The sequence below is a fragment of the Neovison vison genome, chromosome 12 (genome assembly GCF_020171115.1).
Source record: "Neovison vison isolate M4711 chromosome 12, ASM_NN_V1, whole genome shotgun sequence".
NCBI classification, from domain to species: Eukaryota; Metazoa; Chordata; class Mammalia; order Carnivora; family Mustelidae; genus Neogale; species Neogale vison.
This window is the reverse complement of record NC_058102.1, coordinates 64,654,393-64,715,340: the sequence shown is the minus strand read 5'-3', so window position 1 is coordinate 64,715,340 and position 60,948 is coordinate 64,654,393. Positions and strand designations below refer to the sequence as shown.

General features: G+C 39.1%; 1 protein-coding gene across 10 annotated transcripts; it reads right to left on the bottom strand.

The window, feature by feature from the left end:
• Positions 1-249: 249 nt before the first annotated feature.
• On the bottom strand, positions 250-49,234 carry CAPRIN2 (caprin family member 2). 10 transcript variants are annotated; one of them, XM_044229054.1, is made up of 19 exons: positions 49,063-49,232; positions 47,674-47,939; positions 45,268-45,330; positions 32,930-33,016; positions 27,776-28,014; positions 26,147-26,229; positions 24,212-24,379; positions 23,064-23,107; positions 21,503-22,177; positions 18,890-19,012; positions 17,429-17,510; positions 15,953-16,008; positions 12,602-12,706; positions 10,332-10,478; positions 7,099-7,267; positions 5,543-5,725; positions 4,724-4,824; positions 2,490-2,553; positions 250-1,173 (listed from the first exon to the last, which is right to left on the bottom strand). In XM_044229054.1, exons 2-19 carry the CDS (start codon positions 47,923-47,925, stop codon positions 605-607), a joined length of 3,210 nt encoding a protein of 1,069 aa, XP_044084989.1. In that variant the 5' UTR covers positions 47,926-47,939; positions 49,063-49,232; the 3' UTR covers positions 250-604. The 10 variants fall into 10 exon arrangements, with proteins under 10 accessions (XP_044084989.1, XP_044084992.1, XP_044084991.1 ...); XM_044229057.1 differs by having other exon boundaries at positions 5,543-5,665; XM_044229056.1 differs by having other exon boundaries at positions 5,543-5,722; positions 49,063-49,231.
• Positions 49,235-60,948: the final 11,714 nt, after the last annotated feature.

The window sequence follows — 60,948 nt, the reverse complement described above, 5'->3', positions numbered from 1 at the left end:
TTAAAGATAGCTAACAAGTAACACGTCCAGCTTCAAGGAGAAATACGTTATGTAATAGCCAATAGGAAACAGGATATCTTTTGATGAATGACATGTATAATATCAAAGTAAAAAGAACTATTATAGTCTTATTTTAAAATAGAATGAACCCATGAATAAATACCCATTCAAAAGTTATCAGTGACGAATAGTAAAAATGAAATATTTTACCTCTCAGCTAAATGTTTAATCAAAAAAGAACACTGAAGGTGCATGTAACTTTTTTATTGAGGCACAACAAGGCATTATAACTTGCCTGAACTTGAGGCAGTCAGTTTAGTAAGCTGAACGTTAATACAGTTAAGGATTAAGTGCAAACAATATACATTCACAGCTTGACTAGCGAGGCTACATCACAATTTATAAAGTGCCAGATTAGTGCTAATTGTCATTCAGCTTGAAATTTTTCACCTTGGGGAGGAAAACAAAAAAAGTAAGGACTTCCTCCTTCCTCTAGAAATGAAACCATCTTCCTAAACCAATCAGTCACAAGGGCAAAGACTACTTCTCCTTTAACGCCACTAATTAGAACACCATCCTTTTACTATCAATTCTGCACTGACTTTCAATCTTGATAAAGAAGGTAGCCTGAAAATGTGGAGTATTTCCAACTACTTCCATAAATTGCTCCCCTGTGCAAACGTAACCATATCTGGTCTCCCTGGAAGAGCTGCAGAATTGCATGATTGCTAGCAGTTTCATGGTCTGGAGCACCATCATTGGCATAGGCAGATACCAAGACCTCTTCATTCTTCATGAGGTTGACATACAGTGGCACATTCACTGCCAGCTTTAGCATGTGAAAAATGAAAACGTAAGTGCCATTCACCGGGCAATTAAATCTACCAAGCTGAAGATCAAAAGTTTCTCCCAAGTTGTTCAGAAGAAGATCAAACACAATAGGTTGGTCTAAAGTTCCAGGGGCGAGATTAGAGGTTCTGGCTGCTGAGAAGGCAACTCGCATCTGCTGAGGCAGGGGATAGACGTGTACTGGCAGTATGGTGGCTGCTGGATTTGTCACGGGCACATCCACAGGGGTCATGCTACGGGAGTCTCCTTGTCCAGAGTCACCACTGTTAAAGGTTTCGTTGTCTCTTTCTGGGCTGCTCACCTGAGAAGAATCACTCCACCCTGCTGTTTTATTAGCAACAGTGAGTTTCTCATAATGAAGCAGTTAGCTTTGAACACAATATTTAACATTAGTCGGCTACTGAAACACAGATAAAGATACATTTTATATAGTAAATTCTAAAACAAAAGCAACAAAGTATAGCTACAATATACTTCTCTAGATTTTTCTAGCAATACGCTTGTATACTATTCTAAAGCCAAAAAGGACAGAATATGATCTTATCTAGTAGCCTCATTTTTTTCAAGTTTTTTTTTTTAAGAAAATGAGCCTCCTGAAAATGTTAGCTACCTTACTAGTTAAGATTAGCGAAGTCTAAAACCCAAGTTTGAGCATTCTTTTTACCTTTTTATGGAATTCTCACTCCATTCTTCTTTCCTCAAACCCACCCCCAAATATCTAATATATGAGGACTCAAGAAAACTGAGATTACATAAAAGAACCAACTTTTAGAACTGCTGGCCAGTCAAAGATACTTTGTTATGGTACTAAGACCCACAATGAATGTTCGTTCCACATTTCCAAGTTAATGTGATATCATGACATTCTAATGCTTTAAGTGCCATACAAAAATACAGCTCAGATATAAGGCCAAGGCAGTGTGAGTATCGACTACTTTCTTAAAAGGGTAAGATTCTGCTTTCTTGTGATAGTTAATCTTCAGTAGTTCTTAATTTTCTCAGTTATACTGAATCTTTTAATAGTACCGTTACATTTTAAGAAATACAATATCCTGCTGTTAAAATTTCAAGTCATGGTATCTTTTTTTTTTCCTTAAGATTTTATTTATTTATTTGACAGAGAGCACACACACACAAGCTAGGGGGTGGCGGGCAGAGGGAGAAGCAGACTCCTCACTGAGTAGGGAGCCTGATGCGGGACTCAATCCCAGGTCCCCAGAATTTGACCTGAGCCGAAGGCAGACGCTTAACTGAGCCATTCAGGTGCCCAAGTCAAGATGTCTTAATTTTGTTTATTCCTATCCTTCAATGTAGTGACATTAGAGTATCTAGAAGTTCCCATTACTACAAGAACCATTATCCTGAATCATCCCATGAAACTATCTTTTAAGTATGCATAGTGAATATACTATGGTGTCAGGAAAACTGAAAGGAGCACACACACAGACTTTTAATTAAATGGACAACAGATTGCCACAGCCATTCCAGTACTCTAGAATCTCCCAAAGGTCTTTAGTACTGCACTTACACAAAATGAAAACTTTAAAAGATAAATGGTGAAACAATGCACTTTCGGGAGAAATTCACAGAAGATAAAGATCTAGAGGTATGTTTCAGGTAACCCAGTTAATTATCCTTACCTCTTGAATTTGTCCGAGGACCGCCAGATGTCCCTCCTCGCTTGTAACACTGCTGGAAATTATCCTGAAATGAATAAATAATATTTAACCTTGGCACCAAAAATGCAAGATGATAATTAGTTATTTCCCAGTGTTACTGGCTGGTAAAACTTAAGATCAAAAGTCCCCTTAGCCTTTTATCTGGCCTTCTGCAGCAACCACAGTGGCTCAGATGTTTTCAAACACCAAGAAAAACAAACAAAAGCAAGGGCCACAATGGCAATACTTGCTTCATCTGTTAATTCACCTGACCAACCAGGTATGCTAATATTTGCAAAAATGATAAGGCATCTAGGAAACACTATGTAAAAGATACAATGCTAAGTTATGAGGGAAATTCCAAAATATGGCACGGTGTTCTATCCCTTATCTCAAGATAAAAGGAAATAATAAGGCAAGAACAGACTATTTCAATCTTGCCCTATTTATAAATCAAACTGTGAAGACAATTATGAACTATGTTAGGGTTTTGTTCAGTTTCAATACAGGAGTCAATAAGAATTATATTGTATGAATGTATTATTGCCTGAAAAATAATTTAATATCCTCACCAAAAAAAAAAAAAAAAATGTTCAGGAGGCAACATTTCAAGCAGCCTCCCAAATATGGTGAAAGTCAGCCTCCAAACAATTCATGAAAAGAATATTTAATGGTATGATTAGGTTAATACATGCAATAAAAAAATCAAACAAGAAGGTACACAATAAATAGTTAAGTCTCTTACTCCAAACTCATCTTCCCCATAGCAACCACTATTACTGTCTTATGTTTCCTCAGGAAGAAATTTATGTATAGATTTATTTATTTTTAATGTAAAGCTCTACACCTAACATGGGGCTTGAACTCACGATTCTGCGACAAAAAGTCATATACACTCTACTGAGCCAGCCAGGTGCTCCAGGAAAGAATTCTACAACATTGGTGTTAAGAACAGCTCCAGTGGGATTCCTGGGTGGCTCAGTCAATTAAGCGTCTGCTTTCAGCTCAGGTCATGGTCCCAGAGTTCTAGGCTCCTTGCCTACACCAGGCTCCTTGCTCAGCAGGGAGACTGCTGCTCCCTCTGTCTGTCGCTCCCCCATTTGTGTGCACGTGTGCTCTCTGACAAATAAATAAAATCTTCAAAAAAAAAAAAAATCCTTTAGTCTCATTTGAAATAAAAAAAAGAAAAGCTCCATTACCGAAGTCTGTATTAATCAACACATCCCTTCACGTACATGTTATTAGAACTAATATTTGCATGCTTGATATACATCTGGCATTGTGGTGCTAAGCATTTATATGTATTAATTCACTTAATCCTCACAACAGCTTAGAGTATGGTGAGTAACTCGCAGATGAGTCTTCATCTAACAGATGAAAACTAGAGAGCTCAGAAAGTTTATGCACCATACCCAAGGTCACACAACGAAGGAAGGAAGGGATCATACCCAAGTCATTTAGGTGATTTTTTGTGTTCTTTGAAGTGTGTTCTTAACCCCCTTTTAATACTGCCTCTGTATAAACATCTACTTACCTATGACTGTAAGCAATTCAAATACTTTATATATTACAAAAGAACTTAGTTTGGTACCAAATACATACTTAAAGGTTTGTAAAACTTCAAAACTGAAAATCCTGATGCATACAGTCATATCAATATATGACCAATAACAGGGAGAGCCCAAGATCTCCCTTTATTATTATTTTATCTTTTATTATAGTTGTAAAGAAGATCTGCTGAGTTATTCCAATAAAAATAAACCAAAAAAATTAAACATATCAAAAAGGCCTTTCCTGCACCTGGTACCTAGAAAAGTTAAATTGAAAGCAATGTACAATGAAGTAAAGCTCACAGGATCTGGAGTTAGGAAACTTGGATTCTCATCTCCTTTCTACCACCGGCTTATTGAGTGACCTTAGACAAGTTACTTGTTTCTGAACCCCAGTCTCTCTTGTAAGGTGGAGGAGTAAATGAGTTAATACAAACAACGTGATAAAATCCTTAAGACCTTCCAAGTTCTGTGTAACAGGCAATTGTCATTCATCCTCTTTGGGTTACTGGAAAAGCTTCCAACTCAACTACTCTCCACAGTCCTGACAAGTAGTTCTAAAACAAAGAATGCCTTATACAAAATAAACTGTGACTCTGCTCTAGTTTAATCACCCACTAAACATCAACAGCTGTACAACTATTCAACTACGACAACTATTCTTACCCTTTGGGAATAAGGTGTTCCAGGATATTCTCTAGCTTGGAACTGTAGCTGGCTATAATTTCCATTGGTAATTGAAGGTGGTCCTCTATAAGTATCAAAACCTAATAAATAAACAACTTAAATAAAATTATGGGCAAAATTATAATGAAGTTTAAAATAGTCTAATTCTATACAACTTCAGATGTTAAACTGATCCTATAATACCATAGATTTATTCCTTAAGCAAACTCTGACATTGCTTCCACAATAAAACACATATTTATAAAATATCACTGACTTCAAATAAGCCAACTGTAGAAATTTACTACTGCTTGAATACACGTGGGATTCAGAAAGTGGGGTAGCTAAGGCCTGTCTAGAGCACTTCTGCTAATACCAACCAGTGACAGAACACGTGGAACCACCTCTAAGACTTAGGAGAATATCACTATTATAGTCTCAAAGTTTATGTTTTTATCTACAGTATCCTCTGTTAGACAAACAACTAGATAGTGGGCATTGCCTAGTTATGACATATTTTGAACACTCAAGTCAATTAACAAAGGAAAGTACTTAAATATGAAAACCAAAATTCATCACAGGAAAAACAAAATGCTCAACTTTTCACTTCAGTCCTAAGTCACAAGATCAATCTGCTTTTCATACAAAAAGTTCCTCTGTTGTACAGACAAAAGGTATATTAGAAATACTGATTTTGTAGGAATAGGGAATTCTCTACCATAATATGGAGGGCAACTAAAAAAGGAATAAGATAAAGTAAAAATAGTTAAATATATAAACAAAATAATTCAGTATAATGAAATTTTGTTCAGAGCATACCTTTATAACCACCAGGGGACCGATACGAATTGGTTAGTAATCTCCCACCACGAGTACATCCTCTAACAGATCCCCGGCTATTGACAAATGGTTGAGAGGGTCTGGGAAATACATTCGTCTGTGCTGGGTAAAAGGCAAGGCTACCATTGCTTACTTGAATAGTTCCATCAGGATAACTTGCTGCTTAAAGAAACAGTTTTAGAGTCCAAGAGTTAAATGGTAACAAAGATTTAATATTCTTTATACGTCAAAGTCATTGTATATCAAAACCTTCAATACAATTTTCTCCTTTAAAAAACTACAGTTACTATATATATGTATGTTTACAGAGATCCTGGAAGCTATACATATATATACTTAGGTAACAGAGTATTATTCAGCCTTACAAGGGAAGGAAGTTCTGACACATGCTACAACATGGATGAACTTGAAGACACTATGCTGAGTCAAACAGGCCAGTCACAAAAGGACTAATACTGTATAACTGCATTTACTCTAGGTTAAGCACCTAGGCCAATTCATAGAGTAGAATGGAGGTTTCCAGGGGGTTACAGGGAGAGGGGCTGGAGAGTTGGTGTTAAATGGGTAGAGTTTCAGTTGGGGAAGATGACAAAGCCTAGAGAAATGCTGGTGTACAACACCAGCTGTACAACAATCTGGCTGTCACAGCGCTATACACTTAAAGGGTTAAAACGGTAAATTTTGTTATGTATATTCTATCACAATTCAAGAGAAAAAAGGCTAAATATTCTAGACCAAGGAGTAAAAGACAATGAATTTTAATTAATACTGTGACTGAGAAAGCATGTGACAAACATGCCTTACGTAAATCATCTGCCCTTTGTTTTCACCAAAGTACAGATGAGAAGAGAACAAGGCCATGGGTGTCTAGGTCCAAGGATTTACATTTAGTACCTCTTGTTAGATTAACCAAGTACCCAGAATGCCCAATTCATTTGCTCAGGCTTAAGTTTTAGAAAACTCAAAAGGGGTCTGAAATACCAACACTAAAAATCTACAGGTGTTTATTAAATTAGGAATAACTATAAAGTTGCCTATCCTTTCAGGTATTAGACTAGCATGAAATAGCAAGACAGTTTTTCATCTCCAAGCAAACAGTGGAATAAGTACACTAAATTGTATCTTCACCTTGATCAATGCTTTATTTAAGAGGGGCAAAGGGAGGAAAGACCAAACAGCTGTCTGCACTAAAAGATTTAACAGGATGATTTCAAACCCTTCCTAAGAGCAGCTATATAGTACCCTATGTACCTCTCCATCACTGTCCATGACAATCAAAGCAATCAGATTTAAAAATGCGAGCATACTTCAAGGCTAAATCAACCAACTAGGTGCTACCTCTACAAAAGTAAAAATTAAGAGGTGAACTTAACTAAATAGAAGAGAAAGCATTTAAGTGTTTCCCAACACTTGAACATGTGAGGAAATAATGCTTAACTAGTCAAGAAAGAACCCCTCAACTATCACTACTGTGCTGCCTTCCATTCAATTAGCTGTTATCTAAGTCCTCAAAATATCCTACACAAAGATCTTACCAGTCTCTTGAGAAAGGACAGTTTGTTCTACATGTATAGCTGGCAGTTGGCACTGGGGTGGTGTTTGTGTACTTGCTGTAGTAAAACTTTGATTGTAGCCAGATGAATAAGGGGATTCTTTTATTTCTTGTTCTTTCCGTGGAGGCAGAGGTGCATTAACATTAAATACCTTAAAAGACAAGGGTATGCCGAGTCATTTGCAAAGTTTCATAGAAAATTAAGGTTGACAGCTAACAAAACTACAACCTTCAAAAACTTCTATTAGATGAGCAAAGGACTTGAACTGACATTTCTCCAAAGAAAAATGGTCCATAAGCACATGAAAAAATGCTTAACATCATTAGTCATTAGGGAAATACAAATCAAAACCACAATGAGCTACCATGTCATACCCATTAAAATGGGTGTTACCAAAAACAAAACAAACAGAAAACATAAGCATTGGTGAAAATGTGGTGTAAACAGAACTTCTTGTGTTACTGGCAGAAATGTAAAATGATGAAACCAACTGAGAAAAGAGTATTATGATTCCTCAAAAAGTTAAGCATAGAAATAACTGTGTGATCCAGAGATCACGCTTCTGACATATACGCAAAAGAATTAAAAGCAGAGACTGAGGTTTTGTATGCTAAGATTAAAACTCTATAGTTTGGTTCTAATTTATATAGCTTAGATATTTATTACACAGAAGCACAAAATATTATTCATAACAGGCAAAAGGTGGAAACAATCCAAGTGTCCATCAATGGCTAAATGGATAATCAAAATGCAGTACAGGGGTGCTTGGGTGGCTCAGTCGGTTAAGCATCCAACTCTTTGTCTCAGCTCAGGTCTTGATCTCAGGGTTGTAAGTTCAAGCCTCATACTGGGCTCTAGTGTGTGAAGCCTACTTTATTTAAAAAAAAAAAAAAAAAGGTAGTATAGCCATGAAAAAAGAATGAATTTCTGATCCATGATACAACACGGAAAACCTTGAGAACATTATATTAAATGAAACAAGTTAGACGTAAAAAGGACAAATACTGTGATTCCATCTATATGAGTACTTAGAACAGGTAAAAGTCCTAGAGGCAAAAGTAGAAGAGGTTACCAGGAGCTGGAGAGAGGGGGGGGGAATGAAGAGTTACAGCTTAATGAGTACAGTTTCTGTTTTGGATGATGGAAACATTTTGGAAATAGTGGAAGTGGCTGTATAACCCTGTGGCTGTACTGAATGTCACTGTATTATACACTTAAAAATGGTAAAACACTGAATTTTATGTCATGCATATCTTACTACGGCAAAGAAACACTTCTATTTGGTTTCTAATAGATATAAACTCAAGTACAAAAATTAATCTTCCTTGGGGCACCTAGGTGGCTCAGTGGGTTAAAGCCTCTGCCTTCAGCTCAGGTCATGATCCCAGGGTCCTGGGATTGAGCCCCGCATCCGGCTCTCTGCTCAGCGGGGAGCATGCTTCCCTTCCTCTCTCTCTCTTCCTGCCTCTCTGCCTACTTGTGATCTTTGTCTGTCAAATAAACTAAAAAAAAAAAAAAAAAAAATCCAAAAATTAATCTTCCACTGCTAGAATATCTTATAATGCATACTGAGAATGAAAGATACACAGGGCAAGACTATTTTTTCAAAAATTAAAAATGAATGAAAAAAATCTCCCATCTACTAAATTTCTACTATATGGCAGGCAATGACCTGTCCAGACTCTGGCCATTGTCTATAAAATAGCACTTCCATTACTCTCTAGTCCCCTTATCCTGCTCCATGTTTTCCTGTAACACACAGCACTTGATAGTATTATATGTATGAATATTTTTCTCTCAAGCTCTCTACTATGAAATATAAGGTTCTTGAGCACAAAGATCTGTCTCGTTTTCATTGCTAAAACCCAATCCCAGTGATTAAAAACCGTGTCTGATTTCATTACTATCTGTTTGTTGAATGAATGAATAAAGAAACAAATGAGAACCAATTCATACTGGATAGGATTCAAACAGGTACAGAAGACAGACTGGCATGAGCAAAAAAGATATACTGCGACAGGAACATACAAGGCAAGTACATGAAACTTGCCTGGAAGGTCATACCAGACTTTGAAAGTTACTAAGTGTCAAGCAAAGGACTTTTCAATTGCATTCTGTAATACATCACTGTTTGCTTTTAATTAGGAACGAGGAAAAAGTTAGTAAAACAAATGTGACAATACTGTACAGGGTGGACTGACAGGGTAAGAGGGAGAACAAAAACTGAGAGATCCAGTGTCCAATGAGGAAGTGATAAGATCAGTGAATTCAGGTGTCTGAATTTATCAGTCTATCTCCCTGAATTGTACCTGCTTTCCATGGCCACTCCACTGGCTCCACCCCTCCACCACTCAAAAGTACCCTAAGTGGGGCATTAAAGTATCATCAGATACTTATTGGCTAAGATTTTTTTTCCCCTAAAGAGCTGTTTTATACTATTCTGTTTCACAGAATAAACATATAAACACAGTTGTATTATTACCTTTAAAAAATGTTTAAACAATTTGTAGAAGAATATGAATTCAGAATACCAAATTGGAACAATTCTCTAAAAACCAGCAGAAGACCAAGATGAAATCAAAATAAGTTTCAGGAATGACAGAACACCCAAGGATGTGTTCTATATTTCAGGTTTGATGCTCTGGAACACCACTAGTGTGATATTAGTAATGGTTAGTATTATTAAGCTGTTCACAGAAAATTGTGTTTCTCGGGGCACCTGAGTGGCGCAGTCAGTTAAAGCGTCCAACTCTTGGTTTCCACTCAGGGCTTTGATCTCACGAGCCTGAGATCAGACCTATGTCAGACTCCATGCTCAGTCTGCTTAGGTTTCTCCCTCTCCCCCCCAACTTGAGCTCTCTCTCAAATAAATCTTAAAGAAAGAAAGAAAGGGGGGGGGAGGGAAAAAAATTGTGTTTCTCAGCCACACAATTCATTTAATTAATATGGATCCTCAGCTTTGCCTGCAACTCGTTTTCTGAGAGGGAAAAATATTCTGATAAAATACCCATTAAAAATTCTCAAAGCTTTGGATTTAATACTCTTGCACTACAAATAATATTTGCATTGGACAAAAGTAAATTATCAACCCAAGTAAGAGTAATACAAAGGCCAAGTTCTTCACATACTGAGTACCCAGTAATGGATGTAAGAGAAACAATGCCTTTTTTAACAGGAATAATGAACTGCAGTCAACATTCACGTTTCATACTCACTGTCTGCATGGCTTGAAAGGGCGCTGTGTTAATGGTTACTGAACTACTACTTGCTGGAGGTGACTGGAAGCCCTGTTCAGAGCCCTTTGACATGGGAGGATTTGGAGAAGCTAGTGAAGACGGCTGCTTGCTTGGGGGCACTGCTGCCTAGGGAGAAAAAATGCAGCATCAGCCAATCACCTGCCACATAACAAGCAGTTAACTTACACTAAACCCCAGACTGGCATAAGTCAGCAAGTTTTATAGGATGACATTTGGACACAGGAATGCAGAAGAATAGCTTTGCTTACAATTTCAAATCCCAACTGCTGAGGATGCACACTAGCATTTGCTTTCCACAGCTTGCTGATTAGGTGAACAAGTCTTACTATTAATCAGTCTAACAAATGAGGTGCTCAAGTTTTATGACTACTTAGTCCTTTCCAAACCCTGAAATGGTATTTTCCAGCTAAGAATCGAATATTATTTCAAATCTACAGAAGAATTCAGAAAAATCTTAGGTTAGTTGCTTAGTCAGTTATAGCTGGTTCTGCTATACTTTAATTTTTCTTGATTTTCAAGTCTTGTTCCTAGATCTCTAAGTCAGCTCTCTAAAAAAGAAAACCAAACCTGATCGAACTTAAATAATCCTTGCCTATACTAATAAGCAAGTCCTTGATATAATAGATTACAAATCCAAAGGCTTAATTAAAAAGATTACCAAAAACCAATCCCAATCAGATTATGAAGCAGAGAGCTGTGACTCACTTGGTCACACTTTCCTCTTAACATGAGGAACCAAGTAATTTTAATTTAGACCAAGTCTGCACAATAAAACTTAATGTGTATCTGTATTTTCTTATATTCTATAATGAGCACATTCTCTTGTGTAATGGTTAACCAAAAATAGTAAAACCAAAGAGTTGCTAAATTAATCCAAAAAAATCATGGTATCTTGCTGTGTCTACTTCAAGGTTTTGTTCAAACTTAGCAAAAACAATCACTTTAGAATTGAAAGCACAAACTTGATATAGTTGACCCCTGCAAAACACAGGTGTTAGGAGTGCTGACCACCCCCCCACCACAGTCAAATCTGCATAGAACTTTTGACTCCCCAAAATCTTAACTATTAATAGCCTACAGTGACAGGCAGCCTTACCAGTAACATAAAAAGTCTATTAATACATATTTTGTAAGTTGTATGTTTTATATACTGTGTTCTTACAATAAGGTAACCTAGAGAAAAATGTCAAGAAAATCATAAGGCCCATCAAGTGATGAATGGGTAAAGAAAATGTGTTATGTAGTTATGTGTGCCTGCACACACACACACACACACACACACACACGATGAAATACTATTCAGCCATAAAAAAGGAATGAAATCTTACTATATCCAACAACATGGATGTAGCTAGAGAATATAATGCCAAGCAAAATAAGTTGACCAGAGAAGACAAATGCCATGTGATTTCATTCACATGTGGAATTTAAGTAACAAAACAAACGGGCAAGGGTGGAGGAAAAAAAGAGCAATAAACCATAAATAGACTCTTAATCGTAGAGAACAAACTGATGGTTACCAGAGGAGAAGGAGTGGGGAGATGGGTTGAGTGAGTGATGGGTATTTAGGAGGGCACTTACTGTGGTAAGTACCAGGTGATTTAAGGAAGTGCCGAATCACTAAATTGTACACTGTATGTTAACTAATTGGAATTAAAAACTTTAAAAAAAGAAAAACATAAGGAAAATACATTTCCAATACTAAACTGTATTCATTTAAAAAAAAAAAACAAAAAAAAACCATGTTACAAGTGGACTTGTGCAGTCCAAACCCATGTTGTTGAAGGGTCAACTGTACTATCAAAATGCTCTTGAGAAAATTACCCAAAAAGAGAATATAACTCTTTCCAACTGAGGCAGTGCTAATACTAACACTAGAAACTTACTGAGCCTTCAGTTACAGTAGATTTTTCCACTAAGGATTCTTTCAATATAAATACAATGAGAAACTTGATTAATCCTACCTAGAACTTTTCACCTTTTTTGACATCAGCAATTCAGACATATTTATTTTATCTGATAAGGCAATCACTATTAAGTCTATTTATATGGCAAAGTCACAACAAAGTTACCTGTATAAGCTCCAAAACCACATCTACAGAAAGCAATACATGAGTAAAGTATAAATGTTAAATCATTCAACCTACTGTGCTTGCAATGCATAAGGTAAGCTGGTTCTGCTACTCTTTAAGACAGAAAAAGAAATTAAACAATTGGTCTCTTATTACCTCAGGAGTCTCTGAGGTCATAAATTCTGTTTCAGATCCCGAAGAAGCCTGATCGGTAGCAACCAAGCAAGCATTTGAGCTACAAGGAACTGAAGAAGCAGCAGCCTAGACACAGGAAAATACAGCAAGACATTATAAAACACATGTTTTGTTCACTTCTTACTTCTTGGGCCTTAGGCTTCCTGTTACTCTTACCAAGCACTCACTACTGCCAAATACTATACCAAACACTTTATACATACTAACATACTGAATCCTAACAATAACCCTGTGAGGTCGAAACAACTATTCCTATTGACAAAAAGGAAGAGGCAAATAAAGGTTAGGTAATTTACCCAAGATCACACGAAAAGCAACTGTTACAGCTAAGAGTTAAACCCAAGAAGTTAGCTAAATTGCCTTTCCAGGGCTGGTTACCAAAGCTACACATCTAATCCCATTCTCACTGGTCAAGATTCTTGGCCCTGGAAACCTGGGCCAGATTTTCCGTCTGGCACTCAACAGCAGTTCACCAGAAGCAGCTCAGCGTACATGCAACACTCCAGGCACTGCTCTGCCAGGGATCTTACTAACTATGCTTTCACTCAGTGCTCCCAATGTCTTAAAGAGATAGGTAGAAGTACAAATAGGATACATAAAGCACAGTGGCATCAAAATTCTAACAAAAAATTAAAGCTAATAATATTTGTGAAACAAAAATTAAAGCTAATATTTATAAAATGAAAATTGAGAGCACAGCAGAACTAAGGTTTTGACAACTATCACCAATAAAAACCTGAAGTGAGGGGCGCCTGGGTGGCTCAGGTTAAAGCCTCTGCCTTTGGCACAGGTCATGATCCCAGTGTCCTGGAATGGAGCCCCATATCGGGCTCTCTGCTCAGCAGGGAGCCTGCTTCCTCCTCTCTCTCTGCCTGCCTCTCTGCCTACTTGTGACCTCTGTCTGTCAAATAAATAAATAAAAATCTTAAAAAAAAAAACCCTGAAGTGGCTAGAAAAGAATTCATGGCACAAAGATAATAGAACATAACACAGAGAGATCTATAAAAATCTAGCAATTGCAGTCTGAAGTATCAATGAATCTACTCCTTTTATCTAAATGCTTTGAGATGTGACTCTCAGAAGCCCAAGTAACATAATGGGTACACTGGAAACTAATGAATGGCTATCAAATATCTGGAGCAGTTATGTATCAGTGACCTTCTAGAGGTGGTCACCAGAAAAGCCACTTCCTGGGAAGGAAATGGAGACCAACTTTAAAAAGGTCTTAAGAAAAATCATTTTTAAATCCTTTGAACACTTTATATACCTAAATAAATAGGAATAATTTAGATCTGACCAAAATATCAGAACTAGTATGAGGCTATAGTGTTTCTCAAATTAGGTCTTTCTTCTGGCCCTCTCATTAAATAACAAGAATTGGGCCTGGCTATTGTGGGGACATAACTCTCTCTTGCCCGAGAGAGTTGTTAAGGCAACTCAAGGCACTTGATACTTAAGCTGTTCAATTTTAGTTAAAAGATTCACTTAACAACAAAATAGAGACACATTCTTCACATCAGTATTATTCAGAAGTTATGGTAGTTCGGGGCACCTGGGTGGCTCAGTCAGTTAAGTGGCTGCCTTCAGCTCGGGTCATGATCTTGGGGTCCTGGGATCGAGCCCCACATTGGGCTCCCTGCTCAGCGGGAAGCCTGCTTCTCCCTCTTCCTCTGCCTGCTGCTCTGCCTACTTGTACTCTCTATCTCTGTGTCAAATAAATTTTAAAAACTTTTAAAAAAAGAAAAAAAAAAGTTATGGTAGTTCTTGCATACAAATTATTGTTAAGCAGACCAGCTGAAGGTAGTCTCCGTGACCTGGAGACCAGTGGTTCCCAAAAAAATGGATGTGCAGGGGCACCTGGGTGTCTCAGTGGATTAAAGCCTCTGCCTTCGACTCAGGTCATGATCTCGGGGTCCTGGGATTGAGCCCCACATCAGGGTCTCTGCTCAGTGGGGAGCCTGCTTCCTCCTCTCTCTCCGCCTGCCTCTCTGCCTACTTGTGATCTCTCTTGCTCGCTCTCTCTCTCTCTCTCTCTCTCTGTCAAATAAATAAATAATCTTAAAAAAAAAAAATGGATGTGCAGATTCACCCAGGAAGCCTATTACCAATACAGATGACTAAATAACATCCCTGGAAATTCTGATCTGACAGGTCTAAGGTGGTATCTAGAAACAGAAGTGATCAAGGACTTCTGATTCAGCCACCCAGAGACCTGCCCCTGAGAACTGCTAAACAAGACCAGTGGCTTTTCAAAAAAATTTACCTTGTCAAATGAAAGCCTCTTGTAGAACCTAACAGCTAAAACAAGAGAAAATGGAACACTTAAAGCAATCAGTGGGGTGAAGGACTCAACTCAACAAATGCATTTTGAAAGCTGAGCCACACCTTATCAAACTAAATATAAACCACTGTAAACAAATGGTATTTACTCAGAAGTTTTTGGACAGGAAGGCAACAACTGTTGAGCCATCTGGTCAAAATATTTAACCTGTCAGAGCTGTTACTGTTAAGAAAATTGCCATAAGGTTTTCAGACGGATCATGAGAAGTTTGTTTGGTTTTCTTTTTGTTTTTCTTTCTTTTTTTTTCTTTTTCTTTTTCTTTTTTTTTTTTTTTTAAGTAATAAGCAGAAAAGCAGCAAACCTCAAACTCACTAATGATGGAAAAGCAATGTGGCATCAGGGATCTCAAAGATCTGGTCCCTCAGGTTAACTCATATGTATGGAGGGAGATGGAAATTAGCTAACCATGGGTTAATCAAAATGAGTAACTTTCTGGGGCGCCTGGGTGGCTCAGTGGGTTAAGCCGCTGCCTTCGGCTCAGGTCATGATCTCAGGGTCCTGGGATTGAGTCCCACATCGGGCTCTCTGCTCAGCAGGGAGCCTGCTTTTCTCTCTCTCTCTCTGCCAGCCTCTCTGCTTACCTGTGATCTCTGTCAAATAAATAAATAAAATATTAAAAAAAAAAAATGAGTAACTTTCTTTAGACCCTTTACAAGCTGCTATACCAAGTGACTTAGGGAGCTCAATGGCAAAGAAAGATGCCCAAACAAAGAACCTCTGTATTCTTCAGACTTGGTTTTTCCTTACTAGAATCAGCTAGCCTTCTCTTTTCTAACAGATATCTTCTTCCCCATGGTCGTTAGGTAACCTTTCGAGGACTAGCTGTACTTAATCTAAAAAACTAGATATCCCTAGAACATTATTTTCAATAATTTAGTAAAGTGTATTAGAAAACAGCAAATCTAATCATTCTTATCCAACCAAGAGTTTCTTCCCTGAATAGCCAAAAAAGATTACTTTAGAGAATTTACCTGTAACGGCTCTTGAAGAAAATCACTTTGACTGGATAGATTTTGTTCTGTAGATGCTGCGAAGAGTGAAATCAACAGTAAACTACTGAGGAGAAAAGTTTATGCATATCAACTGAGTGGAAACAAAAGTTATCACTTTACCAAAAAAGCAGTGATGGAAGAACTAGATCCCAAATTCACATGAATTTTCTATTAGAGTTTTGAAAAGTCAGAGGATCAGTGATCCTCTGAGGATCAGTGATCAGTCCCTTCTATAATATATAATGATGCTTTAAGATTAGAGGGGCAAAAGCAGCATTCCAAGTCTCCCAAAAGAACTATTACTCTAAAAAATAACTAGTAATAGTAATCTGGAAGATAAAATCTGAGCTATCATGAATAGAAATCAACTACTTGGGGCACCTGGGTGGCTCAGTGGGTTAAAGCCTCTGCCTTCAGCTCAGGTCATGATCCCAGGGTCCTAGGATCGAGCCCCACATCAGGCTCTCTGCTCAGCAGGGAGCCTGCTTCTCCCTCTCTCTCTGCCTGCCTCTCTGCCTACTTGTGATCTCTCTCTCTGTGTCAAAAGAATAAACAAATAATTAAAAAAAAAAAAAAAAGAAATCAACTACTTACAGTCCAGTTCCAAGTTTCAAAATAAGTCTTAGCTGAGTCAAAGATTTTTTTCTCTTTGATCATGTATATTAATATAATTTTCAATTATACAGTTTTGGTTTAGTTTCTTCTTGTTAATGTCCATCACTTTTGTTAATTACTCTCTACTCTCCTTACTTCACCCATGAATTACTAATCTTCTAGTTGGTGTCTGCTCCTCACTACAAACTGGACTATGGCTTTAAATACCTCATCCCTCCCCTGAGATAAATGAGTGTAGAGCAAGAAGTCTAAAGTTTGTACAACAGATCAGATTCAATTCTAAGCTGCATCATTAGTTATTGTGTTAATCAGTGTACCAAATGTGAGGTAATTTCACTCATAATGAGGACTGAAAATTTTCCACACTAGATTTACAGAGTGGAAAGGACTCCAGTCACTTCAGAAAAACATATATTGCAAAAACAACCATTGCACATCTCCATTCAAACATCTGGAGACTTTCCCTAAAATGCAAACAGAGGGACACCTGCATTCCAGAGTCCTGGAATCAAGTCCCACATCAGGCTCCTTGATCAGCAGGGAGCCTGCTTCCCCCTCTTCCTGCCTCTCTCCGCTGTTCATATTCTCTCTCTCTTACAAATAAACACATCTTAAAAAAAAAAAAAGTATTCTAAAAGATAAATAAATAAAATGAAATGTAAACAGATCAGATGAGTATACTAATGTCTTAATGGTAATTTACCCTTACATAACTGACGACATCTAGATACATTTAGAATAAATTAGCACATATAGTCTAACGCTTATAAAATTATTTGTAAAAGAAAACAACTATTAAACCTATGCATGTTTATTCTGAGTATTAGGATGAGTACATACCTACGGGGCTACCTGGAGTAGTTGAAGGCGGCTGTGACGATGGAATTGCACTTGAAGGTTTGTCAAAATCCAGAATAGATTCCTAAAGACAAGATTTTAAACCATAACTAGAAACAATTATTCATTTAAAAGCTAATACCAAGGGGTGCCTGGGTGGCTCAGTGGCTTAAAGCCTCTGCCTTCAGCTCAGGTCATGATCCCAGGGTCTTGGGGTCGAGCCCCACATCAGGCTCTCTGCTTAGCAGGGAGCCTGCTTCCTCCCCTCTCTCTCTGTGCCTGCCTCTCTGCCTACTTGTGATCTCTGTCTGCCAAATAAATTAAAAAAAAAAAAAAGCTAATACCATTAAATTATTCATGATGTCATCCATAGCTATTAGCTATAAAGAATCTAGCTAGTAACTATCACAAAATGTTAATAACCTAGTCTTCATTAAGAGGAAAAAGAGAGTTTAAAATCTAAAGTAACTGTCAAACCTTAAAATTATGTCAAGTAATTCCAAGGCTTACCTTGGTGGGGGGGAACGAAAACAAAAAACCCCCCGCTTGACCTGAGTTCTTAAACATAAGCATTAATCCTATAACCTCACTTTTATTATGCCCAACCAAGGAGGGTTTAATTATCTTATCTCAACCACTAAACTAGCTCATGCAGTTATTAAACCTTTCCTAATGAGAAACCATTCTCTTCTCCCATCTGCCTATCTTGGTTCTCCCAGGAATGTTTCCAACATTTTTAATACTTAAGCTACACTTGTACTAATCACTTTAGTTTTTTCCTTTATCTTCACATAACCTATGTAAGTAAGGAATCCCCCTCCTTTTACAAGTAGAGGGTTACAGGCTAAATACCTTGCCACAGATTTTACAACTAGTAAATAGCAGAACTGAGATTAAACACAGCTCTACTTCCAGAATTCAGGATCTTTTTACTACACAAAAATATCTTATTTGTCTACTTCTTCCCTCAGTAATTACCATACTATTCTGAAACTCTGTAAGACTCAGTACAACACAATTTAGCACCTAACTACTGCCATAACACTACAATCTTCTACAACTGGAATAACAACTTCTTGAAGGCGATAAATGTCTTAGGATTTTCTACACACAACAGCACCTGCCAGATACCAAGCAGAGCAGGTCCTCACAGTCTGAGTGGAAATTACCAATGATCTACAGCAGAAATTATTTAAGCACTTATACTTTTTAAATGTTTAGTTCATTACTCACAACAAACTTAGGAATAAGAACTCATTTTTCAAAAGACACTGAAACAGTGAAGTAGCCTTCCTGAACTGTGTAAGCTAGGAAGCAGCAGAGCTTCCTAGGATTCACCCATATTCTGAACACCAAAATCTATGCTCTTAACAATTTCATTGTAATGCTCAGAAACTAGAAACTAGATCAGAAACTAGTAGCCCCAGGAATATCATTCAAGATTCATTTAAGAATGACTCATACTTGCATAAAGTTACAAGTTCCTTGAATCTGGGTCATCAAATCCTGCAGTTTTTCTTTCCTCAATACTGGATCCTTTGGAAGGGTCGAGGAAGAACCTACAGGCTGATGCATAGGCTTAGGCACCTACAAAATAAATCCATAATGTGTAAGAGTGAAATTCACATCCAACATACTAATTCAGTAAACTCAGCTAGCTATCACTGCATCTTAATGAAATCAAGACACATAGCAAAATCTATTTATCGGATTTATCTTAGATGAAGAATTTCCACATAAAGGCATTTTCTAAATAATTTAACCCAACTTTAAACACTTTTTCCTCTTCAGAACACCTTTAATGGCAATATCTCTAAAACACCCTTTTTTTAAAGGGAAGAGCGAAAATAACAGAACTTCCTTGCCAAAATTTTTTCATTGTAGATAATCAGCTTATGTCCTTTTAAGATGCCACTAAGAAGACACATAAATGATTCTTTCCCAGAGGAAAAAGTTACTACCACGTTAAATATAAACTCCATTGTTAAACATCTGATTTCAGAAAAATTAAGGTATAAAAATATATACATATACACCCTAAAATTGAGGAAATATGCTATTACATTTTGTTACCAAGTAAGTATACTTTGGGGGGCTACTTATAAACATAAAGAGGCTAGCCTTTACACTAAATCACTTATAATGCTGTATACCCTGAATTAGACCTAATGCTTGTATAGTTAACTTCCTACAGCTGCCAGTATGCCTCCCCCTACCAGACCAGCTCTTCACCTTCTAATTCACCAGGAAGTCACATAGCTAAGCCTGTCCAAATTGTCCTAAGAGTGAATAAGAGTCATAAGAGTGAGACCCCAAGTGAAGAGATCCTCTTAGGAGGAAAGTACAAGCTTTAATGATTAATTTCACATTATCTATCTAGCCTCTTGACCTGGAACTCTATTTTGCCCTTGACTGTACTTATTCATGTTCTAGACAGCTGAGATTGCAAGACAGAGAAACGGTATACTGTACAGAAAAGTGTCCTCTCAGTCACTGAAAGGCCCTGCAACTTCAATATAATGCTGTCTGTACCATTAAAAGCAAATTAAATGAGTTTCAGCCTTTCCAACAAAGCACGGATTTTAAATATTACTCAACAAATAGCATAATATTCTGGTATGTAAAGGCTCAGCACTGTAATACCTAATGGAATTTTAAATTAGGTTTTTTATTTTAATTTTTTTAAAGATTTTATTTATTTATTTGACACAGAGAGAGAGATCACAGGTAGGCAGGGAGGCAGGCAGAGAGAGGGGGGAAGCAGGCTCCCCACTGAGCACAGAGCCCAATGCAGGGCTCCATCCCAGGACCCTGAGATCATGACCTGAGCCGAAGGCAGAGGCTTAACCCTCTGAGCTACCCAGGTGCCCCTATATTAGGTTTTTTATAACAGCTTTACTAAAATACTAAATTGGTTTCTAAAATAAGTTTCTCAAAATAGTTATCATATCACAATTACTGTTGTGTGATATCTGGTTAATGAAACAAGACTATCAATCTTCTACAGGGTCAGAAAGAAATTAAAATTAATACTAGCATTTGAAGAAAAGAAGAAGAAAGGCAAGCAAAAGGAGACAACACTAAAATTCTCTTGCCATAAGGTAGGGACAATTTATTTATAAAATTCAATGCTTTGATTTCGCCACATAAATGTTTTTCCTACTGTTAGAAGACCAAAGATTTATCAGAAAGCCTCTGGGTAAAGAGACATGGAAGTGCAGGGAACATTATGAGAAAGAGACCAGAGACGGCAAACACTGGGAAGATGAGAAGTTCATATTTCTTAGCAAGCAAGCTTGAAACAACTTTACATTTCAATAGGAGTAAAGACCTTGTAATTTAATAAACTAAATAGCAGTGCATTCAAGGATTATTCGTTATAAGTCTTATCTTCCTGAAATGGGTTATTTATCATTAATTGAATAAGGTCTTATATTTGAGCTAAATCTCATACTCCAAAATCTAGTTACAGAATACTAAAATCTACAGTTTCCATCTCCAGAAAATTCTCATTTCAAAACAGAAACAAAACTAATTCAGATCCTACCCCACCTTCTGGAATATCGACAACCACAAAACCACCGAAGAATACAGACTAATCTGAACGACTGCAAATGAGTGAAAGAGTAACAAGAAAATACAGAAAAGTGTAACTTCTATCAGAAGTCATCTGTGTGCCAGGCGGAAGATAATGAGTGAAATATAGTTTTTTAAAAAAAAAAAAAAAAGCCCCTCATCCTATGACATGTTTTTATTTTTCTGACTTGTTTGTATTATGATGTTATCCAAACCATCCACTATTTTTATGTCATACCATGTCGTTAAAATTATGGCATTCAAACAGTATGTTCTATCTGTGGAAATTTCATCTCAGGTTAGGCTCAAAACACAAACTAGGTCTACTTCCAATTTTCTAGGGAAAACAATAAACTACGCATTAAAGAATTAAGTGAAATAATTTATATATTTAACATGGGTCTCATAAAATTTTTTTAAGAGGACTAAAAAAAAAAAAAGTATTACAAGTTTTTATTTATGCCTACATTGACCAAAGCAGACTGATAAGAACAAACTCACATCTTTGGGTTCTGTATTAAACTTCCTGGGCAGGAGCTGGTCACTTGGTATGAGGCTTGCTGGAGCTACCCCCCAGGACTTTGGAGAAATCTGTGATTGCGGTGTTAAGGGGTGTTTTTGACTCTCAACATTGTTTTCCCAGGATTTTGGAGTCTCTGGCTGCCTTGAATCCTGGTCTTCACACACGGTAGTGGTCCATGACTTGGTGATGTCCTGATCATTCTGCACAGAAGGTGTCCAAGACTTTGGAGACTGCTTCTTTGGATCCTGTTCTTTCTGCAGCTGAACCGGCCAAGGCTTTGGTGTCTCCTGCTTCTTCTGTTCTTCTTGAATATATCCTGTTTTGGATTTAGGAGCTTCTTGCTTCCACTGGCTAGGAGCTGGCTTAGGTTTGGAGACATCCTGCTTCTTCTGCTCTTCCTGCAGAGTGGACCTGAGTTTTGGATCTTGTTTCCTCTGTTCTAAAGAAACTGCAGGCTTTGATACCTCCTGGTGCTTAACAGAAGGCTCCCAGGATTTGAAGGATTCCTGTTTCTTTTCCTGACCATCTGGTTCAGTAAGCATATCCCAACATTTGGGGAGATTTGGTTTTCTAGCATAATCTGCTTCCCAGGATTGCTCTTCATCTTGTTTGCTTGAATAATCTACTTCTGTCATGTAGCGTCTGTTAAGAAACTAGCAGAGAAAAAAACGTGCTTGAGTCACAAAATTTGTAAAAGACCTTGAGGGGAACACTGAATTCTGTTAGTATTCCTATGTCCATTGGTCTGAGTCACTATGCTAATGGGAAATTTCCATCCCTATCATACTTGAAAAGACCATCCTACTTTTTTGTCCATTCCTTTTCTCTCAATTAACAGAAATACCACCTTCAATACTTCAAAAGTAGCAATCTGTACCTGACTCACCTAAAACTAGTAAGAACTATACATCACAGTGCCAAGTTTGCTTGATTCAGGCTCTTTTACCAAGGTTGTTCTGCCTCTGCCAATCTTAGACTACTCTACCCATCTGACTCCCTAAAATGTTAAGGCAGAGGATAGTTCAATTATACACATTTATACTATTTAACCTTAAGTGTTACGTTTCCTGAATTACCAGCCTTTTATTTCTTTTACATCTCAAGTGTACTTTGACTCTGACTCTTCCATTCTTTTCAGCTTCCAAAAATTTTAATGTCACTTCAGAAAGAGAACAAATATTCAATTACCAATGTGAGTAAATTCTGACAAATGCAAAATCCTTCTTTAAATTCTAACACAAGGCCAAGCACAGCAGCTAACACTTGAGCAGTTACTGTGCACCAGGCCAAATTCTAAGCAATTTAGAACTGAACTCCTTTAATCCTCACAGTAACATGAAGCAGACATTAGTATCCTCATTTTACATAAGAGGACAACAGACACAGCTGGGCTTAACATCTTACCCAAAGTCACTAAGCTAAGTAAGCTGCAAGCTGGTATTCAAGCTTAAGAAATCTAGTGTCAGAGCCTCAGCTCCCAAACACACTATACAAAAGTTTCAAAAACCAAAATCAGCAAATTACCTTTCAGAAACTTACCTCCTGGGGTTGTATCTCTGGCTGTGCAAGTTCCATAAGAGACTCTGGAAAGATAATACTTCCTTGAGTACTAAATAAACCAAATGTTTTTAGGCTGATTACAACTATAGTCATTCTAGTGACATATTTCAGAAGAGTAAGAGGAAAAGGATAGTACAATGAAATATATTCACAGCAGGAGTAATCCCCACTCTTGCTTGTTGGTCAAAAGCATGTGGTCTGAAGCTAGCTGAAGTTAGTAACTCTCCTTAAATGCCAATTTTCTAAAGTCAAGTTCCAGCTATAAACTGATTTTTGATTGAAAGTAAGACTATCAAAAAAAAAAAAGAAAGAAAGAAAGAAAATAAGGCTATCATTTCTTATGCACAAATACAAATCCTTTCAAGTTAAGACTATAGCTCCAAGCCATGGGGTAAAAATTAGTCATCTAATACAGGCCTTAAAAGGGCCTCTTATAGGCCCTTAATGGCCTCCTAAAAGCCAGTTTAAGGATAGAATGTGGTAAGGGAATGGAGACACTAAAGCATCAGACTTAGTATTAAGAACTAAGAGAAAATAAACATGAAAAATAATGTGAACCGGGCTAGTAGAGGCTACTGGAAACCTGCCCTGGACTACCTACACAGAATTGGAATTTTCTAAATAAATTGAGTCCCAACAAACAAGAACAAAAGTGACACTGATTCAAAGTATCTCTTCCCCCCAGAAAAGTGGAATTTTGAAAAGTTTATTCCCTTCACTGACTTTGGCACATTTTTTCCAAATCTGTTAACTTTATTTCTGTTCTCATTCTACTACCTTTCTGGATTCTACTATGAGCATTTTACACAATTTTAAATTGAATTATCTTACTAACAGTTTAATAAAGAAAAAGTCCATTCAAATTCCATAAAGGCCTCATTTGAACAGTATATTCTCTTATAACAAAGAATAACCTTATGTTTCTGCTAAGGTTCAATCTGTAAATATGGTAATAAAGCCTATAAACATATTCTAAACCTAAGTTTATCCTGCTGTAAGTAGGTATTTCCATGCATACAGAAATTGACAAATCAAAATAAGGCAATCTTTTTACAATGATTTGACTCATTTTGTGTTAAGTATTAAAAATGCAACCACTTTAAAGAATTTCTGAGATCACAACAAACCTGACTCTTTGACAGATTCAGTTTTCAATAACTGTTTTTTCTTCTCTGATTTTATTAGCATTTCTTCCTCCAATGATACTTCTTTTTCCTTAGCATTTTTTGGGACTGGGATACTCTCAAAATAGCCTGAGTTCAGCAATTTAGACAGCAGATCTTTCATGTGTTTGTCTAAGAAAGAGTGATTAAGACTTAGTTATCACATAACCTAACAGTTCATGAAAATTATTTGGACAGAAATCCTAATATAATTTTATCCTAGTTACAATATGCCATAATATCCTACATTGGGGGAATTCAAAGAACTGGTCAGTACCATGAAGAGTAAATAAATATGCAGTACATCTTTGTTTTATGCTGAACCAAAATAAATTTTAAAGATCAGAATTTCAAAGTTCAGCAAGTCACTTAAGTTTCTCTGGGCCTCCATTTCCACCATTTGAAATGGGTTCAAGCATTTTAAGTTTACAGTTTTAACAGATACAACATAGGACGTTACTCCCACCAGAACCAGGATATAAAACATTTTCATCAATTCAAAAGTTCCCTCATGCCCCTTTTATATCAATCCCCTCCACCCACACCCTGGGGAACCACGGACCTGCTATCATTCTAGTTATATCCTTTCTAGAATTCCATATAAATGGAATCATTCACTACGTACTCATTTTTTGGTTTGGCTTCCTTCAGAAACTCAGCATAATTATTGAGATTCACATCCATTTTGTTGCATGTATCAACGTTTCATTCCTTTATTACTGAGCACATTCTACTGTATGGACATACCACATTTTGTTTATCAATTATCAACTGATGTACATCTAGGCTGTATTCAGTCTGGCGCTATCATTAACAAAGCTGATACGAACATTCATGTACAAGTACTTATGTGAATGTACGTTTACAATTCTCTTGGGTACTATGAGTGTAATTGCTTGGTCACATAGTAAGCATTTTATAAGAAACCACACCAAACTATGTCTCCCAAAGTTATTCATATCATTTTGCATTGTAACCAAGAAAAAAATTTCTATGATTTAAACTTGGAAGGACTTGGGAATTTTGAATAGTTACACTGCGTACTTAGATATTTTTTAAAAGGAAGCAATCACTAGTAACAAAAATTTTTACTCACTTCTAGCATTTTCATTATCCTAAGCTAGTACACAAAACTATGTATTTCAGGGTGCCCGGGTGGCTCAGACATTAAGCGTCTGCCCTCAGCTCAGGTCATGATCCCAGCTGGGATGGAGCCTAGCATCGGGCTCTCTGCGCAGCAGGAAGCCAGTTTCTCCCTCCCCACTCTCCCTGCTTGTGTTCCCTCTCTCTCTGTCTCTCTCTCTGTCCCCTATCTCTCTGTCTCTCTCTCTGTCAAATAAATAAAATCTTTAAAAACAAACAAACAAACAAACAAACCTATGTACTTCATGTCTATTTGTACTTGGTCATTTGGCCAAAGTCTATTAGGAAGCCAAAAGGACTCTTTCTCTCTAGATCATTTCCAGATCGATAGACAACAATGTTTCAATATACCATGTACCAATACCATTTATATTTTCTTAGATCTGGTAGATAAGCCTTACCATTAACAATGTGTAGATTTAAGATTCCTAAATAGAAAAGGTACTACCATGCAAAGAACTGAACCCCAAAATGGTTAAGCCAGTATGAGTCCTTAGCTCTTGTTCCCAAATCATAGTGACTTGCCACTTCAAAACTCTACTTAGATTCCATTCTAGTGAGTGTAATTACACAATAGCTGCTTTTAAAAGAACTAAACAGAGATCATTTTCCAAATGAAGGAAGTATTGCCTGACATGTAAATTCTAATGGACTGACAGTTTCAGCCCTCAATATTAAAACAAACAACAAAACAGCCCTAAACTTCAAAACAAAGTCTAGTATTTACTGCATAAGTCCAGAGAAGAGAAAACTCACATGTCGTTCCTACCACTGCTTTCTCACTACCTTCCAAAAGGTCCCAAAAGTACAAGGATGACTGCTCCATCTGGTCTTCAACACTGACAAGGAAAAGCAGCAGAAGCACAAAAGTAGCTTTAAAGATACATACATATATATATACACATATATATATGGAGCAATACAATTTATATAGTATAGCTCCATCAACAGTCAAGACATTCAATGTTAATTTTGTCTTTTTACTCTCTCAAAATGAAAAAGTTCAAATTTTATAGAAGATGACAAAATACCCAGTGAGGGATTTCAGATGTAAACATTTTCCCTTAAAACAAAATATTTTACCAAGTAGAACTATTAAGAAATAGACAAAGCAGAGTTTCTAAGGTTGTCAGTGCAGTGTCATTAATTATCAACCATACATCCTAGATGAAAGAACAGTGGAATGGCAATACTAAGAGCTATATTTGCCTTTAAAGACAGCAGTTTAAGGGCACCTTGGTGGCTCACTGGATTAAAGCCTCTGTTTTGGGCTCAGGTCATGATCTCAGGATCCTGGGATGGAGCCCTGCAACAGGCTCTCTGCTCAGCAGGAAGCCTGCTTCCCCCTCTCCCTTTCTGCCTGCCTCTCTGCCTACTTGTGATCTCTGTCAAATAAGTAAATAAAATCTTTTAAAAAATAAATAAATAATAAAGACAGCAGTTTATTTTCCAAATTATATTTCACTTACACATATTAAAGTAAGCCACACTCCCTAAATCCATTAAAGAGAAGAAAACAACCAAATAGATAAAGATGATGGACTAGACGATCAGAATGGAAATAAAAATATATATATATATGGTTATATATAGGTTAAAATTAAGTTTTATTGAGTTTTTTTCCCCCAATACAGGACTGATTTCCAGTAACAACTGAAATCTGACTGTGCTTTAGCATGGCCAACAGACACAACACGGGAAGGACCTGTATCTAACAAAGCAGAAGCACAGAGATCTATTCATTAGCTGATTTCCTCCATCAAACCAGAAAATAGCAAACGGATAACTATAGGGGGCAAAATTGGGTAGCCTCAATTTGCTGACTTTGTCTCTTAAATTATCAGATTTGTTTCTCAGTACTTATTCACAGCATAAGACAACCACCAAATAATTCTCACTTTGAAAGTTTAATGATACTGGCCAAGTTAAATTCCATTTACCTCCACTTAAGTACAGCAGTAGTAAGAAGGCAAAGACTCTCAGGTAATACAAGAGTCCAAGATAATTACAAAAAAAAAAAAAAACTTTAAGTATAACATATAATCAGTCTTATAATTAATACTTGTACAGACGCAAACTTGTATCATTTTTTAAATCAAAGTTACAACTGAAAAAGCATGTTAGTGAGATCATTCAAACTGACTTTCCTTCTAGCCTATCAATATCAACCCTGTCACAGTCTGGTCCAGCCAATGTTTCCCAGGGTAAATGAAATGAATATTTTCTTAATTTCTCTCTCTCAATCTCTCTATACATATATACTATAATACAAACATGTAATTATCTGTATGCTTATATATGTATAAATACTATAAATATAAAAAAATTTAAAATAGGCTAAAATATTGTATGCTTTCTTTTAGGAAAATATTTTCATTAGCTTACCTCAGACTTTCATTTCTTTCAGGGCAGGTCAGTTTTGAAAATTTAATGAGGTAGTCAAGTTCTTTTAAAGGCAAATACACTGCACCATTCAAGCCCCCTTTGAAATCCTTCTGTACATGTTCCTGTGTCAGGTTCTGTAACACATACTGAACTTGAAGTATAGTACGAAGTTTTTTCTTCTCAGCCTCAAGCTTTAGCATGTGCTCCCTTCTCTGGGCCTTCTTCTGAGCTTTAAGTAGCTGTTAAAACAAATGCTCATTAAAGTTGACAACGCTCTACCACCCCATATTAGTAGTTCACAGTCCACAAAAGTCTAATTCCAAAGGGTTGAGATCAGATGATAAATGGCATACACACACACACACAGTGAAACTGACAGGTTCATTTAACCCCTTTCCTTTTCAGTTGAGGAAGGGACAGAGTATTAAGTTGGTATGCCTCGGGTAACCAGAGCTGAGATATCCAAACATCTCCAAACTCCAGGTTGTATTTAGTACCTCTGACACTACCATGATAAGAAACAAAGTACCTATCACTGATACGCACAATAATCCCAAAATTTAACTTTTCCCTATTTATGTATATCAAACCATTTTTAGGCCTAGGACTTTAAGAAAATGCTTTGGTTTTCAAGTTTTGGGTTTTTTTAAACTTCTCATTCTAGGAAGATATTTCAACTGAAATGGTCAATCTTCAACAATCTGAAGGTGACTAGCCAAAGCATAAGGAATTGAAAACCAAACAGAAATAAAATATCTTACAAGCATAACGCTAAAACATTCATACCAAATAGTTTTTAGATTAAACTGAGGTATTTTCATAATAGTTCATCAGTCTGGATGGAGCTGTATTTTTCATTATTTAGCTAACCAAACATATACGGTCAGTTAGCAGAACATAAATTTTCCATAAAACAAATATGTATGCAGACTGAGCAGCACTGAGTTTATACTCTAAAGCTCAGAACCATAATCCCTTAAAGTCTGATATAACACATGGGCCCCTGAAGTCACTTCCCATTTATAAACTACCAATTAATAAAAAGTATCATCTATTTCCAGTAAGAAACCTAGAAGGTCTTTTCTCCCCAGTTGTTCCTCTAATTGTAGTATTTCCATCATATTAGATATTTTCCAAGTTATGAAGATTAAGAGAACAAACAAAAATCTAAAAGAACATTTTGCCTATATGCAAATTAAAGTACTTTGGTATATCATCATATTTAAAACTCTACAGAAGACATGTTCATAAATCCTAACAGATTAAGATGAGAGGAAACCTCTGGGGAAAGATTCATTATGGCATTATTAATTCTTTTCTAGGAGGTATGAAAGTCACTTAATAAATTTAATTTGTGCTACTACCAAGGACAAGAGACAGTAAGTAAAGGTGAAATTCTGAGAATGAGAAATGGACTGGTTGGGGTTATGTGGGCTAGGATATTTTCAGGATGGCAAAGGCTCAAAAATGCCTTCTCCAAGACCTCAATATGGACTTACCCAAATAACATTTACCACAACTACAGGATTCCCCATTTCTGCTTGAGAGGAGGAAAGAGAATAGAGGGGGCAATTCTAGTTCTCCAAGACAGTGAGATTCTTCTGGGATAATTTCATGATGGTACAAGGAAAAGCAACTGACACAGAGGGCATCTTCAAGTTTATATCCTATGATTACCTCAGAACTGTTCTTAGCCATTCCCTAGGCTGTAATAAATGTTCTTACAGGCTCAGGATACCCTGAACTTCCCCTATCAAAGTACCTATTACATTAAATGGTTACCTTTTATTTAGATGTATCTCCATTAGGTTTCAGATCTGTGATGACAGGGACTATATCTCTGTTGTTTACCAATATGTATCAATAGTGCCCAGCAGAGAGCCTGACAGATCACAGGACCTCAAGTATTTTTTGAATCAATCAAGTGCCAAGAAAGTATGTTGTTTCCTACACCATAATCGGGAAACTACGGACAACAGACTATTTCTCCTTATTTCTATAGAAACTAAGAAATCAGGATACATTTTCTTCTCTTCTTTCAGCTGAGGACTGATTTGTAAAGAAGGAAGATCACCTGAAGTAGACCACTATAGACAAATCATATGGAATAATAAAATTTATCTTCTGATTCCTCTTAGAATGATAAATCTCCACCAATGGACAGAGCTCATGTCATGAAGACAGATACAGCTGGGAAGAAAAGAAAGGCTTCCAAATTTAGTTTGAAGGGATAGAAAATGTTATACACTGCAAAACTGACTCCCATAAAAAGAGATATGACAAAAGAAAAACTCTAGTAAAAGTCCAAAAATTACTATGCTGGAAGGTAACTGGCAAGCAGCTTTAAGGCATGTTCCAATGTACTTTAACACCTCACCTAAAGTGAAAGTAAACCCACAGTATAAATGAGAAAAAAAATAACCTAATGGTTATCAATATAATTTGGTGAACTGGTAACTACCTCTAGACAAGAGCAGTGGAAGAACATGTATATAGAAAGATACTATATCCTAATATAAAGAACATGGTACTTAGGAGCAAAAAATAGAGCCCTATACTCACTCTACCATTAACTGGCAATATGATTTTTACCTTTTGTTCTTAGCATCACATTTCTTACCTATAAAATGGCACTATAATGTATCTATTTCCTAGGTTCTAAAAAAATCAAGTGAACTTATATTAAGTACCTGGTACATGAGAAGTGTTTTTTTAAAAATTTAAATCTAAAAATTTTAAAAACCACCATACTTTGAAAAAATAAACACCTGAATAAAAAACTAAAATTATCAAATAACTTCAAGTAAAGAGAGGTAATAGAAAATTTTAAGTATTACAAAAGTAAACTTCCAAACATCCAACCAGAGAAAAGAGATGAAATATTCACTTATAGTGAAGTGGGTCAAAACTAAATAAACCTAACATGGGAAGGGTAATCATACATGTATAAGAAAAAACTTGATTTAAAAGTAGTATTTAGGGGTGCCTGAGTGACTCAGTGGGTTAAAACCTCTGCCTTTGGCTCAGGTCATGGTCTCAGGGTTCTGGGATCAAGCCCCACATCGGGGTCTCTGCTCAGCGGGGAGCCTGCTTCTCTATCAATCTGTCTAATCTCTGTCTATCAAATAAATAAATAAAAACCTTTAAAAAATAAAAATAAAAGTAGTATCTAAAATAGCCTACAAATATTTAAGTAACTGTGGAATTCAAAGAAAGTACTAAAATTAAGTGATAAATGAGTAAACTTGAGTTAAAATACACTATGGTTGGCACCATAGTATCACCTTAGACTTTTTTTAATTTATTATTTTATCTTTTTTTTTTTTAAGATTTTAAGATTTTATTTGAGAGAGAATGAGATCAAGAGAGAGAGCATGAGAATGGGAGGGTCAAAAGAAGAGGCAGACTCCCTGCTGAACAGAGAGCCTGATGCAGGACTGGATCCCAGGACTCCAGGATCATGACCTGAGCCAAAGGCAGTCACTTAACCAACTGAGCCATGTAGGCGCCCATTAGACTTTTTTTTTTTAAGTAGGGTCCTCCCCCAATGTGGGGCTTGAACTCACCACCCTATGATCAAGAAAGAGGCTCTTTTCAACTGAGCCACCTATGTGCCCCAATCTTAAACTTGCATTAGCAGAATTATCCAGAAAACAGAAGGTAATGCCTCTGTATCCGGCTACTCCACATTTACACACTACCTTCTGAAAGTTAAGTCAAACATCCAGAGAAAGCAAGGATATTACAAGGACTGAGATGGTAGATGTCTTCAGCCTAGAAATTATTATGTTAGCTTTTTTTGTTTTGGAGGTTTTTTGATGCCAGAGGATAAAAAAGAGAATTTTAGTTTACCACACAAGAAGAAAATATCCAGGGGCACCCAGGTGGCTCTGTCAGTTAAGCATCTGACTTTGGCTCAGGTCATGACTTCAGGGTCCTGGGATCCGGCCCTGCATTAAGCTCTCCACTCTTCCCAGAATCTGCTTATTTCTCTCCCTGCTCGTATTGTCTCTGTCTCTCTCTCAAAATAAATAAAATAGCCTACAAATATTTAAGTAACTGTGGAATTCACAGAAAGTACTATCTTAGGGAGTATGCTCCCCACCACAGAACTGAATTTACAAAAAAAATTTCCTTAATTGTTAAAACATGATCTCTGAAGGGCCTTTTAATACAATTCTAAAGCAGCTTAGAATACCTCATTAATGAATGCTTAAGTCTTCATATTAATTACTTCATATTAATTACTAACTAAATCTGTCAGAGATAAAAATTTCAACTGCCAACACAAAGAATATATCAAGCTGCAAAACCAGACTCTTAACAAAAATCACAAATCTTCCTGGTATTAACTATCATGGTCTCAAGAAAAGGTTTACCAATTGTGTTTCCTAATATGTTAAATAATGCTAAACTTATAAGCATATGCTACATAAATTTATAAACCTATATTCTAAAATCTATTCCATAGAACTGACTGGGTGGCTCAGTCGGCTAAGTGTCTAACTCCTGACTTCAGCTCAGGTCATGATCTCAAGCCTGTTTATATTATCCCTCTTCCTCTGCCCCTTCCTCTCCCTCTTACTTTTCTAAAAAAATAAATGAATAAAAATAAAAAAGAAGGGGCGCCTGGGTGGCTCAGTGGGTTAAGCCTCTGCTTTCAGCTCAGGTCATGATCTCAGGGTCCTGGGATCGAGCCCCGCATCAGGCTCTCTGCTCAGCGGAGAGCCTGCTTCCTCCTCTCTCTGCCTGCTACTTGTGATCTCTCCCTCTGTCACATAAATAAAAAAATAAAATCTAAAAAAATAATAAAAAAATTAAAAAGGACTGCTTAAAAATAAATAAATAAAATCTTGCTCATAAATGTATCCATTAAATAGCTGTTATTACCCTTCTCAATGGTTGCCATACACCACAGTGAATACATATTTAGAGAACTAATACTTTATTCATGGTATCTCATATTCAGATACCATTTGTCTTTTCTTGAGATTCCAGAAATCTGGAAACAGTAATTCTTCATTAGCTATTGTCAATCCCAATAAAATAACAGCAGGAATTAGATGGATGATAACTGAACATCATTAATGGACACTAATATTCTCCTCAAGATCAATACAGTGGTTTCAGAAAAAGCAAAGAAAACATACTCACATCTTGGCTCAGTCCAGAAAAGGTTTTCTGAAGTTCCTTGGCAAATTCTAAGTTATGTAATACTTCTTCATATTTTTCTACCGCTTCCTACCAAATAGGATAAGAAAACATCAATTCTGTTAACTTCTAAGTACCAGTATGTCAGAATCTAAGTGTTCCTATAAAAATAATAGAGAAGACTTAAAACTTTATGAACTAGCCCATTTACTATATATACTCAAAAAAGCAGGAAGGAGATAGAGCATTTAATAGAAGTTATATATAAAGTTAAATTTAAAAATTCAGTTTTTAGGGGTGCCTATGTGGCTCCATCAGTTAAGTGTCTGACTCTTGGTTTTGGCTCAGGTTATGGCCTCAGGGTTGTCAGACTGAGCCTCTGCTTGAGATTCTCTCTCCCCCTCTGCCCCTCACCCCTCCGAATAAAGAATCTAAAAATTAAATATAAAAATTCAATTTTTAAAAAGACTTTATCCATTTATTTGATACAGAGAGAGGAAGCACAAGCAGGTGGAACACGCAGAGGGACAGGGAGAAGCAGGTTCCCTGCTGAGCAGAGAGCCTGACATGGGGCTTGACCCTAGGACTCTGGGATCACAACCTGAGTCAAAGGCAGAGGCTTAACTGAATTACCCAAGTGCCCTAAAATTTCAATTTTTATACCAAAAATCTGAGCTATAATAACAGAGCTGAAGCTGAGTTCCTATATATAAGGTATAAAGTCACAGAGACCTGTTGTTCTTAGGAGCAATAAGCCATCAGAATTCCTGTCAATATTGATTCACTACTCAAATACAGTACACAAGAAGCCTAGTGAGGATCACACAGATGAATAAGCAACTTCAAAAAATCGGAGGCGCCTGGGTGGCTCAGTCAGTTGATCATGCAACTCTCAGGTTTGGCTCAGGTCATGATCTCATGGGTCACGGGATTAAGCCCCATGTTGGGCTCCACACTCAGCAGGGAGCTTGAATATTCTCTTCCTCTACCCACTGCCAAATGCAGGCACTCTCCCTCTCTCTCAAATAGTTTCCCAAGGAAAAAAAAAAAGAAATTTATTCTATGGTAGAAAAGATTTGTAAACAATTACCTGTAACAGACAAAACTAAGTACTGTAACAGAAATATTATAAATTTAAGGGTTTTTTTAAGACTTCATAGATGAACAAAAAAAGATTTCATTGGTGAACAAAGTTGGTAATTAGAAAAAGTGTAGATTTTTTAATGGGACTTTAACTGAAATCTATATGGAAGAACAATAATATGCAACAGAAGAAGATAGGGAAATTGTCTAGCCACATAAAAGATATATTTTAAGGGCGCCTGGGTGGCTCAGTCATTAAGTGTCTGCCTTCGGCTCAGGTCATGGTCCCAGGGTCCTAGGACTGGGTTCCACACTGGGCTCCCTGCTCAGCAGGAAGCCTGCTTCTCCCTCCCCTCCCGCACTTATGTTCCCTCTCTCGCAGTGTCTCTGTCAAATAAATAAATAAAATCTTTTTTTAAAAAATTTTTTAAGTCTTCATAAATACAGTATTCCACTTATAGCTATCTACCCAAAAGAAATGAAAACATTTGTCCACATAAAGACTTACATGCAAATTTGTATAGCAGCATATTCCTGATGGCCCCAAATAAAAACAATCCAAATATCCAGCAACTGGTAAACGGATAAACAAAATGTGGTATAACCATTCAAAGGAACACTCATCAGCAATAAGAAACGAATTACTGATACATGCTATACAAAAGGTGAACCTCAAGAACAATGCTAAGTCAAAAAAACCATGTGGGAAAGACTATCTTATAGAAAGATCCAGAAAAGAAACTTAGAGTTAGAAAGCAAGTAAGGACACAAAAAGGAACTTGGAGGGGTCACCGAAGTGTTTGAAAACTGGACTATCATGAAGTTGCATACTCTACAAATTTACTAGAAATCATCCACATACACAATTAAAATGGGTTAATTTTATGTACGTGATACTTCAAAAACCTGTTTTAACATAGTCTAATAATACTAAGTATTTTAAGATTTTATTTATTGAGGCACCTGGGTGGCTCAGTGGGTTGGGCCTCTGCCTTCAGCTCAGGTCATGGTCTCGGGGTCCTGGGATTGAGCCCCCAATCGGGCTCTCTGCTCAGCGGGGAGTCTGCTTTCCCCTCTCTCTCTGCCTGCCTCTCTGCCTATTTGTAATCTCTATCAAATGAATAAATAAAATCTTTAAAAAAAAAAAAAAGATTTTATTTATTTATTTGACAGAGAGAGGGAGCATGAGCAGAGGGGAGGAACAAAGGGAGAGGGAGAAGCAGACTCCCCACTGAGCAGGGAGCCCCCCACACCGCCCGGGGCTCCATCCCAGGGCCCTGGGATCATGATCCCAGCCAAATGCAGATGCTTAACCAAATGAATCACCCAGGTGCCCTGATCTTTACAAAGATACAGAACAGTAAGAACTCCTATGATACTACCAGTATTAGCATAGATTAGTAAAATCATTTTGGAAGAGTATAGCATTTTTATATTATGAAGTTAACTACAGGCATACTCTGCAGTCCAGGATAGGTATATAACCTGAAAAAACCTTGCCTTTGTGTCTCAGTAACAAGTGTTAAGATTGCTCAAAGTAGAAGATGGTCTACTTACAAAACTACTACTGAGTAAAGCAATTTAATTACTTTCATTAACATAAAAATCCTAAACTTAATGAATGAAAAAGGCAAACTGCAGAACATATAATAAGATAACATTTATTGGGGCGCCTGGGTGGCTCAGTGGGTTAAGCCGCTGCCTTCGGCTCGGGTCATGATCTCAGGTTCCTGGGATCGAGTCCCGCATCGGGCTCTCTGCTCAGCAGGGAGCCTACTTCCTCCTCTTTCTCTCTCTACCTGCCTCTCTGCCTGCTTGTGATCTCTCTCTGTCATATAAATAAATAAAATCTTTTAAAAAATAAATAAATAACATTTATTGAAAGATACAAGAGGGTGCCTAGGTGGCTCAGTCATTAGGCGTCTGCCTTCTGCTCAGGTCATGTCCCGAGTCCTGGGATCGAGTCCCACATCAGGCTCCTTACTCAGCAGGAAGCCCGCTTCTCCCTCTCCCACTCCCTCTGCTCGTGTCCCCTCTCTCGCTGTCTCTCTCTGTGTCAAATAAATCAACTCTTTAAAAAATAAATAAGTAAATAAAAGATAGAAGAGAGCAATTCTGACAGATTCAGGGCAACAAACAAGTACTATTAAAATAAACCAAGGAGGGGTGCCTGGGTGGCTCAGTGGGTTAAGCCTCTGCCTTTGGCTCAGGTCATGATCTCAGGGTCCTGGGATTGAGCCCCACATCCAGCTCTTTGCTAAGCGAGAAGCCTGCTTCTCTCTCTCTCTCTGCCTGCCTCTCCGCCTACTTGTGATCTCTCTCTGTCAAATAAATAAATAAAATCTTTAAAAATAAATAAATAAATAAATAAACCAAGGAAATGGTGATAGAGAGTTTAGAGTCAGGCTACAGCAAAGATAAAGGACTGTAAGGAGCTTCAGTGGTGCTAGTAACGTACTGCTGGAGTTGAGTGGTGGATTCTGATGCCTGCTTTATGGTGCAATATAACCTATGTACAGCACTTCGTTGGGATCATGTTTCACAATAAAAACAATGAAGAAGCATTCCAACTACTGAGCCAAGAATGCACAGACAACACAATCAGTATACATCCCTCAGAGGTATGTTAAAACCAGAAGGGAATATACTCCCCACCCCCCGCAATATTTATCCTAAATGGTATTAACTTTGATTCAAGAAAAGCAGCATCAGATAGAACTATCTCAACTTTCCATTATCCAATGTGATCCATCCTTTCTTCCTCCCTTTCCCTGTTTACTGGAGAAGATACCCTTCTACCTGTGCCCTGGATCCTTTTCACTTATGCTTTCATAAGAAATCTTACTCTGTGATTCCCGTTTAAAAATCTTTTAAAGAGAGTTTTTCCCTCTCAGCTGATGCTTAAACCAGCATTTTAAAAAGTTCAAGTCTCCCCCAGCTTAAATTAGAAAAATAAAAGTGCCTTTTTGGCAACCACCTCCTTCCAGTCTCAGAAAAATTTCAAAAACGTCTACACAGTCCATTTCCTCTTCAGCCCTAATCAATCTGGACTCTGTTTCCACCATTCTACCAGAATTGTCTTGGTCAAAATCAGCAATATCAATCCACCTTTCAAACCTACAGATCTTTTATAGCTCTTGTTTTGGTTTACTTCTCAGAAGACTTCAAGATGAAGTCATCCTCTGGCTTTACAAACATCTGCTTTTAATAACACTACACTTCCATTCTTCTCCCATTTCTCCAGCTATTTACCAGTAATTTTTCTATTACCTTCTCTCACCTCAGTTTTTAGCATTTATGAAATAAACAGGACCTACATCAGAGAGATGTTGGGCAACTCAAATGATTTCATAATTTATAAATCACTCAAAATGATGCCTGACCCCTAAGGTAAGTTCACTAGAAGTATTTTTAGCCTTTATTATTCAAACATCAAGTATCAATAATCCTAGGCTCTTTTCCTTTCTATATTCTCACCCAAGACAGTCTCATCTTTTCTCATGGTTTTAATTAGCAGCCATACAGATGACAAATCTGTAGACTAAACTCTGTGCTCCAGTGCACCTGGGTGGCTCAGTTGTTAAGCGTCTGCCTTCAGCTCAGATCATGAGCCCAGGGTCCTGGGGATCCAGCCCTGCTCACCCAGAAGCCTGCTTTTCCCTCTCCCACTCCCCCTGCTTGAGTTCCCTCTCTCACAGTGTCTCTGACATAAATAAATAAAATCTTTAAAAAAAAAAAAATCCTCTGTGCTTCAAACCTGTATCTTAAATACTACACATCAACCCTTAATGTTTCACAGGCACATTAAAATCAACCATCCAAAATTGAGCTCTTTATCCTAGCCTCCCAGTGTTTCCAGGCAGTGTTCTTCTCCCCCAGTGTTTCCAGGCCCAACAAATGGTTTTTGCCATTAATCCAAGTGTTCGAGCCAGAAACCCGGAAACCATTCTTGGTTCTTCCCTCTACTCCTACATCCGGTCACCAAGCTATGTTAATTCTACCTCTCAAATCTAGCTGCTTTACTCAAACCCCTCTGCTGCTGCCTTGGTACCAGCAAGATACCTATAGCCTCAGACCCAGACTACAGTCAACCTTTATCTGGTCTCCTTACACCCACACTTACCATCTCTAAACCATTATTCATGCTACAAAGTTATTTCCTTTAATTATAAATCTGTAGTCATGCTCTGCTTAAAACCTATCCATATCATTTCTAATAACCTTAAGAAAAAGCACAAAGTCTTCTAAATGGCAAACAAAGATGTACACGTGGCTTCCCCCCTCTAACTACATTACTCAATCCATATTGCCTTTCTTTCCAGTTTCCTAAAAAGGCTCTTTGTAAAAACATTCTTTTCCTACTCAGGCCCTCGACACATGCTGGCATCTGCCTAGCCTGCTCTTCCTCCTTTCCCATTTTAATTTGCTAAGTCCTATTCATTTTTTAGGTCTTAACTAAAGCACTTCTTTCTCAAGGAAGCTGTCCTCAATTCTCCAAACTAGGTTAGATTCCTCATTATAATCCATTATCACTCTGTACTTCACCCTAACATCCATCACATTTGTATTTACTTATTCCCCACCTCTCTTTTCCAGCACACTATATCCATGAAGTCAAGGATCACATTTGCCCCTTAGGTTATATCCCTCACATTAAGCACAGAAACTCCCAGCAAAATACTTAATGTATTATTGCTGAAATAATAAAAGGAAGTTCAGAACATGATTATAGCCTCAAATATGCTAAAGATTCTAAACAGAATTTTTAAAATTTTGAACAAAATTATATTCTAAGACTTTGGTTTCAAAACCAAAAAAAGAGAAGGGCACTAGTGGGAATAGGACTGGTGAACTGAAAAGGAAGGTCTCAAGACAAGGATATTAATTAGGAAGGCTACATAACATTTGGGTGGTGTGCCTGGAATAGGCCAGTTGCTGTGGGACTACAAAGCAGAAGAGATTCCATATTATTTAATGAGTTTTGCATTATGCAGTAAATTTAACACAGGATCAGAGTTTAGCAACTAGAGATGAGTACCAAACCCTAATTCTTTAAAAATAAAAACTTCAATGAAGCTGAAAGTGCCCCTTGCTATTTGCTCACTCACTACTTGAATCTCACTTCTCCATTTCAAACCCAGGCTGAAACAAAATAGACATTAAAGTTGTTAAGTGGGACTCTAAAAAAACCTCATTAAGACGATCTTCTCAGGGCGCCTGGGTGGCTTAGTGGGTTAAGCCTCTGCCTTTGGCTCAGGTCATGGTCTCAGGGTCCTAGGATGAGCCCCGCATTGGGCTCTCTGCTCTGCGGGGAGCCTGCTCCCCACCCCACCCCACCCCGCCTCTCTGCCTACTTGAGATCTCTTATCTGTCAAATGAATAAATAAAATCTTATTTTTAAAAAAAAGACCATCTTCTTACTAGGTGCCTGGGTGGCTCAGTCAGTTAAACCCAGAACTTCAGCTCTGGTCATGATCCCATGGTCAGGGATTGAGACCCACAGGCTGCTCCTTGCTCAGCAGGGAGTCAGCTTCTTCCCCCCCCCCCCCCAGCTCAAGCGCGGCTGCCTACACCAGCTCCCTCTCCTGGTCTTAAATAAATAAAATCTTAAAAACACAATCTTCTCATTGTTTCAAAGGAAAAATCTAGGTTTATGCTAAAAATCTGAATGAAATCTTTTAGTCTTTAGCTTAGTCTTGACAGGTTACTTCAAAGTTACTACCAAAAAACATTATAATAGCCATGCAGATCACAGACAGCTGTGATATTAAAAACACACATTGGGTTAAAGAAGAAATATAAATTGAAATTACAAATTTCTAGCCTATAATACTGAAAATACAGTATCCAACTTATAGCTGAAGCAATGCTTGAAGGAAAATTCCCAGCCTTAAATGCAGGCCAATGGGGGAAAAAAGGAAACAAAGGAATTAAGCACTCAATTCAAAGTTAGAAAATGAAGCAAATAAACCGAAAAAAAGCAGAAAGATAAAAGGAGTAGAAGAGAAAAACTAAACCCAGACTCCAGCTTTAAAAAAACAAAAAACTAGCTAAATTAAAACAGAACCACACAAAACTAGAAATAAACAGAAAGTACCATAGACTTATACCAAAAATTACTTTGCCCCAAACTGTGCAAAAAAATTTTTTAAACTGCATGAAATAAGTGATTTCCAAAGAAAAGTTTTGAGAAGTTGACTCCAAAAAAAAAGAAAAAAGCTTATCAATTTCAAAAAAAAAAAAAAAAAAGAGTGAGAGAGAGAAATAGAGAATATTTTCAAATACCTCCCACCCAGAAAAAGAACCAGGCTCAGAGTTTCAAAGAACAATTCAATCCCTAGGGACACCTGTGTGGCTCAGGCTGTTGAGAACAATTCAATCCTTAAAGACAACGTATCATGGAAACACTGACATGGTATTTAAAAAGGAAACAGCGGATGAACAGCTGAAGCAGGGAAGACAGACTTTTAGAGCAGTGAAACTATTTTACATAATATTGTAATGGTGGATACATGCCATTATACATTTGTCAAAAATCCACAGAATGTACAAAATTATGAGCTAAACCCTAACGTAAACTATGGACTTGAGATGTGTCAATTTAAGTTCAATTACAACATACGTTACTACTCTCGTAAGGAATGCTGATGGCAGAGGAGGCAGTGCACATATGGGATCAACGGCTGTAACTCTAACTTTCTGTTCAGGGTTGCTTAAACACTCAAAAAATAGTCTATTAAAAAAAGAAAAGGGCAAGAATTAAGTCCCCAAAAGCATCTATAGCTAAGCTAAATTGTATAGAAAATGGAGGAAGAGAAGGAGGCAAGGACTGCTTGCTTATCGAGACAAAGTCTGGACAGATACATAATCTACTAGGAATCATTACAATAGTTCTCCCTTATCCACTGGGGATATGTTCCAAGACCCCAACAGATGCCTGAAACCAGATAGTACTGAACCTCATATATTTTATTTATTTATTTGACAGAGAGATCAGAAGTAGGCAGAGAGGCAGGAGGGGGTGGGCGGGTGGGTAGCAGGCTCCCCGCTGAGCAGAGAGCCCGATGAGCCACCCAGGCCCTCCAGTACTGAACCTCACATATACTTTTTCTTTACCTATACATACATTCCTACAATGAAATTTATAAATCAGGCACAGTACAAATTAACAATAAAATAGGACAATTGTAACAATATATAGTAACAAGGGATGCCTGGGTGGCTCAGTCAATTAAGCAACTGCCTTCAGCTCAGATCATGATCCCGGAGTCCCAGGATCAAATCCCACATCAGGCTCGGTGCTCAGTGGTGAGTCTGCTTCTCCCTCCGCCCTTCCCCCCCTACTCATGCTTGCACACACACTCACAAGTAAATAGAATCTTCAAAAAATAGATAAAAAATATTTCCTAATTTCTGGGGTGCCTGGGTGGCTCAGTGGGTTAAGGCCTCTGCCTTCAGCTCAGGTCATGATCCCAGGGTCCTAGGATCGAGCCCCGCATCGGGCTCTCTGCTCAGCGAAGAGCCTGCTTCCCCACTCTCTCTCTGCCTATCTCTCTGCCTACTTGTGATCTCTGTCAAATAAATAAATAAAAATCTTTAAAAAAAAAAAAATTTCCTAATTTCTGAACTATGTGAATTATTACCAACTTTAAAACTTAGTTAATAAAGGAATTTGTGATCATTTAAATAAGATCAAGCTATCCACTAACCTATTTGACAAAACTGGGAATTGGGAACCTTATCTAAGGGATATGATCATAACTCTGAGCCCAATACTTTATGTTCATCCTTTTGCACGTGCTGATGCATATACTGTTTGCCGCCCATCGTGAAACCCTGGAGCCAAACCACAAACTCCTGGACCGGCCCCTAGGTATGTTCTAACTGCCACACAGTTCACTGCCCCCTTTCAGCCGGAAGCAGCCAGAAAGGTCATGGTCCCATTCCCTAACACACAGTGAAGGTTACTATTTCAGGGAGAGGATCAGTGAGGGACAGGTGAGGCTAGGTAGGGAGAGATACAGAGGGGGCTATGTGATCAGGCTCACTGAAACCCCAAAATATGGAGGTACGGAGAAACCAGAGGTAAGAGGACAAATCTGACCACGCTGCCCTAGGTGTGTGGGTGGGTGATAATCACCTGTAACCAACAAAGATAATCAGTCCCTAAAAAGGAAGTAAGCCATTGAAGGTGTTACCAATAGAGATGTTAAAAGGCTTTAAGTTCCTGGGTTAGCTTTCCATATAGAAGACCAACCCTAAAGGCATATATTTGACAACCCTGTTGGGACCCCTCTCACTTAGAGCTTCTTCTCTATCTTCACTTAATAAATTTCTATCACTTTACTCACACACACACACACACACACACACATACACACAAAAGGAAACAAAAACTTAGAACTTTGTAATTAAATACTACACTGCTGATGGCAGTTTTCTGAGGAGTCAGATAACAAATTTTTCTTCTTCCCATTTACCCACATTTTCTAAATTTCTACCTCAAATATACATTGCTTGTATGAGATATTAGTTCTCAAAAGTACTGCAAACTGTATGCTTAATTATCTCTAAAAACCTAATATTCAATCATTTTATATTTAGTAAATCTAGACATAGTATTTTACATGTCTACTTTATGCTCTAAACTATCCTAAGTACTAGGAAAACAACAACAGACAGAATCTCTACGTTTAATGGACCTATATTTTCAGAGAAAGAGAAACAAAATAAACTTTACAGTTGGTGAGAGAAGCAAGGCAGGGCACCTGGGTGGCTCAGTCAGGTAAGCATCTGACTCCTGATTTTGAGTCAGGTCATGATCTCAAGGTCATGGGATGGAGCCCCGAGTAGGCTCTACACTCAGTGCAGGGTCTGCTTAAGTCTCTCTCCCACTTTCCCTCTGTCCCTCCCCCCACTCTAACGCTCATTTTCTCTCTCTCAAATAAACAATCTTAAAAAAACAAAGTCCTAATGAGTCTGAATGGGGGAATGGAGGTATTGTGTTGTCAGGAAAAGCCTTACTGAGATGACCTTCAAATGAAAAGGTGAAGAAGGTGAAAACTGAGCCATTTAGACATCTGGGGAAAAAGCACCCCAGGCACTAGGAACAGCATGTGCAAAAGCCCTGAAGCAGAAGCGTGCCTGGATGTTTGAGGAACAGTAAGAAGGCCAGCATGTGCAAGAGCCCTGAAGCAGAAGCGTGCCTGGATGTTTGAGGAACAGTAAGAAGGCCAGAGTAGCTGGAATGAAGTTAGTAAGGGATGGAAGCACAAAAAAGACAATAAAGACGTGAAAGGAAATAGGGAGCATCTTTCATAGGACTTTATTGGCCACAGTAAGGACATTTTGCCACCATATTGGGAGCCAATGGCGACCTGAACAGAGGAATGTCCAACTGACTTGCATCTGAATAGATTACTGAAGTTACCATGTTGAGAACAGACTTGGAGAAAGAGCAGAAATAGAAAAACCTGTGAGGAAGCTATTACAGAAATGTAGATGAAAGATGATGTGGCCTAGACCGGATGGCAGAAGTGAAATTTGAGAAATGGCCAGTTTCTGGATTTACCTTGAAGGTAGAACTGACCTTGCTAATAGGCTAGATGTGTGGTATCAGGAGAAAGATGAGAAATTCCCCAAGGTTTTTGGCCAACTCCGTCCTTCTAGTTTCTCAAGCCATTAACTGACATCACTAAGATTAGAGGAGGAACAGGTCAGGGTGAAGTCAGGAGATGCCAAATAGGCCACTGAACACAGGAATCTGAGGACTTATCTATTGGCAGTGTAAATTTGGCAGTTATCAGCACGCAACTCGAGAATTCAAAGCGAATACTAATAGGGACACCGGGGTGGCTCAGTCGGTTAAGCAGCTGCCTTCAGCGCAGGTCATGATCCCAGGGTCCTGGGATTGAGACCCACATCAGGCTCCCTGCTCAGCTTCTCCCTCTGACAGCCTCTCCCCATGCTTCTGCCTGCCTGCTCGCTCGCTCGCTCTCCCTCTCTCTGACAAAACAAAAAAAACTTTAAAAAAAGTACTATTAAAAAGAAAACCAAAGTGACTACTAGAGAAGCAACATGTAGCTATGAAGACAGTAATAAAAGACTGAGATCAGAGTTTGCCTGGCTGGAAGTCAGAAATATAGCTTATCCTTGACATTAAGAGCTACCAAGAGAACCACCTACTTCCCTAACCCTAACCCTCTTATTTCCCAAAAATCACATACTACTCTAACAGAACACTTCCTTCAAGGATATTTACACAAAGAAGAGTATTATCACTTTAAAAATTATTGAACACACCATGACTACTTGAAAACAAGGCTATGTTGAAATGCTGGATGTCCAGCTAAGTCCTCTCACCAGCTATGTGACCACATCATTCTCGCAGCTCACACAATTCAAATCTGTGCCTCAGCGAAATTATAATTTACTACATTACAAAAATTCTAGGCCAGTGAAGAGGAGTCAAGATGGCAAGGGAAAAGACCTTCAATGCCAGTATCCGTGATACACAACCAAAAATTTTAATTAAAAAAGATGAAGACAACAGATCTACAAACTAGATCAAATAACTTAATTTTGTCCCTTCTTAGCCAAGAGATATGACCAGGCAAACATCAATTAAGCACTTTTTAAAAATTCCAAATTGCACAAACTTTCATGACATTAGATAAACTTGCAGTTACCAGGTATACCCTAAACAATATTTTTAAAAGTTGCAAATATTTTATAGTAAGGTTTAAAAAAGAAAAAGGCCAGATAGCAGATAAACGTGCCTCCTGAGAGGTGACATAGCAATCTAGAAAAATAGGGAGAAAACACAAAAGGACTTAAGGGGAAGCAAAAGGAGAAAACCTATGCAAGCTAGAATAAATATTCTTTGACATTTTACAGCAGAGAGATGACCCCTTTAGAATAAATCAGTGAACAGTGGAAAATTAGTCTTGCCTCCAACTTCTCCTTCAGTCCACACCAGCAAAAGTTTAAATCCATAGGCTCTTAGTGATGGTCTACATTTTCACTCTTAAATTAACAACCCACACCCCCATTCATACCACACTCCCATTCTGCTAGTGCAAAAGAAGTCTGTAAGATCTCATAAAGACAGTCTTTTGAAAAATCCAGTTGATTTTCTTCACTGGTCTTATCAAATATTTGGTCTCACCAAACCCATTTAAAGTTTTATTAAGAAAAAAAACAAACAAAAACAAAAAACAAAACCAGCAAGTGTGACTGAAGGATCATAAACCACTTACCAACTGGTCTGGATTAAGTTGCTCCCCATTTTTCAGGCGATCCTTATAGTCTTCCAGTTTGAGCTATAAAAGAGAAACGTATATCTATTATAGTCCGATATAAAACTCTGAAGAATGAAATAACACACTGCTTCTTATGAAAACAAAGTTCTTGAAGTAAGCTATTAATCTGTAAGATATAGTTTACTGTATGTAAGGCAAGCAGCAATTGTAGGTAAGGTTCGTCACAGAAAATATACTACACACAATCAACATTAATTGGAATTAGAAAGGTTAAGCAATAGTAAAACTCTTTTCTCTTCATGGCCCCTATTTTTTTTTTTTAAGATTTTATTTATTAGACAGAGATCGCAAGTAGGCAGAGAGGCAGGCAGAGAGAGAGGAGGAAGCAGGCTCCCCGCCGAGCAGAGAGCCCGATGCAGGGCCCGATCCCAGTACCCTGGGATCATGACCCACGCCCAAGGCAGAGGCTTTAACCCACTGAGCCACCCAGGTGTCCCCATGGCCCCTATTTATAATCAGACTACTTAACACAGAGGACTTAATAGTCAATCCTATGCCCCTAACCCAGTGGTGCTCAATCAGGGACAATTTTGACCCTCAGGGATCTACACAAGTGTCTAGAGATTATTTTTGGTCCTCACTACTTGGAGGATGGAAAGGAGGTAGAGAGGGCTACTGGCATCTTGTGGGTAGAAGCCAGGGATGCTGCAAATCATCCTACAATCCAGAGGATAGCCCCTCCCCCGACCAACAAAATTATCTGGCACAAAATGTCAATGGCATTTAGGCTGAGAAATTCTGCTCCAACCTCATGCTTGAAGTAGTAGTTACTTGTTGAATTATGTGGCATTTATCTAATAGCAAACTTTTTTTTTTTAAGATTCTGTTTACTTATTTGACAGACAGAGATCACAAGTGGGGGGGCAGGCTCCCCGCTGAGCAGAGAGCCCAATGCAGGGCTCAATCCCAGGACCCTGGGATCATGACCTGAGCCCAAGGCAGAGGCTTTAATCCACTGCACCACCACCCAGGCGCCCCTCCAATAACAAACTTCTTAATGGAGTATAGAATGTAAAAGGTATTTTCTCTAGCATTATAAATAGCCTTAATTCAAAGCTCTTTTTCATATTAAATTTGATTATTTCAGTACACAACAAATGGCATTTATTGTCCCATAATAATGACAGGACCCACTTATGGTATTCTAAAAGCAATATTTAGGCTCCTCCCATACTGGCTTCACAGCTTTAAAGTACTTTCCCAGAAGCTTGAAATGAAAGCATTAGTACTGGCCAGATAAGCATTCAAAATTAATAAGAAGTACTACAGTTAAGCTAGAGAGTATGAGTTAGTATTCACGTAGTTTCTCTGCCTGGGGAGGAAGACATTAATGAGTCTCCATCAACACATCCTGCTTTGAATAGATCCTGCTTTGACTAGTTTCCCATAGTGGCAGGGAATTTGTGCTGACCCACGCAAGCTCACCTTATCACACTTGCAATCAGCTGCGTAACTGCGTGCATTCAAAAGACAACTGGTGAGAGCTAGGGCTACAGAGAAACTATTAGTAAATGGCCTTCTTCACTATCTTCACTACCTTGGGGTGGGGGAAGGAAAAGAAACAGTCAACTAGACTTAATTTCTTCACACTCCATTAAAGCAACTTTCCTAAGGTTGAACTAGTCATAGAATAAAAATATGTAAGAGTTCCCAGGTTCAGATAGTCACTCACTCACCTTACTATCATAAGCAAAAGAGAATCATGACACAACAAAGCAACGTGCAGTACTGTTTCATAGGCTACATGACTCAGGAAACAAGCAATGAGTTGGATTCTTTACATCAGCATTTGCTGTAACGTTAGACTGATTAAAGGAGTCTCTTTATAAGGCTTTCTACAATGTTTCACCTACCAATCTTGAAGGATCACCTAGCAACACAAAAACTAGTACTAAAACATTTTCTGGCACTACCATCGCTGAAGCTTCCAAAGACTGCAGCAGCTATACTGCAATATCAACTGCTGCAGAAAGTCACAGGGAAAACAAGCTAAAAAAAAAAAAAATCAGGCTATTACTTAACTATGAAAAGAAACATTAATACTATACTCAAAGAATTAATCTGACATCAAGTTGCTAGCTCTTCAAGTATTTCAACAGCAGCATACATCATAATTTTACTATGAAGAGTATCTGTATTTAGTTGTGCTGAAAAGGCAAACAGAAAATGTTTAATATACCTAATATTTAACCTGCTTTTATGTTTTCAGCCACCTAAATTCCAAGGTTAGTTACATCTTTTATGAAAGAGTAACTGTGAGCCCTGACAGAAAGCAAAAACATCAGTTCCCTGACCCTTATTAAAGATGGTACATATACGGGGATGGGAGGTGGAGAAAGTTACCTTTTTTTTCTCGATGTTTCTAATTTTGTGTTTAAGGCATATGAGTCCATTATCAATATATGTCTCATATGCTTGAGAAGGAGAGGCAGCAGAACTGAGAGCAGACTGCAAGGGGCTCATGGCCCTCTGGCTTTCCCCATGCTGACTGTGGTTCACTTGAGGCTTGGCTGACTTCATATTCCCCTCTCTTCCCTCCTCTGAACGGCCTGAAGGTGACTGGTAACCAAAAGGAGATGAAGAGAGTTGCACCATTGAAACAGATGAAGCTGAAGAAAGGAGGAAAAAAGTCAGATATAAAAGCAAATTCAGAGTAGAGGAATACACAGAAGCTTTAACTTCCCTGTGAAGTCTAGACCCAATCCCTCAAAATTCTTTTCCACAGAAGTGAGCTCAAAACACAGTTATGCATTAGGTACTGTGTCTCCATTTCACTACTTTTCAGGCGATTAGGCCAAGCACTAGCGCCTTTATGTAGGCAAAATCTACAATACAGAGGATGTTTCCAGAAATTCAACTTTCCACAGAGGGAGAACTGCTAATCAAGCAATGGCTTCAGAGCTCCTCTTTTCTCGTAAGGGCAATCCACATTCTGAATAATTTCTATGGTCAAATGATGACACACAAAAAATAAGTTCTCCCTATTTGAAACCTTAGGCAGTCTTTCAAATCTCTTTACATTATCCCTCACCACTAGCCCCAAGCCCAATCAGAACGCCATTTAAGAGAACATCCCGAACACACAATTCTTTTAAAGCCTCATTCACGAACTCAAGAGTGGCTTCTTGAGCAAGACCCCGAACTTCCTTTCACTTGTTCTGGGGCCTACAAGGCAAGTCCGTCACCATGGACATTTGTAGCGAGTTACTTGCAAGTGCCCCGGGTTGGTTTTCCTTTCCGTTAAGCCATAACCATTCACACCACACCAGGGTAAAGACTCCTCCTCGCGAGCCTTACACCGCCCTGGTCCGTGGTCCTCACACGCCCCCCACCCCCCGCGCATTCCCTTCCGGAGCACCCCCCAAACCAAGGGCATAACAGGCCCCTTGCAGGCCAGCGCTGGTCCTCAGTCCCCGCAGAGGCAGGCGTGACAGTCGCCTCAACGGGGCGCCACTTCAGCGCCCCGAGGGCACCGACCCCCGCCCTTCCCTCAGCCTTCCAGACGCCAAGGCACCAGGCTGGAGCCGCTTCTGCAGGTGCCTCTGGGGAGGTCGACCTGGAAGAAAACGTACTGGCCACCTGCCCTCGACGGCCCCGCCCCGAGGATGCCGAGCCGCCCTTCCACCTCACCGCCGCCGCGGTCACCCAGCTCTGCCCACCCTGGCCGGGGAGGGGCTGGGGGTGCCGCCTCCCCACGCCGAGTCGACCCAGGCCGCCGCAGCTCGGCTTCACCTCCGCAGGCCGCCGAGGCCGCTGCCGCTGCCGCAGCCCGGGCCCGCCTTCGAAAGCCGGCGGGAGCCAGGAGAGCTGCGGAGGTGGACCGGCGCCACCCCGCACTTGCGTCTCCTCCTCCCGCCTCCTCCCTCTCTCCTCCCTGTCCTCGCTGGCGGCGTCTGCGGCGCCCGCCCAGCGCTCCGCCGACTCAGCCGCTCTCGCCCAGGCCCGCCCTTTCCGCCGCGCGGGGCTTATATAGGCGCGCCCCGCCCCCATCCGCCGGCACGCGCATCCTCGGGCCGCCCAGGCACCGCCTCCTTCCGGTGCTCCAGTCCCCGCCGCCGCCGCGGGTTTCTCTCAGCCGGGGAGGGCGTTTGTTCCAGCCGCGGCTGCGGCGGGAACTCGGTCGCGAGAGGGCGCGTTCTCCCCGCAATTGCGCAGATTGCGGGGGGCCCCCGGTGGGCCCGGAGTGTCGCCGAGAGCCAAGCGGCGGTAGACCCAGCAGCCCTGCCCGACCTTGCTGATTGCATGCGGTAACTACTGGATGTGCGACCTTGCACAGGTGATTCCGATCTTCGGAAAAGGGCGGTGCGCCCTTCGTGGAATTGCCAGTGAAACGAGCTTGAGCCTCTGGGGGTTTAGGTGCGCATTCTTGAAATGCTGGCGTGCCTTTGCCCTCTCAGATTCCGTCCTTCGCAGTAGAATGGGGCGGGGGGGGTGGATCACTGTTTCTTCAGAAAGGACTCAGCCTGTGAGAGCAGAATGCCCCGAATCAACACTGCTGTAAGAACGGAGTGAGACTCCGCGCAGCCCTCGATATAAGATTATGTTTATTTAGGCTATGTCATTTGCTGCTTTGGATCTTTTGGCGCTCAGAGAAAAGACTGATAAAAATCCTGGTAAGGTTGCATAAAGTTAACAGAAAAAGCTGGAAATACACGGGCGTTTCTCATACCAAACAAATTGGGAGGGGGGGAGAACACCCAGCAACATCTGGGCCCCAAATTGTGTCCCTCTGTTATACCACATCGAATTTATTTAGGTCCTGTCCCTGAGGCTCTGATAAAATTTTCTGAGAGCAGCAAGAAAAGAAGAGAGAAACATCAAAAATATAATCAAGGAAACAGTGGTCCAGTTTAAAAAGTGTCAGCCAAGCCCACACAAAAATTATCGTGATTTTTAACATTTCTTGATAGAGTATTTTGCCACTTACTACTATCTGTGTTCTCTTCACTCCCTCCTGAAGTAATGTACCTGAATGTTGCATTTTTGGCTTTGAATCTCTGAATCCCATATGTGACCTTGAGGGTAAAACAAATATTAAACTGTCCCTATTTGTTTCATTGTCTGTAACTAGAGAGAACAGAAGCTGCTGAACATGAAACAAAAAAACTGGACATGGTTTTTAAAAAGATGTGAAGGACACACTTTTGGATCAATGAGAAGGCACAAATTACAGCACAGGTTATGACTGTTGTAGCCTGAACTAATAAATAAGAATGGTATTTCAGTCATATTAATCATGATATTCTTGCCTTCTAATTGACCAGGAAAAAACTATTTCTTGCATCATATAGATCTGGCCATATGTCCTAAATATTCCATTAAATGGAATAATTGGGAGTAAATCTGTATGGATTTATTTCCCAAAATGGATTCAGAAAATGAATTGTGAAAGAATGCAAAAACAGAACTAATTAAATTTCAAGTCCAGTAAGGTACAGCATAACATACCATTTGCAGGAGATTGTAACTCAGTAGAAGTAGATAATGTTGCAGTGATGTCTTCAGAAAAAAGTAATTCAGAAAAAAAGCCTTCCTGCTAGAGAAAATCTTTTAAGCCAGTGAATCTGGCTTATTTCAGAACGACATGCCCAAAACAAAAATTTATGGCCTGTTTTTCTCTCCCCCATTCCCTGTTTTCTACAGCGCCTTGATTTGTGTTGCCAGCTATGAGGCAGTGTTTGTGAAGTCATGTCCAAGCTTAGCAAAGAAATACTGCGTTTAAAATAAAAAGTGTCATTTCCAATCCATAGGGAAAGAACACAATATTTATTCATTCAACAAATATTTATCATTATATGCTATATCTCAATAAACCCTGGGGGAGACAAATATTTATTGTGCATCTGCTATGTGCTGGGTGATAGGGATCTAATGGTGAGTGAAACAGGTGTAGCCCCTGCTCTCTTTGGAGCTGAGTGGGGAATTCAGTAAAAGCTGCAGGAATGGGGTGCCTGAATGGCTGAGTTGTTAAGCCTCTGCCTTGGGTTTGGGTCATGATCCCGACGTCCTGGGATAGAGTCCAGGCTCCCTGTTTAGCAGGAAGCCTCCCTCTCTCCTACTCCCGCTGCTTGTGTTCTCTCTCTCACTGTGTCTCTATCAAATAAGTAAATAAAATCTTTAAAAAAAGAAACTGCAGGAATAAATAGCAAAAACAACCAAGTCAATAAAATAGAAAAACAAAAATACTAAAGACTTGTAATGGATGGTTTGTTTGATTTCTATAAAAACAGCTGAATTTTACAACCCTTGAAAATGGGAAGGGGTTAAATAGGCATTGTCTGGCAAATGTATGGTTCCTGCAGGGCTGGTTATCCTGTAGTCACTTAAAATTAATGTAGCTTCATGTTACTGAAACTAGAAGGATTAATTCACCAAAGGATGCTGAAGCTTGAAGCATATGAGTGGAGATACAAGAAATGATCTTAAAATTTTTTTGTTATGGGTGATAGAAATCTGCGTCTCGAGGTGGCTCTATAAGGCTTTGCAAAATGTTAACGTGAAAAAAAAAGAGAGAGAGAGAGACCAAGAAAAATAACAAGAAGTCTGGGAAAGACAGAGATTCCCAGGAAACATTTAACCAAGTAAAACTGTTTAAAATATTGCTCTTTCACATGCTTTCAGTTTCATAAGGTGTCTTTTCAAATATCTGAGGAGAGAAACAGGAAAGTAAAGGACTGGCCAATATAGACTTCAGGCAGAAAAAAAGTTGCCATAATAGTTTCAGGCATTTTTGAGAGAACTCCTTTAGCTTCTAAAGCTAATATTCATGTGGGCTTATTTTTTCATAAAATTATAAAACCACATTCCCAGTGGTTCAGTTTATACTGTTTTTCTGGCATTGGAATTAATGTGCTAATAATGCTTCACCATTTAAGCCCTTCGAAATAAAAATTCTTGGGGCACCTGGCTGGCCCAGTTGGAGGAGCATGCAACTCTTGATCCTGGGGTCATGAGTTTGATTCCCACGTTGAGTGCGGAGATTATGAAAAAAATAAACTTTATATATACGTATGAATAAAAATTCTTGGGAGAGAAAGGATCAGTGTAGAACTTGTGAATGTGTATGTAGTCAATGATATCAGTCTCATAAATAAATAATTTCTGTCCCAACTTCCAAATATTGTAAAGTGTCAACAACACAGACTTTGGAGCCACACAAAACTGGTTTCATTTCAGCCTCTACCCCTTACTTGAGTGATCTTGGGCAAGTCACTCAAATTCTCTGGGCCTCAGATCCTTGAGCTATAAGACAGACTTAATAATACCTGCTTAACAGTGTTTTTAAAGACTTTATTTAACTTATGAACAAACATATCTTGGGAAGGGCTGGCTGGCTGAGTCCTTGAAGCATGCAACTTGATCTTGGGGTTGTGGGTTTAAGCCTCACGTTGGGCATAGAGATTACTTAAAAATAAAAATCTTTTTTTAAAAAAAGAAAAAGAAAACCGTATCTCTTCGTAAGGGACCATGAAAACATACCTTTCACTGGGGTATCTTCGTTTGCTGCTTTTCTGACAGTGCAGAGCCCCACATTTCTCCTGGTAGCCTGAGGAGAGCTAGAGAATTTTAGGACTGTGAAATCCCTCCCTTATCTTGAAGATAAGACCAATAAAGCTTCTGGACTTCTGGGAGTTTTCCAAGACCTAAAGAATCTGGGTCTCTGCCTACTAGTGCAATGGGCATCCAAAGTTTTTCACCCTTTTTCCTTGCTACTGCTATGGAAAATATAGAAGTAGGCAATTAAATACACTGGCAGAATTGAAGCTGAAAGGAATAAACAATTCAGTATTACTACTTCTTGAAAGGAATTCAGTCAGTAAGACTTAACTAAAACAGTCTTCTCTTTTGACCCCATAGTCCTTATTTTAGGAACCTCACTTATGGAAATAAGCAGAGATAGCCAATAGTTTATTTATTAAAATGTTAATTATAGCATTTTATATTGATGAAAAATGATAACCTAGGCATTCAGTGATGGAGTAATAGCTAAATAAGATGACTCTGATGTATGAATTATAATTCAAGCAATACAAATAACCTTTTTAAAGAATATTCAACAACATGGTATTATGAGAAGTTTTTTTAAAAGGCAGGATAATAACATGACATAAAACGGGTTGTTTAGTACAGGGACCCTTGGGTGGCTCAGTCCGGTGTCTGCCTTCAGCTCAGGTCATGGTCCCAGGGTCCTAGGATCAAGTCCTGCACTGGGCTCCTTGCTCATCAAGGACCCTGCCTCTACCTCTGCCTGCCCCTCACCCTGCTTGTGCATTCTCTCTCTCTCTCTCTCTCTCTGTCAAATAAATAAAATCTTAAAAAAAAAAAAAATAGTACACTTGTGATCTTGTAAAATGCTTAATTTTTAAATATGCATAGAAAAGGCTAGAAGATATTTTCCTGTTGTTTATAGCCTATGTTTATTCTAGATATCAAATGGGACAAAAATTTCTCTCCAAAGGTAACCACTATTAATTTTTGCTTACCTTCCAGATTTATTTCCAAGCAAATACCTGTATAATTTTATTTACAAAATGGGAATGAACTAAACATATATAGAAATTATATTTTCACTTAAAATATAGTAACTACTTTTCTATTAAAACAAATTTTATCTTTTTATTTATTAATGTCAGCTCTATACCCAACATGGGGCTTGAACTCAAGACCCGAAGATCAGGGTCACGTGGGTGGCTCAGGAGGTTGAGTGTTTGCTTTGCTTTCGGCCCCAGTTGTGATTCCGGGGTCCTGGGATGGAGCCTGGAATCCAGCCCTGAGTTGTTTCCTACTCATGGGGCAGCCTACTTCTCCCTCTGCTGCTCCCTCTGCTGGTGCTTTCTCCCTCTCCCTCCCTCTCTCTCTCAAATAAATAAAAATTTTTTTAAAACATTTTTAAAAGGGCACCTGGGTGGCTCAGTCATTAAACCTCTGCCTTTGGCTCAGGTCATGATCCCAAGGTCATGGGATCAAGTCCTAGGCAGGGAGCCTGCTTCTGCTTCTGCCCCTCCCCCTGCTTGTATTCTGTCTCCCTGTGTCAAATAAACAAATAAAATCTTAAAAAAATAAAAATAGGGGTACCTGGGTGGCTCAGTGGGTTAAAGCCTTTGCCTTCGGCTCTGGTCATGATCCCAGGGTCCTGGGATCGAGCCCCACATCAGGCTCTCTGCTCGGCAGGGAGCCTGCCTCTCTCTCTCTCTCTCTCTCTCTCTCTGCCTGCCTCTGCCTACTTAAGATTTCTGTCAAATAAATAAATAAAATCTTTTTAAAAAATTAAAATAATAAAAATTTTTTTAAAAAAGACCGAGATCAAGAGTCGTATGCTCTATCTACTGAAACTGGCAGGTGCCCCACAAATTTTAACTCTGAGTTAGCTTTAGGAGATAGAATTTCATATGATTTTAATTCTCTTCTTTTTACTTTCCTGTGAACAAAAGAGATTAGAAAAATACGCTTTTAGGTGATAGCTCATTATTTAATAGAAATGTTAACCATCCAAATGGGAGTCACAATAATAATATATGATAGTAAATATTTGAGTAAATGGTAATCCGCATAATTCTTTCTCTCATAAAAGGGCAAGAATCCTAAATGAAATAAGAAAAAGATATCCTAAAAGAGTACAACTTGGATTGCCTGGGTGGCTCAGTTGGTTAAGCGGCTACCTTCAGCTCAGTCCCAGGGTCCTGGGATCCAGTTCTGCATCAGGCTTCTTGCTCAGCAGGGAGCCTGCTTCTCCCTCTGACTGCCTCTACCCCTTCTTGTGCTCGTGCGCGCTCTCTCTCTCTCTCTCTCTCCCCCCCCCCTTGTAAATAAATAAAGTCTTTTAAAAAAGTAAAAAATAGGGATGCCTGGGTGGCTCAGTTGGTTGGGCCACTGCATTCGGCTCAAGTCATGATCCTGAAGTTCTGGGATCAAGTCCCACATTGGGCTCCCAGCTCTGCAGGGAGTCTGCTTCTCCCTCTGACCTTCTCCCCTCTCATGCTCGTTCTCTCTCTCTCTCTCTCTCTCTAATAAATCTTTTTTTTTAAGTAAAAAATAAAAAAAAATACAACTTGCTTTGCTATTTGAAAAATACTTCTTATTCACCATCACTTTGTTACCCCAGAACTCACATAAATTACTCATTTTTATAAGCAATAGATGTGATGCCAGTGATGAGGGAGCAGAAGGCTAGCAGAAGATGAGGCACAACCTGACACCCTGCAATGTCCCCCCACCCCTCACTCCTGGGTGGGACACGTGTGACATTCTTCCAGGGATCTCCCAACTATCTTAAGGTTAATACCTTGCTAGAGGGAAAAACAACCTGAACTTGACAATGGCTAGGCGTCTGGTATCTTGTAGGCATCTTGTGGGTTGATCATCTTTAGCATATGAAAGTTCTTTTGAAACCTCCCTTTTCCTTACTTCCCCAACTCCTGAGGATATAATCTGCCACTCCTCAAAACCCAGGGGCCGCCACTCTTTCTGCCTACAGGCCCTCTGCCCCGCTGCTTTAATAAAATCATCATTTTGCACCAAAGACGTCTCAAGAATTCTTTCTTGGAGCTCCGCTCTGGACTCCACCCCATCAAACTTCACCTATATTCCATAACCACATCAACCAAGAGCACAGCAGTAGAATTACAAATAGATAAACTGGACTTCATCAAAATTGAAAATATTCTGTACTTCAAAGGATACAGTCAAGAAAATGAAAAGAAAAAAGTTCCCTTGAGACATGTAACTCGCTATCAGTTTTGATATGGAAACACTGTGATACATAAATGTTACTGGAAAAGTTTTTAGAGTAAACTATGAAAGGCTTAAAAGGTTGGGAAAAAGCAAGCTCTGTGCCTTGTTTGTTGAGACATGTTAAGGCTTTTTCCTTTGTATTTCCATTGTATTAGATAAATGTGAGTGTAGAACTGTATAAAAAAAAGAAAATGGGGCAACCTCTTCAGGTCCCCTTCCTCCTTGGGAGATTTGTACTGTCACTTTGCTATTGTTCAATAAACCTTGCTTTGCTGCCCACCACTGTGTCGGTCTCTGTCTTCATTCTTCGAAGTGGCGTGATCAAGAACCATGGGCATCAATGGAGAAAAAAAATCCTGCAATGTTTTGGGGGCTCGTCCAGGGTATCGGTCATCATTAAGGACAACTAACCAGTAAAGGTCATCAAACTCCAAATTGTGGTGGTTCAGATGGACCTCGCATGGACCAGATAAGACATCTACAGGGGGCCCCTTGATATATTGGACAAGAGGAACCCTGACTGCCACCCCATCCAAAGCCCCTGACCAGCTACCATTGGCTGTCGCCCTTTTTCCCTAACAGCAGTTAGGGTTACCTCTTTAGAGAGGGGAATGATGAAAAATAACTGGAAGGCAGGCAAGCAGGGATAAGCCAACCCCCACCCCCAAGAGGAAACCACCCTTAGAAAGGATTTTGCACCACCCCGGAAGGAGCCCTCCACCCTTTCTTACATGATAGATAGATGACAAAAACCTGATTGGATGGCAGGCACAGGGAGGGTTAATCAGATTAAAACAGCCTGTCCACAAGCCCATAAAAACCCCTAAAGGTAGACACTCTGCTGGCAATCTCTCCAGGTCCTCTCCCTCCTTGAGAGCTTTGTACTCTCACTTTGCTCTTGCTCAATAAGCTTTGCTTTGCTGCCTACAAAAAAAAAAAAAAAAAGACAATCCACAGAACTGGAAAAATTTTGCAAATTACCTATCTGATAAGGTACTGGTATCAATAATATATATTGTATTATATATTTTTTTTATTCTCTTTTTTTTAAAGATTTTATTTATTTATTTGACAGACAGAGATCACAAGGAGGCAGAGAGGCAGGCAGAGAGAGGAAGGGAAACAGGTTCCCTGATGAACAGAGAACCTGATGTGGGGCTCCATCCCAGGACCCTGGGATCATGACCCAAGCCAAAGGCAGAGGCTTTAACCCACTGAGCCACCCAGGTGCCCCTTTTTATTATCTTTTTAAGTAGTTTCCACACCCAGCCTGGAGCCCAATATGGGGTTTGAACTCATGACCGTTAGATCAAGATCTGGACGCTAAACCAACTGAGCCACCCAGGTGCCCCTTACATATTTTTATATAAGAATATATAAAGAACTTGGGACTCCTGGGTGGCTCAGTCAGTTAAGCATCTACCTTCAACTCAGATAATCCCAGGGTCCTGGCATCGAGTACCCCATCGGGCTCCTTGCTCAGCAGGAAGCCTCCTTCTCCCTCTCCCACTCCCCCTGTGTTCCCTCTCTCTCTCTGTCTCCCTCTCTCTGTGAAATAAAAAATCATAAAAGCATTTCTCTATACAAATAGCTAATAAATACATTAAAAAGATGCTTAACATCACTGTTCATCAAAGAAATTCCAATCAAAATACAGTGAGATGTCACTTCACATCTACTAGGATGGACCCAGTCAAAATGACCGATAACAACAAATCTTGACAAGGATGTGCCTGCATTGGTTGGAACTCACACACTGCTGGGGAGAGTGTAAATGGTGTCGCCAGCTTGGACAACAGTGTGCAGTTCCTTAGTTAAACATGCAGTCTCCATATGACCCAGCAGTGCCAAGTATATACTCCTAGCTATACACCACAAGAAATGAAAACCTATCTCCACACAAAAATCAAGACACAAATTTTCTTAGCAGCATGATTCAAATAATCAAAATGGAGAAGCAATCCAAACGTCCATCAACTGATGTGTGGATAAATAAAACATGGTGTACTCATATGAAGGAATATTATTCAACCATCAAGAATAATGAAGTACAGTGGACACAGCAAAGCTGAACCTTAAAAGCCCTGCACTGTAAGAGTCAGACACAAAAGGCCACATACTGCATGATTCTATTTATGTGACATGTCCAGAATGGACAAATCTATAAACAGAGTTGATTAGTGCTTGTCTAGGGCTTAGGGGTAGTTTCAGAGGGGAAATGAAGAGTGACTGCTAACTGTATAGTATCTCTTAGTGGGGGGATGAAAATGGACTAAGGTTGGGAGTAGTCATGGTTGCACACTTCTGTGAATATACTCAAAACCGCTACATTGTAAACTGTACAGTGTTTCAGGTTGATTTGTGTCCACCAAAAAGATATGTGGAAGTGCCAACCCCCAATGCCTCAGAACAGAAGTTTATTTGGAGATAAGTCTTTGCAGATGTAATCAAGTTAAGGGGAGGTCATACTGATGAGAGCGAGCCCCAAACCCAACGGTGTCCTCTTTAGAAGAGAGAGATTTGAAGACACAGAGGAGAAATGGAAAAGAAGTCCGTAGGAAAAAGGAGGTAGAGATTGAAACCCCAGAGCTACAAGGCAAAGAGCACCAGGGGTGCTGCCAGAAACCAGGAAAAGGAAAGGAGGGATTCTTGAAGGGATCGTGGCGGGATCGTGGCGGGATCGTGGCGGAATCGTGGCCCTGCTAACACCATGATTTTGGACATCTAGTCTCTAGAACCATGACAGAATAAATTTCTGTTGTTATAAGCCACTTAGTTTGTAGTAATTTGTTTTGTTGTTGTTTGTTTTGGGGGGTGGTTTTAAGATTTATCTATTTCACAGAAAGAGAGCACAAGCAGGGGGAGCAGCAGGCAGAGGGAGAGGGAGAAGCAGGCTCCCTACTTGACAGGGAGACTGATATGGGGCTGGATCCCAGGACCTTGGGATCACGACCTGAGCCGAAGGCAGATGCTTGACCGACTGAGCCACCCAGGCACTCCAGTTTGTAGTAATTTGCTATAGCAGCCCTAGGAAACTAACATATATGGTGTGTGGGGTCTATCCTAATAAAGTTGTTTGGTTTTTTTAGTTTTTTTTTTTAAGGACTCTGGTTATAGTTTTGTCATAAGTGGAAATTTATATGCTCTAATGGCAGAGAGCATCAAAGTGTAGAAGGGGAAGGAAAGCCCTAATGATGAAGATTTTCTCCTGGGGAGGCCTGAACTCATGTTTCATGCATAGGAGTTGTTGTAGCTGCTGGGCTGTATAATCCGTTGGTTCCTGAGTCTTTTATTCTTTCTTGTCTCTGAATTCCTTGCCTCCTCTGGGTTTAATTCTGTAACTGGGCCACAGGCAAAGCAATCTTGCTTTCTCTGTTGTCTTACAGCACTTACTTCCTCTGTTTATTTCAGATGCTCAGATTTCCAAGGAAGAGCCTGGACTAGAAAACAGGCTGACATACTTTGCATTCTTCCAGACCCCCAAATTAGCCGCAAATAATGTTTATTATCCAACATTCCATATTGTCTCATTTGTACCTTTGGGGTTTTCATTTGTGGAGGTGACTGAGTGACAACACAGAGAGGCCAATGCTGTTGAAAGAAGATCTGTGTTACCTACATTTCCATGAGGAAGGCGCTGGCCACACCGCACAGGGCTGCCTGGGGGAGCATTGGGTTTTGGTGAGGAGGCAGAGGCAGGAGTGAGGGGAAGGCATAGGCCAGGGCCGTAACTGGGGTTTCTGCAGGAAAGACAAGACCAAGCAAAGTAACCAATTTAGAGCTGGTTAGTCTATAATTTCAGCAGTCTCTGAGCTATAGAGAGTGGTCTCTAGTTGCTGGAGGATGGTTTAGGGCAGGCAACATACTGGCTTGGTGTGTGAGAGTTTAAGAAGATGTGTGAGCTCCAGATAAACTGACTTGCCTAAAAGCACAGAACAAATACCCCATTGCTTTTTACCTCCAGAGCAAGTCTCCCATCAACCCAAGTACATGGTCGGAGAGGGTAACAGCTAGATAATCTTCCCGGATGTTTGGAATTGTTTGGGAACCAAACTTTGGCTCCTGTTTGTATTTTCTTCAGACAATGGCTCGCTGAAGCCTTGCAACCCTCCTCCCTGCCAGTCTGTCCTAACAGGTCTGATCATGTCACTTCTCTATCATCACCAAAAGATCAAAAGAAAATCTGAGTAGCTCCCTCCTGTAAACTTTGATACACATACAGTAAATGCACACACCTATTCTCCCATCACGAACTGCCTTTTTTAGCCAGATGTTTGCATACAGACACCACTGCACCTTGGCATTTTCTCTCCTGTCAGAGGATCTTTTCATGCCCCCACACCCGCCACTGCCCCACATCACTGTCCGAGGGCACTTCCTCATTCTTCCAAACCAGGTTGGCTGTTGAAATGTATCGTGACACCAGTTTATTGAGTCTGTCCTCTAGCAAAGAAGACTAAGGGTATTTCCGACCTTTTACCATGACAACAATGCTGTGAGGAATATTCTTATTCATAACCATTTTGCACTTTTGTGAGTGTCTGGTGAAGAAATCCTTAAGGGCAGAATTATTGAGTCAGTTGTAGTTGGCGAAGCGTTTCCAAATCACTCGGCTCCCCATAAAAGCAGTACCATTGCAATTCCCATCAGCGTCGTACAATGAGCCTGTTTACATCACCTTCATGAACATGTATAGCATCTCCCGCATGCCCTGCTCACATTCCAAACACCCATCAGCGTGTTCCTGTGGTTTACAACTGTCAGCATCTGCATCCTTGTGCCTGAGGACCTACCCTTCCTGTCGGCAATTGCAGAAGGTGCACTGCAGGATTGCAGGGGAGGCGAGATGCACAGGAAATTACCCCCTTATACACACACACACACACA

Excerpts from the sequence above, each read along its gene's own strand:
- CAPRIN2 (XM_044229054.1), bottom strand. The coding sequence starts at position 47,925 with ATGGTGCAACTCTCTTCATCTCCTTTTGGTTACCAGTCACCTTCAGGC. Across the intron at positions 22,178-23,063 it reads CAGAGATACAACCCCAGGAG|TTTCTTAACAGACGCTACAT; the intron begins GTAAGTTTCTGA and ends TTTCTCTGCTAG. Across the intron at positions 10,479-12,601 it reads TGACCTCAGAGACTCCTGAG|GCAGCAGTGCCCCCAAGCAA; the intron begins GTAATAAGAGAC and ends TTTTCTCCCTAG.